Raw genomic sequence first — 72,089 nt, forward strand, 5'->3', positions numbered from 1 at the left:
GAGAGAGAGGGATGGAGAGAGGGGGAGGAAAAGGGAGGGAGAGAGGGAGAGAGGGAAAGAGGGAAAAGAGGGAGAGAGGGGAAAGAGGGAGAGATGGAGAGAGGGAGATGTAACTGCATATTTGGAGTTGTTTTACAGTATGAAAGCCAACTCTCAATATACCTTATGCTGCACGTGAATCTGTTACTGTAGGCGGGTAATGCAGCTAGTTGTTATATATCTTAGCTCTATTTTTTCACCAGGAAAAATGTAAAAGCAATAACATATAAAAAATTCTGCTTTACACGAGCAATAAGCAAATAACTTAAACATTAATAAATAGGTGCATGCGTTTGAGAATTTATCTAAAACCTTTACTCTTCTAACTGATTTTTTTTCAGCGTGTAAATACTTTGACTCGCTTAACCCATTCAGTGGTATCTGTTTTTGTGAAGTTTAATCAGCTGTTTCACAATTTCGTGTCAAAATAATACAAAATAGTTTATTAAGTATTAATAGACTCACACCAATAAAAAATTTCCAACTTAATGGTTATGCGTTAAGCCGAGATGAAATCAAATTTGGTCCAGTGGTTTCAATTTCGTCAAGTGACTGGGTGGGGAATCTGAACTCATCTTTCTCTGTAACCTCTATAAGTTTAATTGAGATTTAAGCAACTATAATATAATTCAGTTTTGAAAGTTAAGTCTAAAAGAGAATTGTAGTTTTAAAAAGTGAGTTTGTAAAATTAGCCATCAAAACATAAATTAAGGGTTTAAAATAAGAATTTTGTAACAAATTAGATGTGATTGTAAATCATACGGATGTAGTGTGACTTGTAGGCCGATAGCAGGGTTACTTTGTCTGCATTTTTACCAGTAACAGGACACTCCATGTAATGACGTAGTAAAGAAAATGGAGCAAGATAACTCCCTGGACACAATTGCCTGAGCCTGTCAAATTAAACAAGTGGACAAACATAGTTAGTTAACAAAATACAAAAGTGTTTACTTAGTGTTCTGTGGACTTTCGCAAACTGTTGGTGGTGAGATTTGATGGTTTTTACAAGTTTTGTTAAACATATGATGTTTTTATTTGTATGATTATTGTCTCTAATCACAATTGTTTACTAGGTTAACTTCATAATTTATGAATATCTACGTAGTTGAACTCTGTTTTAACCCATTGAGTGCTCAGCGTTCAGGGTCTGAAAATGCTGCAAATGAGAGTCATATTTTAGTATAAAGGTTTACTTTCAGCATAACTTTCCTATTTTGGCATTAATTTAAACCAAAACCTACACAAAAACAATTGGCAGAGCTAGCACCTTAACGCATTTGAGCTCCTCATTCTGATGAAAGATATTTTTACGTATATGTAAAAATCTATATATAGATTACATTTGATTTTACATACAGATTTTTAGCTTCTAAACAAACACTGCAATAAGCTTTCTGAGGTTGATTATTTACAGCTTCGATTGGATTTGCATGACATCTCAGCTAGAGTTTGTTATGTTAGGTCAGCGCCAATTTAGGTTATGGCAGCATCTAACGCATGCTGCACATAGACATCTACACACATTGTTGTTCTGAAGATGGTTTTGCATGTACTATCATAAAATGGTTTGATTTACATTTTTTCGTACACTTGGAACTGAAGTTTCAAATGAAAGTTTAAAATTCTGCCGCTCAGCTTACATGAAATATTTACAAAGTATTACGATGCCAAATAATTTCAATAATGTTAATTTGGGTTACTAGAATTCTTTCTCTCTAATAAAAACTCTCTCTCTATCTCTCTCTCTCTTTCTCTTTCTCTCTCTCTCTTTCTTTCTTTCTCTCTCTCTCTTTCTCTCTCTCTTTTCTCCCTCTTCCTCTCCCTCCCTTTCCTTTTCTCTTCCACTTCCCTCTTTTTTCTCTCCCTCTCCATCTCCCCCTCCCCTCCCCTCCCCTCCCCTCTCTCTCTCTCTCTCTCTCTCTCTCTCTTTTTCCCTCTCTCCCTTCTTCCCTCTGTCCCTCTATCCCCCTACCTCCCTTCCTCTCTCCCTCCCTCCCCTCCCTCTCTCTCTCTCTTTCTCTCTCTCTCTCTCTCTTTCTCTCTCTTTCTCTCTCTTTCTCGTTATCTCTTTTTTTAAATAGAAAAGTATCCAAATGTGCCAAACTAATGGAAAATATTAGGGAACTCCATTTTAATTTTGCTAACTAATTTCAACTTTTGTATCGGTATCGAGAGGTACCAACATCATCATGTTCATGTTTCCTTTTTGAAAGCTGCAACAGCAAACCATTTCTATACAAACACTTTAACTAATTAGTTGTTATTATTAATTTAACATAGTCATTATTTTCTGTTTTCCCAAATTGTATTATTTTTATCAGCCTTGGTTCACTTTTCATGGTAACAAAATACACCTTATCTAGTAAATGGTCACTACAAATTACACATTCAAATACCTTTCCGGCTATTTAAATAATTTTCTTAGTTAGTTTGAACTTCACAAAACATTTTTCTTATAATACAAAATTTTAAAGGGAAAATGATAGTGACTGTATATGTTAAATAAACATAGATTTCCTGTGCAAAGCATTCTGCATTGCCCAAACAGCGCTTAGCATTGATCTACTACTCTATATTTTTGACATTATAATTATAATAATTAGTATATTTGAATATTTTCTCAGCCAGCAATAAAAGCTTGTAAAAGTAGCTGAAAGGACAAATTGAATGTAACAAGTAACGAGTTATAAAAAAGAGGTTGTATGTTAATATGTACATAAACAGCCGGATACATGTAAGATGCAAAAGTGGCATTAGAAGCAGCAGTTTTTCAAATTTTAGAAAATTTAGTGTTTATATTTAGGCTCACTATAACATTTCACTTGTGTTTATATGGTCCTTGTAGTTATAGGAAACATCAAAAAAGCCTTAATTGCAATCTTATACCTAAGAAATTTGTTAGAAACTACAATTTAGGTAATAATCATTGATGTATGTAAGTGATTTTTACACAAAGATTGTGTTATCACAGCCAAAAAATACATTTTTGATCATCACTAACATTTGTAATGGTAATATATAGTAATTTAGGCTACTAAAGATTTTGCATAAACCTTTATATACTCTTGGCATTTTTACCCAAGTTCAATTATAGAATGATAATTAATAACTATACAATTACAGAATATGCATTATTTTCAAATTTTTTGCTATTTTTAACATTTATTCACCATTTACAACACATAACAGCGCACATAAACTTGTTTTTAAGCTTACCTGACCATTATATACTCTATAATAACCCCTTTGTTTGTTTGTGCCACCATAGTACTAGCTAATGATTTTAGGTTTTTTTGGTAATTATTTTTAAAAAAATTGCAAAAATATGTAAGTTATTTGTTGCATTTCAAACATTTAAAAATCTTTTCAATCTTGTTTAAAAAAACCATTAATTTGATGATTCTGCAAGAAAAAGCTCAAATGAGAGGTGTAAACAGCAAAATTACAACAATAGTTATCTGTCAGAGTTTGGTCTTTGTTCTACACAAAAGGTTTTTTATTTTTATTTTAACAACACACCATCATTTAATAAGATAATTACCTAGTTGTTTGAAACAATTTGGAAAGGGCACATACTAACAGAACAACACTACACTAGGCAATGCACTAGTACTGCTCAGAACTGGACACCATGGCTTGTGGTATCTTTTGAGTTTTGTCTATATTTCAATATTCTACAATTATTAATCAATCCAAAAGCATTCAGTTATTATTATTGTCCAAATTAAACACTATTTATGTTTTTCTTACAGCAAAGTAAGGCTGGTTATTCATAAACTCAAATTAATTTCATTGATTTCGACAAAAGATTTTTTTTGTTTTCAGATTATTCGCTGCTAGGTATATTAAGTATTTATTGCTACAAATAAGGATATTTTTGTATTCTATACAAAAAAATTATAGATTGCAGTTACATCAAGTACAACAAAATCTTTCGTTGCACCTTTTAAACAAAATGGCAAAATTTGCTTGAAATATGGGCAGTCACAAGTTATTGTGAATTTATTTATTTATTTAAATATAGCTTTGCACAAACATCTATTTGCATTTTAACAAATGAAAATTGAAAGAAAACTAGAGGCATGCCAACTCTTTAAATTTCTGTTTTCTGTTAACCAGGAAACATTTTATTTTCTTTTCAAATTCTTGGTTCATGTATCCAACTTGAGTTATAATCTATACTTGCAACACCGACTCATAACCTTGGTTCATACATCCAACTTCAGTTATAATCAATATTTGCAACAACGACTCATAACTAAGTAAGGAATTAGATAAAAACTTAGTTATCAACTATTGGAGTTGATAACTAAGTTTCAACTAAGTTGATAACTCCAAATCTAACTGAAATTAAAACTGTATTAGAATATATTCAAACAATGGCATTGTAACTACTCATTAGGAGCTTCAAAATTTATAGATTGGCCAAACAGTTAAGAATACCATAGTGCCAAAACGCGATCTTTCTTATATGAAACAATTGCAAAAAATATTTAAAACATATATATTCATTTCACATATAATTAATGAAATAAATAATTTTTTTTGCCCCAATTGTCATTGTAGCAATATCAAATGCTTAGGGAAAATGTTTGATGAAAATTAAAAAAGTGTTTGAAATGCAACCAATAGTTTACATATCTTTGACAAATGTTAAAAGTTATGAGTCAAGAGCTTTTAAAATGTTTAACTTGTAGCATAGTGGCAAAAACTATTAAAAGGGTCATTATAGAATATATATATTTAATATGTGAGTTTGTAAGCATGTTTTTGTACTCTAATTCATGCTGTTAATAACAGATAACTGTTTTAAATATAAAGTTTACAAGTAAAGTGAATACTACATAAAAGTTAAACAAAGATTTTGATGATTATTTAAAAAATTATATAAAAAAAAGCATGACTTGCTTTAAAGCCACACATTATAAAATTATTAATGAAAATAAATAATAATTGCAACTGTATTTATGTTGCTGTGCTAGCATCATCAATGAGTATCTTAATAATGTGCATGCATCAAATGTTCGTAAAGGAAATAATATTAGCCTGGATCGTTATTTAGCATATGGTAGCAATCAAATGTTTTTGTTCTGTGTTTAATAACAAGGTAAATAAAAACACCTGATAAAAATGATCCGATCTGTTTCTAAAAAAATACATACTTGTATTTTGCGAGATTATAGTAGACAATAACTTCATACGACAGATGAAGCATCTCAGATTATTTTGTACAATTTTACTAATCATATATTTCTTGTTTCCTACAGACTTCCATGGTATTAAATTTATATTTTAACTTCCGTTTATACAATGAAAGTCGTCACAATCAGATAAAATACTGAAGTCAGTAGAACTGTGAGAAATATAATAACGTGAAATAATCAAGTTATTTATTACTTGTAAACCTCCACAAAACTTAACCATCACACACTTGATGTTTCATTATGACAAATATTATTTGCTAAAAGCTAAACATTGGAGATAGATTCAGTTATTCTAACAAAGGTGCAAGTTCTATACAAATGAAAAATTTTCTAATTGAGTTTTGATTAAGTGCAAAATATTTAGTAGCATTACCGGAAATAATTTGAAAACTAAAATTGGAGCTAATTTTAATACTAAAATCGCTTCCCATTTATTCATAAGCTGTAAAATGGAAACAGCATGAAAATCATAAAATTTTTCATCAGAATCAGAATCATTAGAAATTTAAAAGTGTAAGCGGTATAAATGAATATTTATGGACATAGATAAAATTTGTTTACATATACTGTTGTTGAATTGTAAAATTATTTTTTTGATGAAAGTTATGGTATAAACACATAAAATATTGTGTATCGTATATAATCTCCACTTCCTGACATAGCTAATAACTGAGCTATGTTAGGCAGTGCAGAAGTCAATGTAAGCTCATACCACTTGAAGGCTAACAGAATTGCAGATGGCAAAAATAGGTAACGATAGGAAACTGAGTGTGTTACTCAGGATGCTGGTAAACAGAGCCAGAAGGAAAATATAGTGCTATTACCTTGTCTGATGAGAACATAACCGAGGTATGCCACATTCAGCCACAAGAAAAATGCCAAACATGCTAGTGCTCAGATAAAAACTACGCTTGAGGAATAAGCTTGCATATCCTTTTCTATATTTGCAGCTTCGGCCGAAACATGATTACTTGGAGAAAGTAATCAAAAAACTAGCAAAAGTGCATTACACTTTCTGCCTGAAAAGATGGAAAATAGACTAGATGATTGAGAAGAGTTTGAATAATAAACAGGTGTCAGAACAGGGGAAATGCCTCAAATTTGCGGGCCAGATTTGTTGGGCCACACCAAGTCACAACAGCCTAGCATGTTCACTCACATCTAGTAGGGCAACATAAACAATCATCTATTAAAAGCAAATGTCAGTTGACCTTTACCATGCCTGCCAAAAGAGTTTAGACAAGCTCCAGCCACATAAAAATCTTGCAGTAGCTTCAACATTATGGTGACCACATCAAGCCGGACAAATCAAAAATTTAGCCAGAGAAAATTTTAGGATTGCCAACTCCAAAAAAATTATCTGGAGATATGGAAGTAGGGGCACAGCACAAAGGTTTTTTTCCAAAAGAGCCTAGACAAGATAAACACAATTAAATACAACTTTGGCATTTTTGGACAACTGACTTTGGCTCAAAACCCAGGAAGAACTCGCTCAAGTAGTCACTATTCGGCACTACTTCTTGACCAGCTCTAACAAACATAAAGCTTGATTGGTATGGTGATTGATGCGTCTCATTATAACGATAGTCGATCTAGTACAAATCTGGGGGAGTAGTACCGAGACCAATGAATAGCTATGAGCGCAAAACAAATAACTGTAGAATAGAAATGTCTATTGTGGATTGCTAACAAGCTAGATCAGCAGCAAACCTTTATTGATATTTTTTTATTAAACCAATAATAATTGTTCTATTCTGCCATAATTTAGTTTCAACAAAATAAGTTTGATAATCTTCTTGAGTAGTACACAACTATAGCAAGAAACCTTTGAAGCATGCAAGAAAGAGCAGCTAAAACTCCCTTAGAATTGTATGAGCAGCTGTTCATCGTGAGCCAGAGCACGGTCCGGCAAGCTAGAATAAGGCGCTCTGGGCTTTTTACCAAAAATAAGACGGACATGAAGAGTGTATTGGCAATTCTGACTCTGAAAGCTACCCTTTTTCTAAAACTAAGACTTTTAAATTTAGGGTCATTTGGTTGGCAATCAGACCTCTAAAACCAGCTGCCATAACCTAGGTTTTATTAAGCTCTACAAAAGCTAAAAAATCTGAAAAGTTTTTAGCCAGTCTAGCTTGAGTGAATTACTGTCACTTAAGATTAACAAGAGCTGTGACTGGTAGGCAAAGGAGGAGTAGGTAGTTTTTCAGATTCTTTTAAAATTAGAAGCAGTGTTTATTTATTGCCTAAAAATTTAATTTTTCAGTGATACGATTAGTTAATTAAAAACATCATTTTTTTCTATTTAATAGCGCAACATCGACTGCATAGTTTGTTGATTTTTGTCGACCCTGTCGAGTGACAACGTTAGAGCAAAATAATGTTCGGTTGACCCTAATGATAGATCTGGTCTGCAGGTGTCTTACTGGTAAAAGCACAGTGTTAATTGATGAGATCTGTCTCAGTTTTATGTGACTGATGCAACAATTGATATCATGCTACCTGTATGAAGCTTGGTGCTGCTGACTTAAAAGTGGTATCTTAAAATAATGGTACACGTATGTATTGGTTTTGTGGCAGTTAAAAAAAATACTCTCACTATGTAAATAAAAAAAATTCACTGGTATGAATAATGCTCTTGATAAATTAAATCATGAGCCTAAACAGGTAGAAAGTAACAAAAATCAAAAATCAAAAATTATGAACAAATAAAAGCACTATCTATCCAACAAACGAGCAAACAGACTATCAAAACGTTTTTAGACAGACTAGATTAATGGCTGACTGAATAATTTCTATTTAAATTTATCAAATTGCTTTAATGAACCTTTGCCCGAATTAGTGAGGAAATTTGTTATCATAATGATATTAATTGAATTGAATCAAAACAATTCGACTACACAAACTGAAATTTTAAAGAAAAACCTTGAGTTCCATAGTCAGCTAAAAACCTCATTTTGTGGCAACTAAAAAGCCAGATGATATGAACAGTATTGAAAATTCCAATTTTCAGTTAGAATTATTGTGTTGAGTATGGTTATACAAAATAGTGAACCTGTGATGGTTGAGACCACAAACTGCAAGTACCAAAAGATGAGTCAAATTACAGGTGAGCACAAACATAATGTGTGAGAGCTCAGGCTAACACTGCAGTAACGGATGATAGCGCAAGCAGACACTATGGTGATTAATAAGATAACAGGCTACAACTTCAGTGATAATTGGCAGCACTGGCTAGTATTACAGTGATGAGGCAAATACAATGGTGATGACTGATAGGACAAGCTGGCAGTACCAGATGCTGGTATAATAAAGATATGTGGAAGCAGAGGTTAGCCATAGTAATCAATTGGATCAAAGTTTAACACTAAAATGATACGTTGGAACACTATTCAGCACTATAGTAAACAAGTGGAAGTGCAGGAAAGCACTAAATCAACATTATGAAGCATAAAGTACCACTAATATAATGTATATTAACTCTAAAAGGTGAGTGAGAGTAAAGGTTAGGAATATACTGATGATCGAGAACATAAAATACATTTAGAGTGAACAACTTGAAGCATGTTGGTACAGCTTTTATGAGTCACACAGCCAAGAACTATGACAATGAGTTATAGCGCAGACACCAATATGGTGATGAGTATTAACACAAACTACCACCATGGTGGGAGTCATAGCACAGACTAGAGGATAAGTAGGATTTGTTATCTGAATATATTCCGCCGAAAGTGCCAAAAAAACTTTCTATTTCATGTCGCCATGAGTTAAAGCATTTGGTACAATACTATGACGGCATTAAACTCTATGTCGCCATGAGTTAAAGCATTTGGTACAATACTATAATGGCATTAAACTCCTGCACAAGAAACATTTGATGGAAAGTGAACTTTAAAACTGTGGCTCATGTACCCTTTCAAAGAAGATATGTGAGCCGGTATGGAGGATACATGGTCTGCTGCCCTAGGATGAGTTGATAGTTTATAGTTTTCTTATCCTCTACTATTTCTTTGACAACTTTTCTCATCACATTCTCGGGTACTGCTTCTCTGTCTAATCTCTTTTTGTAAAATTGGGACATGATTATCTGGCATAATCGAAAAATAGGATATACGGACCATTTTCTCAATCTTCAAGTTATATGTCTACATTCATGTAGGATACTTGGACCGCCTGGTTCACATAACCTACCATGGCATGGCCAATGTATCCTCAGTTAAAGCATTAGTAAACAGTTTTAAATGTTTCTCAAAATGCATTGATTGGCTCATTTAATGTTCAACGTTGAGATAAAATTAAAATTCATAACATAATTTAATAATTGCAAAGACCCAACCAGCATTGACTTACTGAAAATAGCTAAAGTTTGCAAGCATAAGGCACCTCACCTGCAAGTATTTGTACCAATGTTGAAAAATGTTAAAAATGGCAACTGTGGGCTCTTTGTTGATTGGCTAAAAATTTTTGGAAGTGGAAAACATGAACAGATAACACAGCTTCTACAATAAAGGGTGGCCTGTATAAAGTTCACCTGTTACCTTCGATCCTGTGACTTGTGACCCTGTGATCATCTATCTTACTACTTCCCTACCACTACAATGAAAGTCATATCACAGACTATCACTACGGTGATGAGTCATATCATAGGCTATCACTATGGTGATGATTCATAGCGCAGGCTATCACTATGGTGACGATTCATAGCGCAGGCTAGCGCTACAGTGAGGAGTTGTAGCAAAGACTAGCACTAAGGTGACGAGTCATAGCACCAGCTATCACTCTGGTGTTGACTCATAGCACAGGCTAGCACTATGATGACAGAACATAGCATAGGCTAGCCCTATGATGACAGAACATAGCACAGGCTAGCCCTATGATGACAGAACATAGCACAGGCTAGCACTATGCCGACAAACCATAACACAGTCTAACACTACGGTGATGGGTCATAGCATAGGCTAGCCCTATGGTGATAAGTCATAGCACAGGCTGCCCTATGGTGATAAGCCAAAACAATTGAAACTGTATTAAAATGATTATTATTAGTTGATTAACTAACTACCAAACCGAAATTGAGCAGACCAGCATTTAGAAAAACACTGATAGTTGTTATAGATTGTAATTAAAACTGTTTCAAAAAGTGTCTGGTTTAAAACTAAATTGAGGTAAATTTATTAGAAAGTTTATAAAAGTGCTTGTGAAAAAAACTGTTCTCTAATGTAATAAACTACATGTATGTTTGTTGCCATGAAACATAAAAATTTGCTTAATTTTATGCTCGACTTGTATGTGTACTCTTTTTAGTACTAATAATGTGGTATTTATTGGTTGAGTGGCCCTAGTCAAGCGCAAATATAATGCTGGAAACAAGTATTGAACAACCTAGACTCACTTGGTCAGTGGTTGTAAAATAGTCAGATAATGAATCCTCCTATAATAGTATTCTTCTATTTCACTGAAAAATGTGTTTAACTCATGAATGTTTACTTAAATTTACTGTATATCTAAAACTCCGAAAGGTTATCAATCAAACACTAAAGATAACTTACCAAACTGCAACAAAACTCCTAAGACAACAAAACTGTCTAAAAGTGAACTTATCATGATTTGTTGCAACTGTGTCACATGCTCAATCTGTCAATAATGATCCTTTGTGCTCAATTTTGATTGTGTGAACCGACATTGATTGCTTGGCTGAACTGACTACTTAAATTCCATCGGTGAGTAGCTTATCTTCTGCATCAAGTTTAAAGGAAGTCAGCAAATAAATAGTTGGTTATCATATACCATAGATTCTCATGTTAGTAAACAAAGAACATAATGTACCGCTTTATGTTCTAACTATAAGACATTTATACAAAATAATCCTGTAACTTCTTAGTTCAATGTTAAACTTTAGTTAGCCTTGAGATGATATTTAACGTGATGGAGATGTATTAAATAGTTTCATCAAATAACATCGCTAAAAGGTCCAACCTCAACTAATGCATTCTTAAGTTGAAGTTAAACAGGTATGTTTAAAGAGTTGAACTTTTCCTAAAAACCGGAAGCTTTTAGTACAACTTCTGCATAAAATGCTAATATGATCTTTAAAAATGGAAATTATTGTCTTTAAATTTCATGTAAAAAGTGCTTAAAGTATATTGATATAGTTTTTACACCCTCTGATATTGACAAAGCGTGGTAAGCCATTTTTGTACTGCTTTCTTGGGTTTCAAGTATAGTAATGTGTTCCAGTAGTAGTTTACTATGAAATTTAATTGGGCACTTTTATAGTATTTCTGATTGTGATAGTGATTTTTACAATTCCAATATAATAGCTCATTTGATCATACATAATATTTTGTTCATGTTAACTTTCTGCTAAGTGAAGCAAATAAACTCATAAATAAACCAAATTAATTAATGGCCAGCAACTGTTATATATCAACTAGTAACATATCTGCTAGTAATACCAAACTAGTAAGTAAACACATTCATCATTATTTTCAGTAAAGTTAGTACCTGCAGTCTTTTTATCGAATATATTGCGCATACCGCAATAAATGTATAAAATAAAATGAATCAGCGAAATGAAAATAACCAATGTACATGTATGCTTGTGGAAATTATTTATGAAAATGAGTAAATGTTATTAGAAATTACGCACAGCACGGAGCTTTAAATCTCAGATTTTTTTAGAAAGAAAAAATTGTTTGTTGCCTGTTTTACATTTAGCATAGACATAGACATTCATTGTCTGTAGAGCACATCGGCTAAGACTACTGCTGTTACTTTATTCTCAAACACAAAAAATTGGTGATTTTGTGTGATAAAGCTGCTGGTGATCCAAAATGTAAACCACTGATGGATTCAAGTAGCTAGGTTGGACGTATGTTTTTTGTGACTATCTTGTCAGGCTGCCATTCCTAAATTCTCTTTGAAAGCTACAAAGCTAATTCCACGATCATAGTTGACTTTTATCTGTATTGCGTCGAGATTTTTTAAATGATGCTCATAGTATAAATCCCATACCTGACAGACATTCAGCCAATATAAGTTAATATAAACAGTACGCCAGTTGTACCATAAGCAGTGAGCGGCTTAGTATAGTTGCAAATAAAAACCTGTACGTAGACACAAGTATGGTAGGTGCACCTTTACTCTAGACTATCACATATTGGTAACCAATTTAGAGTACTAAATGTATTTCCTGTTTGCTTTAGACTAATTTGATAAGTTAGGCTAGTTATAAAACAAAAGAGATTGAGTGTAAACTACTCAAAGCCTCAGGTGACATCCACCACAAAATGTGCTAGTCAAACATAGTGAATAATACTGAGACTCAGCAATTTCTTTTGAGAGATAATTCGCTACTTATTATTTTGTGAATATTAATCACATATGAGGTAAAAATCGGCTGCTTATGTGTAATTGCAAAACTATACAACCATGCAAAAGTAGTATAATATGAAGTTAATTACCAGCCTGTTAAGTGTTTATCTTCTAGCGTGTCATTTTGAATAGTCTTTATGCAGTGACCCGTGAACACTATACGTTCCTGTCTTTTGTAGGCTAGCAGAGTCCGAAGGGTTATGGCTCCTAAGGCTAAGCCAATAAATATATGGTAGGCGTTACCGGAGCAGTTTTATTTCATACGTGTGTTCCTTGTGTTCCAGTATTACTAGGAGGAAGTTCACCCATCAAAATCTTACTGGTAGGTAAATATATTTTTTAACGTTATATAAACTATTATCATAAATCACAGTGTGGTGTGAAACATTTGTGATGTGTGATGTGAAAGTTTAGTCTTCTTATTACTGCAAGGCTGTACACTTACTTGTCTATCGTACACTTACTTGTCTATCGTACACTTACTTGTCTACTGTACACTTACTTGTCTACTGTACACTTACTTGTCTACTGTACACTTACTTGTCTATTGTACACTTACTTGTCTACTGTACACTTACTTGTCTACTGTACACTTACTTGTCTACTGTACACTTACTTGTCTACTTTTCACTTACTTGCCTATTGTACACTTACTTGTCTATTGTACACTTACTTGTCTACTGTACACTTACTTGTCTACTGTACACTTACTTGTCTACTGTACACTTACTTGTCTACTGTACACTTACTTGTCTATTGTACACTTACTTGTCTACTGTACACTTAATTGTCTACTGTACACTTACTTGTCTACTGTACACTTACTTGTCTACTGTACACTTACTTGTCTACTGTACACTTACTTGTCTACTGTACACTTGTCAGTATCTATTCTAGCTCGGCTGTTCACTTTTTCCTTGCGCAATGAGCTGATGAGACAACACAAGTGTTCATGGGTATTAAGCCCTACCTTGATATGCTGAACATAAGTCTCAAACCCTAAGGCTAAGCATATAATTAGTTCTAAAGTTTTACTCCATCAGCATCATTTCATATATATTCTCTCCATAAAACTAGAAAGCAGCTACTACTATTATAAGAAGAATGAATAACAAATAATAACTAGCACTTCTCGATATTTAACATTAAAAACACAAGCAGAAGAATTGACCAATCAGTCTATGAGTTTTGTGATAGAGTACCAGATACAAATAACCTGTATAGTTTGTTATATCCAACCCCAGTAAGAGCTCACACGGGTATATCCTTTTTGACAATTCCTGTACAGCAGAACCAATTTGGCCTCATACACTGCAAGATTTTACAGTTGTCTGTCTGCAGTATAAAACTTAAATTCTTGCAGGATGCTATTAGTCCTATGATAACCAAACACTCGGCTACAATGAAAAGTTGTGGATTTGGCACAATATGTAATAGATATTTAGAGCTTTTTTGTTTTGTACTGGGCTAGCTGTGCTTGTCTAGGAAATTAGTGATCATTAACATTGCATCGGTGTGTAGTTGTGTTTCCTAGTATGAGTTTTGTGTAAAAAATTCTTTGATTCTGTCAGCCATTTTAGCTTTTTTTGTGATTTATCAATAAATTGGTACTACCATTTTTCTGAATATCACTGAGGGTATTATCTCCCTAAAGACGAGTCATTACAGCGAGATAAAAAGTTGATATATAAAAATCCTCTGTTCAAAACATGACTTATCTAACTTTTTAGAAGAGCTACGGTGTGGCAACATGGTATATGGATTTAGGAACAAACAAATCCACCATTTTTGAGTGGTTCCTGGCTGCTATAACATGCAAGTTTATGTTGCTATATAAAATGCAAAATAATATTTGTAGTTCTTAACATGGCTGACATGAAAGAGATTGTGCCACCTGCCATAGAATGTGGTTTCTGTTTGAGACAAGGAGTAGCTCTACCAAATCCTCATCAACTTACCTGCAACCATGTACATTGCCTTGAATGTCTGACTGGCTTCTATGATGAGAATAACATCTTGATTTGTCCAAGGGAAGACTGCAAGTATGTTGCTATGTGACAGCGTCTCAACGTTGCTTTTATGTTTTGGAGCTGACCAAGTTAGCCTATAATTTGCAATTGAGGCGAATTCTGCTTTTGCGTATTCTCTTAATTAAAGAAGGGTCTACAAATATTGCTTTCATCAAATTTGATTAGCTACATGGACATGCTAGCCGGCACCAGCTATGTAGAAGAGTTTCCAATATTGACTGAGAGCTGCAAGCTACCAGATAAACAAACTGATAAAGAATGTGTGCAAACTTATCAGTTTAATGATTAGGCCTCCTGGCTAAAAGAGCATTGTTCATGCTCGCTAAGATAAACAAATCCAATCCTGTGATATGGGGCCATTGTCTTAGTTAATATCAATGGTATAGTCACTGAAGTGGATGTAACCCAGCCTAAATGTTTAATGATTTGCAGTTGTGAATAGACAATGTGCTAATAATAGGGATATAGTCACAGGTTTCACAGAGGTAGAAGGAGCCGAGCCTCAATGTTTTAAAAAAGTACAAGCGCTAGAGCATCCACATAAGCAATGACACGTAAAAATGAACAAGTTTCAGGTCAAAACTTGCTGGTGGCATTTTTAAGCCTGATAAAAAATTTGTGAACTGAATTTCTATTTTTAAATTAATGAGACAAGGAAATCTCGGCAACAAAGCTTAATCAAAAAGACAGTCTATTTTGAAGATGAAAGTTAAAACAGTCATGGAATCATTGGTTCTTGTTAAAAAAAGACCACCTGATGCATTGTTTGTAAACACAAGATCAACATTAAGATTACGGCCAGAATTGGTCTTGCAAAGTATTACAAGATAGAAAAGATTGCTAAAATAAGGTAAAAAATGGTTTAGGGTATTGTTTAAAGCTCCCATGAATCTTGTGAGAACCAGTTTAGATTTCGTGATGAAGTTTAACAAAATTCGATTGAGATGGTTACTTTTTAAATTTCTAATGTAAACTAAATTGATTTTATTGAAGTGAACACTTTCAATTTTGCACTTGAAACCAATTTTATTCCAAGCGATCCTGAAACAGGATATTTAAACAGTAAAGACATTCAATTTTAAATTATCATACCATAGTTTGTTAGACTGGTCTGAGTTTAGAAACACCTTTAAATTATCCTACCATAGTTTGTTAGTCTGGTCTGAGTTTAGGAACACCTTTAAATTATCCTACCATAGTTTGTTAGTCTGGTCTGAGTTTAGGAACACCTTTAAATTATCCTACCATAGTTTGTTAGTCTGGTCTGAGTTTAGGAACACCTTTAAATTATCCTACCATAGTTTGTTAGACTGGTCTGAGTTTAGGAACACCTTTAAATTATCCTACCATAGTTTGTTAGTCTGGTCTGAGTTTAGGAACACCTTTAAATTATCCTACCATAGTTTGTTAGTCTGGTCTGAGTTTAGGAACACCTTTAAATTATCATACCATAGTTTGTTAGTCTGGTCTGAGTTTAGGAACACCTTTAAATTATCCTACCATAGTTTGTTAGTCTGGTCTGAGTTGAGGAACACCTTTAAATTATCATACCATAGTTTGTTAGTCTGGTCTGAGTTTAGGAACACCTTTAAATTATCCTACCATAGTTTGTTAGTCTGGTCTGAGTTTAGGAACACCTTTAAATTATCCTACCATAGTTTATTAGTCTGGTCTGAGTTTAGGAACACCTTTAAATTATCCTACCATAGTTTGTTAGACTGGTCTGAGTTTAGGAACACCTTTAAATTATCCTACCATAGTTTGTTAGTCTGGTCTGAGTTTAGGAACACCTTTAAATTATCATACCATAGTTTGTTAGTCTGGTCTGAGTTTAGGAACACCTTTAAATTATCCTACCATAGTTTGTTAGACTGGTCTGAGTTTAGGAACACCTTTAAATTATCCTACCATAGTTTGTTAGTCTGGTCTGAGTTTAGGAACACCTTTAAATTATCTTACCATAGTTTGTTAGTCTGGTCTGAGTTTAAGAACACATTTAAATTATCCTACCATAGGTTGTTAGTCTGGTCTGAGTTTAGGAACACCTTTAAATTATCCTACCATAGTTTGTTAGTCTGGTCTGAGTTTAGAAACACCTTTAAATTATCCTACCATAGTTTGTTAGTCTGGTCTGAGTTTAGGAACACCTTTAAATTATCTTACCATAGTTTGTTAGTCTGGTCTGAGTTTAAGAACACATTTAAATTATCCTACCATAGGTTGTTAGTCTGGTCTGAGTTTAGGAACACCTTTAAATTATCCTACCATAGTTTGTTAGTCTGGTCTGAGTTTAGGAACACCTTTAAATTATCCTACCATAGTTTGTTAGTCTGGTCTGAGTTTAGGAACACCTTTAAATTATCCTACCATAGTTTGTTAGTCTGGTCTGAGTTTAGGAACACCTTTAAATTATCTTACCATAGTTTGTTAGTCTGGTCTGAGTTTAGAAACACCTTTAAATTATCCTACCATAGTTTGTTAGTCTGGTCTGAGTTTAGGAACACCTTTAAATTATCATACCATAGTTTGTTAGTCTGGTCTGAGTTTAGGAACACCTTTAAATTATCCTACCATAGTTTGTTAGTCTGGTCTGAGTTTAGAAACACCTTTAAATTATCCTACCATAGTTTGTTAGTCTGGTCTGAGTTTAGGAACACCTTTAAATTATCTTACCATAGTTTGTTAGTCTGGTCTGAGTTTAAGAACACATTTAAATTATCCTACCATAGGTTGTTAGTCTGGTCTGAGTTTAGGAACACCTTTAAATTATCCTACCATAGTTTGTTAGTCTGGTCTGAGTTTAGGAACACCTTTAAATTATCCTACCATAGTTTGTTAGTCTGGTCTGAGTTTAGGAACACCTTTAAATTATCCTACCATAGTTTGTTAGTCTGGTCTGAGTTTAGGAACACCTTTAAATTATCCTACCATAGTTTGTTAGTCTGGTCTGAGTTTAGGAACACCTTTAAATTATCCTACCATAGTTTGTTAGACTGGTCTGAGTTTAGGAACACCTTTAAATTATCCTACCATAGTTTGTTAGTCTGGTCTGAGTTTAGGAACACCTTTAAATTATCCTACCATAGTTTGTTAGACTGGTCTGAGTTTAGGAACACCTTTAAATTATCCTACCATAGTTTGTTAGTCTGGTCTGAGTTTAGGAACACCTTTAAATTATCCTACCATAGTTTGTTAGTCTGGTCTGAGTTTAGGAACACCTTTAAATTATCCTACCATAGTTTGTTAGTCTGGTCTGAGTTTAGGAACACCTTTAAATTATCTTACCATAGTTTGTTAGTCTGGTCTGAGTTTAGAAACACCTTTAAATTATCCTACCACAGTTTGTTAGTCTGGTCTGAGTTTAGGAACACCTTTAAATTATCATACCATAGTTTGTTAGTCTGGTCTGAGTTTAGGAACACCTTTAAATTATCCTACCATAGTTTGTTAGTCTGGTCTGAGTTTAGAAACACCTTTAAATTATCCTACCATAGTTTGTTAGTCTGGTCTGAGTTTAGGAACACCTTTAAATTATCTTACCATAGTTTGTTAGTCTGGTCTGAGTTTAAGAACACATTTAAATTATCCTACCATAGGTTGTTAGTCTGGTCTGAGTTTAGGAACACCTTTAAATTATCCTACCATAGTTTGTTAGTCTGGTCTGAGTTTAGGAACGCCTTTAAATTATCCTACCATAGTTTGTTAGTCTGGTCTGAGTTTAGGAACACCTTTAAATTATCCTACCATAGTTTGTTAGTCTGGTCTGAGTTTAGGAACACCTTTAAATTATCCTACCATAGTTTGTTAGTCTGGTCTGAGTTTAGGAACACCTTTAAATTATCCTACCATAGTTTGTTAGACTGGTCTGAGTTTAGGAACACCTTTAAATTATCCTACCATAGTTTGTTAGTCTGGTCTGAGTTTAGGAACACCTTTAAATTATCATACCATAGTTTGTTAGTCTGGTCTGAGTTTAGGAACACCTTTAAATTATCCTACCATAGTTTGTTAGACTGGTCTGAGTTTAGGAACACCTTTAAATTATCATACCATAGTTTGTTAGTCTGGTCTGAGTTTAGGAACACCTTTAAATTATCCTACCATAGTTTGTTAGTCTGGTCTGAGTTTAGGAACACCTTTAAATTAACCTACCATAGTTTGTTAGTCTGGTCTGAGTTTAGGAACACCTTTAAATTATCCTACCATAGTTTGTTAGTCTGGTCTGAGTTTAGAAACACCTTTAAATTATCCTACCATAGTTTGTTAGTCTGGTCTGAGTTTAGGAACACCTTTAAATTATCCTACCATAGTTTGTTAGTCTGGTCTGAGTTTAGGAACACCTTTAAATTATCATACCATAGTTTGTTAGTCTGGTCTGAGTTTAGGAACACCTTTAAATTATCCTACCATAGTTTGTTAGTCTGGTCTGAGTTTAGGAACACCTTTAAATTAACCTACCATAGTTTGTTAGTCTGGTCTGAGTTTAGGAACACCTTTAAATTATCCTACCATAGTTTGTTAGTCTGGTCTGAGTTTAGAAACACCTTTAAATTATCCTACCATAGTTTGTTAGTCTGGTCTGAGTTTAGGAACACCTTTAAATTATCTTACCATAGTTTGTTAGTCTGGTCTGAGTTTAAGAACACATTTAAATTATCCTACCATAGGTTGTTAGTCTGGTCTGAGTTTAGGAACACCTTTAAATTATCCTACCATAGTTTGTTAGTCTGGTCTGAGTTTAGAAACACCTTTAAATTATCCTACCATAGTTTGTTAGTCTGGTCTGAGTTTAGAAACACCTTTAAATTATCCTACCATAGTTTGTTAGTCTGGTCTGAGTTTAAGAACACATTTAAATTATCCTACCATAGGTTGTTAGTCTGGTCTGAGTTTAGGAACACCTTTAAATTATCCTACCATAGTTTGTTAGTCTGGTCTGAGTTTAGGAACACCTTTAAATTATCCTACCATAGTTTGTTAGTCTGCTCTGAGTTTAGGAACACCTTTAAATTATCCTACCATAGTTTGTTAGTCTGGTCTGAGTTTAGGAACACCTTTAAATTATCCTACCATAGTTTGTTAGTCTGGTCTGAGTTTAGGAACACCTTTAAATTATCCTACCATAGTTTGTTAGTCTGGTCTAAGTTTAGGAACACCTTTAAACGCAGTCTAAGAGTAGCTAGGGTCAGGTCATAAAAAATTAACTAAACATTAGTTGATTTTGTTTCTCATGAAAGTTTTAGCATTGTTAACAGCTAAACACATTCTTTTTGCCTTTTTTTTATAACTACAAACTATAAAGTAAACACACTGTTAAGAGCTTTCATAAAATGATATGTACTCATGATTGAAACACACTTTATGGTCGCTTTTGTAATCAATCAAATACAGTAATGACAGATTTTTCTAGAGACTTGGTGCCAATAATGTGAATATGGTTGAGCTATTTCCTAAGAAAGGTGGACTAAAGTTCATCTTTTAAAGAATCTCAATCACTATTGTAATCATAACACCAATGACAAGTGAATAGTAATATAAATGCAGCTAGTAGTGACTGATGATTATTATTTACACTAATTTCCTTGCTTTTGATTGAATAAGCGAGGATCATGAGACAAATTAAATAGACAGATACATGTTATTTAATTACATATTATATTATTAAGTTAATGTAAACTGTAACAGACTAGATACACCATCTCCGTTTAAATGCTGTCTTTATGATTTACCTAATGTTTGTTTATTTGGAAAGGGTGACTATTGAAGGTCTGAATATGCGCATTAGTGATTGGTGTATTCTTGGTCAGTTATTGATAGCTCATTGGTTCATATAAACCTTCTAGCAGATCTAGGATTGTTGTTTGAACTTTTTAAACTAGTTTGAATGGAGAGAAAGTTACTTTTTTATAAATGTTATAATGCTTGTACATGCATGCTGAGCTACACTAATTGCTTTATACAAGCGGTGAAGATTATTGTGTGTTTGCGCAAAGAAAAAAGGGTATGTCTAATACAAACTTATAAGAAGTTGAAGCGATTTAAAAAAATTCAATATAAATCCAACATCCAACACCTCAAGTACAAATAACTCAATGTTGCTTAAATCTAGTTGGGGAAATGAAGTTGGCATCCGCTAAATACGAGCGCTTTCCATATTTGTTATGATTTGCAAGTTGTCAAATAACACTTTAACAAAAGACCAACAGCTATTTAAAAAATTCAGTTTACTTATAAGTGAAATTGGTTGATGAGTATTACCTCCCCATGTTTGAAGCCGTTGAGTTTAGACCACCTGTAAGCATAGTTATCAATAAAAGCCATACCATTTCGTTCCAGATCATAATATTTCTCTGGAAAAAAATGAACTATTGTGAATTTGTCCGTGCAAATATTGCATGTAAGTAACTGTTGTGAGGTGACGTCTACACCATGCAAACTTCACCTATTAATCTCTCTTCATGACTAGAGTTGGAAAGTTTAATTATGAGAATTTTCCCTTGAACACTTTAGTGTTGATAGTGAAAGTGTTTAACATATGTTTTATTTCATGAAGCCGGCCAGGTTTACCTACTATATGTGGTCGACATACTCTGTGTATGGTTAGTTTCTCAAATCAGTCTAAAATATTACTCTAGATCAAAGTTGATTAAATAAGTGCTTTAGAAATTTAAATATTGACTTCTAACTGCAAGCTATGAGACAAATGTATTGATAAAGCTTGTGTGCAAACTTATCAACTCAATGATTAGGACTCCTATATAATAGAACATTAGTCAAGCCCAGTAATAATAACAAATCAATTCCTGTGACACTGATTTATATGTGTAGGCAGTGCGCTTGCTAAGTATAGATGCATATTCACTAAAGTAGATGAAACAAAATCTAAATGTTTTAAAAATTGCAACCACTATAGTATTCATATGAGCACAATGAAAAGTAAAAGGTGATGTGCATTCAGTCAGAACTGACCGATGTATTTTCACAAGCTTTTTAAAATATACATAAACATCACTTACACTTTTAAAAGAAGGGGACAGAAAAAAATAGACAATATGTCTTTGTCAAGCAGCTGGTCCACTTTGTAGACTATTTTTAAATCTGTCATAAAATCAATCTTCTAGATTAAAAAGCACAAAGTGGTTGATTTGTTAGTGAATGCAGGATTTAAAAGGGGCTTATTGCTAAAATTTCTCTAATAAGGTGTAAGGCCTGAAGCACTTTAGCAACATGATGGAATGTTTTATTTTATTGTGATTTGCAGTATTCTTGCAACAGCAAGTTTGGAATCTACTACAGGGTTGAACCCGTTGAGTGAATTTGTTATTTTTGTGTCAAAGGGTAAACAAGAGAAGATGTTTAGCATATAGTTTACAGTCTTGCATTTTAGTCTAGTTTTATTCCAAATTATGGTAACTTGTCTAATGAGCAAATCAACATTTTACAAATCACAATAAATTGTTTCTTGGCATTTTATTTTGGCAATCAAAATAGCTGACAATCAGCTAAAGAAATCTGAAGAGGCAGCAAGTATAATCCTTTAAATCATGACAGCTAGTACTTTGGTGTAGCAAAAAGTGTCAAAAACCCTGATAACTGGTACAACGGCATCCATCCACGTAGCTCTACTTACAAATGCTGCTTTCAAGTAAATGCATAAAAGCATAGTAGTGAGAAAATTAGATGTCAAGTCACTTGCTATGGCTGCTGCTGCCTAATTGATGCTGAGAAAGATGGACCATGTTACTTCTCAAAGTGATGAAAGTGCTCTGAGGCATGCCATTTGCAGCTATATAATAGCTCACAAACATTTTTATGTTTCGGCAATAGCTGCGGCTTCAAGATCAATTCAAGCATCAACCTTGTTCCCGGGTATCAGCCAAACATTTGAGTATGTGATAGAAACCTCAATTAGGTTTGAGAAATCCAAAACATTCTTTGGAAAGTAGGTACGGTTAGAATTTGGATAATCAACAAAGGAAGAGAACTGCAAACTGAGTACACACAGCCCAAACTATTATTCGGCGTTTGGCTAAACCAAATTTACTAGGCAGAGTGATAAGGTCAATTGTCAATCTAGAAAAAAAGTTGGTTCTATTTTGACAACTGACAAGACTACATAGAGGACTAGAGAATCAAGGCTAGTCTCTAGCTACACTCAAGGACTACATAAAGGACCCGAGAATCAGGACTAGTCTCTAGCTACACTCAAGGACTATATAAAGGACCAGAGAATCAGCGCTAGTCTCTAGCTACACTCAAGGACTACATAAAGGACCAGAGAATCAGGGCTAGTCTCTAGCTACACTCAAGGACTACATAAAGGACCAGATAATCAGGGCTAGTCTCAGCTACACTCAAGGACTACATAAAGGACCAGAGAATCAGGGCTAGTCTCAAGCTACACTCAAGGACTACATAAAGGACCAGAGAATCAGGGTTAATCTCAAGTTACACTCAAAGACTACATAAAGGGCCAGAGAATCAGGACTAGTCTCTAGCTACACTCAAGGACTACATAAAAGACCAGATAATCAGGGCTAGTCTCTAGCTACACTCAAGGACTACATAAAGGACCAGAGAATCAGGGCTAGTCTCTAGCTACACTCAAGGACTACATAAAAGACCAGATAATCAGGGCTAGTCTCTAGCTACACTCAAGGACTACATAAAGGATCAGAGAATCAGAGCTAGTCTCTAGCTACACTCAAGGACTACATAAAGGACCCGAGAATCAGGACTAGTCTCTAGCTACACTCAAGGACTATATAAAGGACCAGAGAATCAGCGCTAGTCTCTAGCTACACTCAAGGACTACATAAAGGACCAGAGAATCAGGGCTAGTCTCTAGCTACACTCAAGTCAAAAGAAGCCTAAATAAGAAATGAGCTCAGTCACTACACAAAAACATTGAAAAGCCTTGAAAAGATTTAATGGTATGCAGCAATTGTTATGTTTCACGTACAAAGCTGATCTGCAGAGCAGTAGTTAAATCAAGTTGGCTCTTTTCCAGCCCCAGAGTTGTCATTGCGGGGCTGCATGAGACCTTGAAAGAGCTTTAGTGGGAACATTTAACCCAGGTTGACATAGCCTCTTATGTCTCTCTGATTACTATAGCAACCAATATGTTAACTACTAACTCGGTTGTTGCTGGAGACTAGCCAAAGTCTATGAAAGATAGAGCCTCTTTAACTCTTTCACCACAGAGCTAAACTTCCTATTTTGGCCAAATTATTTTAGACAGATTTTCAAAAGATTGATATACTGGTAGTATTTTTGCAAAATCTCGAAATAAATGTAGATGTTGTTTTAATTTAAAATGCATCTTATTCAATACAAAATTTTATATACATGTAAGATAAGTATAAACTTGTTTAGCGATTCTCAATCTCGCAAATATTCTGACGCTTCCTTTGCATTGAGCGAATGCGATGAATTTCTTATTACCAAAACGATCACGATCTGGTTTTTACAATTTTGAAAAATAATTAAAATCAGAAATGCATAGCAAAAAATTTTTTTTTGATTGGTTGCAAGTGAGTGGTAACAAGGTTGCTTTGTTGCAAACCAAATTTGATTGGTTTAGCTAATTGCATAGGTTTCGTTATAAAAATAAAGTGAAACCCTATTGATAAGCTGATACATCGGCTTACGCTAGTGAAAAAGTTAATAAATTTCCAGCTCAAAGATTTTGAAATTTGAGTTGACTAAGGCGGTCACGGATTGCTCACCTGACCAAGCTTTCTAAAAAAATTATTCGCACATATTGGAATGTTAGACCATGTTAGTGCCGAACTTGCCAGGAGGTAAGATTAGTATGGGTTCTGTAAATTGGCAAGCGGTGTTACATCTTTCAACACTTTGCTGCTTTTGTGTGCCCATGCAAGTTGCAGCATATATCATATGACCAGGTTTTTTGAGTACATGTAATACAAAAACTTGGTAAACCATATCGACTGTTTGTGGTTTACCGGACAAACCCAACTGTTGGCTAGGCCAACAAAAGACAGGCTAGGCCCTGAACTGGCAATTCCAGCCTTTCATGTAGGATATTTAAAGACCCGCATGAGGGAGTCTTTGAACTAGTTTTAGTAGATATATATACCCTATCTATATATATATGTATATACATATATATATATATATATATATATATATATATATATATATATATATATATATATATATATCGGGTCTTGGGTCTCTAACTTGGGTCTCCTCCCAGGTCTCTGGTAGGAGACCCGAGTTAGAGCAGAATTTACCACCCATACGGGGTATCCGGGGTGAGGAAACAATTTTTTATATGTATATATAATAAATATGTAACAATTTGGGCTCTCCAAAGAAACCTAAGATTATTTAAAAAATATAATTCAATACGTTTTTGGAATTATGTTATGAGACACATCTATATTATTGTTTAGCATATTGTGATCCCAAATTTAAATTCAGCAACAAAAGCTTCGGTTCCAACTCTTAACTAAATTGCACCTTTAACTGTAAAGTTCTCAATAATTTTAACATAAGGAAAATATGCACACTTAACGTATTCCAAGGAATTTTTTTCATATGAACGTGAATACTTGATGTCTATTATATTGTAACAGACAAGTCTGTGAGGTACCCCTCAACCAGCTGCTAGATAGATTTCTCAATGAAGTTAACATAAGGGAAATATACATTGTAACCTCATTCAAAAGAGCTGTTTTTAACATGATCATAAATAATTGATGTTTGTTTTGTTGTAGTGAAGTATGTGAGGAACCACTCAACCAGCTGCCGGCATATGATATAGCCAAGGATAAGCCGAAGTCATGTGATCTCTGTAGAAAGAAAGGAACGGATAATGAGCAAGCATATTCTTATTGTCCGCTGTGTGATACAATTTTCTGTCTAAAACATCATGAGGTATAATGAGTTGATAGATTATTTTATATTTGACATTTCAGCATCAGGCTTAGAGAACAAGTTGATTATTGGTTTTCCCATGTATTTTTTGGTTTATAAAAGTGTTTGAACTTAAGGTTTTGAGAATATTGATGTTTTGGTCAAATACATAGATATATATACCTAGATTGGCCAATAGGGAAAAAGCCTGTCAGACTTAAATAGCATGACGTAACGTCCTTGTATTGTACCTCACGCTTGACTGCACTGCTGGTAACAATGAAGCTTATGAGGAAAATTTGACAAAATTACATTTATTTTTACATAAAAGCCTTCTTGTATACATAATCTAGTAAACTAAAGCAATTATGTGATAATACCTGATAACCACCTTAGATTAAAACTATAAAAGTTATGAATTGTTGCGAACAAGTCATGAGCCAACAGGGATTTATTTGCCACCCTCTCCTATCCCAATTCTCTCTTTTCCCCTTCTCCAAAAAAGAAGTGAGAAGGGGAAAAGAGAGAAGGAAGAAAAGAGAGGAGGGGGGGCAAATAGCCCACCCACTCAAAGATCCAGACCCTGGCTAAGTGAATAGACTAATATCATGTTGAACTAAACATGACAAAATATGATGAGCCTGTGAAGTTTTGATCTGATCAGGGAAATGGAACCAACAGCTTTCTTAGCTAGAGCTGGAACAAGACCAAGGAATGCAGGGTCGGACCAGACTCGGGGTCAGCAATGAAGGCCAAGATCGGGTCGGACCGGGTCAGCACGATTTTTTATTCATTTAAGGTTAAGAGATAGTTCTATTACAGCCTAATGTTGTTACACCAATAAACTGAGATAGAAGAAACCCTTATCACACCAATCATTATATTTTGTGGCTTGGTTTATAGATGCAATATACAATTTATGGCTAGACATTGGTGGATCAATGCTATTCAATGGGTGATAGAATAATGGCATGAGTTGGCTAGTGTTTTTATTACAAATTTTATTTTCAACTGCAATTATAATCAACAAGAGATTAGTTAAAAAATACTTTACAAATATAGAAATAGATAACCCAGCATAGTGGAAAACAAAAATCCATCACTTCCCTAAAACTTCTGGTATTAGTGAAAGAAACTGAAAATAAAATAAATTTGCTGGATTGAAGGTTCTTAGACGCGCTTTTAAATTCCTCAGGATGCCCTCGTTGTAAATGCCTCAATAGTATTAAAGTGGATCGTTCTTTGTAGCTTAAAGGTTGACTTGCAACCAAATTCACATTACAGTTATTTGGTATCAAAATATTTACCATGTTTTACTCTGTTGTGTTGTAGGTGCCAAATACGTGGAAAGATGATTTAAAGCAATTAAAAGCTCAAAAACGAAAAGCCGCCGTAGATTGGAGTCTCTTTATTTTGATGACGTACACATTACAATTTGTTTATTGTCTTGTCACGTGATGTTCTCACGTGAATTGAAAAGCCAATAAAAAGCTAAATATAAAACTTATCGTAGCACCAGTTTATGACAGACACTTCGGGTTTTACCGAATACCCTGTCTCAAATATAGATGCTCGCTACTTTACAGTTTTGTTTCGGCATTATTAAATCGTCAAGTCGTCATCTGATCGCGTGACCCAATATTTCGAAAATAATTTTTGCAGCATTTTTCGATTATCACAGGTGACCAAAAGGCTCGTCATGATTATCAGACAATGATTTGTACTCATTCGAGCTAAGGTTAAAAAGTTTAACGATTTTTTACGGTAAGTTATAAGATATCAGTGCTAAAAGTGACAGCATTACAATGACGATAAAACAGACTCAAAAGAACAATAGACATGGCTTTTTTGAATGCGTGAAGTATATTTATAAAAATATTTTGACGACTGAGGTTGCATGAAAGTGTAAATAGAAACCATCTTGTAACAACTACCTCCTATTTGAGCCGTTTGGGAAAGCGAATCCAAAATACGGCGGTCTCGTGTGGCTGCGATTAACTGTTCGTTTTTGAGCTTTTAAGAGCTTGTAATCACATTTCTACATATTTTGCACCTACAACGCTGCAGAGTAAAACATGGTGAATCTTTTGATACCAAATGACTGTAATGTGAATTTTATTGCAAGTCAACCTTTAAACAATAACATGATGTTGAACCTCAGCAACTTCTTCATGATAGCACTTAGTGCTAGCCTGGGAAAGTTTTACTCCAATCCAGCACTACTAAGCAACACTCTCGTCACTTTCTCACTGTGGTTGCAAACCTCAATCACCACAGGCAAAGACAAAGTCAGGCCACCACGATTCTTAACTGTGATTAGGGAGTTTGCTGCTTTGTTGACATCATAGTTGGTAACATCTACGATGCTAGTGATACAATCATTACATTTCAGATTTGGTGACCTAGCCAGCTACATAGCCAGCTGCAAAATAATCATTCTGTGCCATTTTTGACATAAGACATACTTGCATACTCATCATATTTAGTCATGTTTAGTTCAGCATGATATTAGTCCATTTACCTAGCCAGGGTCTGGCTCTTTGAGTGGGTGGGCTATTTGCCCCCCCCATTTCCTTTCTCCCTTCTCTCTTTTCACCTTCTCACTTCTTCTTTGGAGAAGGGGAAAGGAGAGAATAGGGATAGGAGAGGGTGGCAAATAAAGCCTGATGGCTCATGACTTGTGTGCAACAATTCATAGCTTTTATAATTTTAATCTAAGGTGGCTATCAGATATTATCACATAATTGCTTTAGTTTACTGGATTATGTATCCAAGAAGGTTTTTATGTGAAAATAAATGTAATTTTGTCAAATTCTCCTCATAAGCTTCATTGTTACCAGCAGTGCAGTCAAGCATGAGGTACAATACAATGACATTACATCATGCTATTTAGGCCTGACAAGGCAACGGGTAGGAATAGCTATTATTGGCCAATCTAGGTTTATATATCTATGATCAAATACAACAAACTTCAAACTAAATTTATGGGTTTGGCGATACGCGCACAAAATCTGAGCTCTGTAGATTAGCTATCCAAAATTTGTTAGTAAGTCACAATTTTCTGCTGAATATGGTTTTCTGTAATTAATATCTTTTAGAAATTGTAGTACAAAACAATTTTTAAGTTTTTAACCCGTGTTGCTTGTAATATTTCATTTGTTCAGAAATGCTGATCAAGCCATGTTTTCTAGAAATGCTTTTTGCAAAGTTAGGAATTTATAGAAAACCAAGGTTGTTTATAGGCTAATGACCTCTTTGTATTTTTTAGGAACAAACCTTGATAAAAACTGTAGAGAAATTAGACCGAAACTGTAGAGTGATTAGACCATACCACTTATCTATTGATAAACAACTGTTTTCGTAATATTTTGTTTTCATACCTCATTAACTATCAGTAGTTAGGAGGTTAAAAGGAGTTATTATTTATTATTATTTATAACCCAGTAAATATCAGTAAATAAAAGTGGGTTAAGAGAAGACATTAAATGAGCTTAGTTAGTCAAATGTATCAAATTGGTTAACAAATTATATTTTTGACTGAAGTAGTCTATTTTTGAAGCTTTGTAATGAGAATTACAATAGTGCAGCCACCGTGAATTGTAGCTTGCTAACTCAAAAATGGGACAAACTTCTTATGCGGAAAGTGTTGTTGGTCGCCTAAAATAAATGTAAAGTTTTATAAGCATCTTTCTCATCGCATCTTCAAGTCATTTTTGAACATCTCATTCATCTGGAGTTGGGTCACTTTCAGTATCTGTTTTGAACCATTTTGCATTTCAGTTTCATCAAGAGTACCATGAAGAGTTTGGAAAAGTTCATGCAACCATAAACATGGAAGAGTATGAGCTACTGAAGAGTCAGCAAAGCAGAGTCTGTGCTGAACATACAGACAAGCCAGTCAGCATGGGATGTGATAAATGCCTGAAGATGATCTGCCTTGAATGCGTTCGCAAAGACAAGTTTTGTGATGACGGTAATTGATAATAGATAAGTGGTATGGTCTATTCACTCCACAGTTTCGGTCAAATTTCTCTACAGTTTTTATCAAGGTTTGTTCCTTAAAAATACAAAGAGGTCATTAGCCTATAAACAACCTTGGTTATCTATAAATTCCTAACTTTGCAAAAAGCATTTCTAGAAAACATGGCTTGATCAGCATTTCTGAACAAATGAAATATTACAAGCAACACAGGTTAAAAGCATTGTTCATATCCTATAAGAACGACCTGGCTAAGTCGGTGTTATAGTTTATAAAATTAAAAGAAAGTAAGTAAATGTTCTAAATTCATTTTTACAACTTTATAATTATCATCGGTTTGTGTTAAATAGTTCACATCATGATGTAGCTCTCCTCTCATCTCTTTTGATGTTACATTTTGTATGTTTCAGGAGAGACTCATCAGATGATGACTTTGAATCAGCTTGTAGAGCAACTTGCTGATGAAATCAACAAGCTAAAGAAAGGGATGATTGAGAAAGAAGAGAGATTGGAACAAATCTTCAAGTTCACCTCTCAAAAACTTGCTGAGTATGACCAGGAAACGACTGAGACACTGAAGCAGATTCATCATAAAAGGGATGCGCAGGTTGACACGTCTTTAGCAGAGCATTTCTTGACTCCAGTTCCAATTATTTTGACAAGATAAACTTAGTTTACATGCAAATCATAAAACTTTTGAACAATTCTCATTATCTTGTCATTTTAATCACTATAACATTACAATTTAATACTATATAAAATAATTATGATTGATTATCAACTCAGGTATTAATATAAGATCTAGAAGTTTCTAAGCTTGTTGTAATTATGTTTAGTTGATCAAACCTATTTCTGTTTTTTCTTTTCAAAAGCATCAGTTTAGACAAAAAAACCTTTTTGAATGACTGGATAGGAGGTCCGGTGTGTCATGGATCAACTTTTAGGTGAAAAGAAAATTTGACTAAATTTTTTATTGTGAAATATGTTTCAGAATCTGTATGAAAGATTTTTCAGCAGTGTAATACCTATTTGATTATGGCTGTTCTACAATTCAAAAGTTTAATTCCACAATGTAGGCTACGTTTTAGCAAGTAGCTATTCTGTACTAAAATTTTTCATGAGGTTTTCATTATATCGTTCAATATAAAAGTATGCTGTGCGATAGATCAATCTTATTAGGTGCCTAATTAAACAGAATGTTTCTAGTTGTGGGTTAGAAGATGTGATAAAAAGATAGAAAATTCAATAGTGGAGTTATGGGTTCAAAGTATTGGATTATTCTCTTGTGTTCCTCTTTTACAATTTGCAGGAAGTGATTACCAGCTATTGTAAACTACCCCTTTTTTTTCAAAGTTAGTCAAATGTTCATGTGCAAAACAAACTAGTGTTTTCCAGTGCTTGCATCGTTTCACTGGTTGAAGATCAAAGCTTTGGAGTCTAAGTACACACAGCTAGAGGATGAATATACAGAGGATCGACTAAGAACCAAAACTTTGATCACAGACTTCCTTGAAAATGAGATACTCAAGAAATGGAGCCAGATAAGAAATATCATGCACAAAACAGAGTGTCGAGGAAAACATGCTCATCAGGTACAAGGGTAATTCAAAAGTAAATACACTCTTCAATCTTGAAGTGATTTTTTGAATCATATAACATTGCACAGGACCTGATTTCTCTACATGACCTACCTGCATCTCGATACCTTGTTTCAATGTTTGACTAGCTTTCTTATATGACTACATGTAGGATATCATTTGTTTTGCATTATAAGAAGCGAGTTTTACACTCGCTCTCCTTTGTGTATCTTATAGTAAACAAGTGAGTTACACGCTTAATGCGAATTTGTGAGAGTCTCCCTGTTAATACCAGTGAGATTTTTAAGGGATTTTAGCTGTTTGTGGAATTTTGATGTTTTACAAAAGCACAAGTTGGCAAAAATTCCCTCTATGCAAACCTGATTTTAATGAAGTTTCTCTAGCACATCACAATACTTACTGCTATTGACAGAACCAGAACGGAAGGAAGCAAAATTGGGGCCCTTCATACATTATCTCTAAAAATTGCCAACATGACCTTTTTACCAGGTCCGCTGCCCTCCGAATTTTTAGGTCGTGACCGGTCTAAAATGTCCAATAAAGATCCGCAGACATTCCAGTCAAGTTTCAAATTGGCGACAAACGGTTCTATCTGTATCTAGACCATCGTTCTGTTCATTTACTTAATCCTATACACTTTGAATTGAACCCAATATATTTCAATTTCACTCCCTCCTTTCAGCATTAAAATATTGTCACACTCCTTTGCTCTTTTAATGCATATCTGTGCAGATGGTAGTAAATTTGGTTGTGACCTTGATAAATTGTCAAAAATTAGTTTTGCGTTAATTTAGTAATTTTTATGACCATTGATATTGCAAAGCCTTAATAATAATGTAATAGTGACCTTCCAAGGTCATGAAAACTTAATGAAAGTTAGTCAACCTGTAACTCAAAAAGTTTTATGTTGCTTTGTTACTATAGGAACAAACAAAATTAAAGACCATATTTATGGAATGTCAGTATAATGTTAGTTTTAGTAACACACAATAATTGAATTTCCTTGATACATGTTGAAGTTTAGTGTTTTTAAAGGTCTAAAAATCTTACACAAACCATCAAATTAATAAAGTGTTTCATTTCAACTGCAGCTTATTAAAGGCAGAGAGGTTTGGAAAATAACTCAAATCAATGCTGATTGGTGATTTTCAAAGTTTTGTCGTCTCACATTTATTTTTGCTTGAAAATTTAAACAGTTTTATACTATAATTGTTTTATACATTATTTATACTGTAATTTTCTTCAGACGGTGTTTAACCTTGACAACTTCAATCCTTCTATACTAATATTGCAGTGTGATATAGTCTCTAGCTACAGTGACACAAAGAATAACATGCAACGGTTGATTGATGAAATCATGCCATCAGTTGATGTACCTTCAGTCAGCAAAGTGAGAGAGAAAGGTAAGTCCAATGAGAAATATTATAATCGACTGGCTGTTTCATAGGAACTTCTATTGCATGTAGTATTGTATTTTATTGATATAAAAATAATTACTTCTCAATTTAGCCCTTCCGCTAGAAAAAATTCATTTTCCATGTGTCAAAGTATTATGCACAAGTAGCTGATGTTTTACACTAGAGTCTTATTACACTGGGACAGTACTAAAAATAGTTTTAACAAAAAAAGTTGGTAGTTATTTAATAATATAATTATTTAATTAGTAATAATTTAATAATTATGGTAGCAATTACATGATAGCAAAATAACTACAAAATAATTTTACTTTTTGAAAATCTGTGACATTATAAAATGATATATATTCATCATTCTAAGTAAACTCATTTGAAGAAGCTGACCTATGTTCATTACAATTAAAACCATTGAAAATTTGCTACTGCGTTGAGGCGCCAGTCAAATTCTCACCTCAAACTGAATTATTTGCATCTGAATTTACATCATTACCTTTAAAATGCATTGTGATTTATTCTATATACTGTTTAAATTGTCGGTGAATGCCTAATAAACGTCTGAAAGATATGTGACACCAATTTTTAAGGAACACATTGTGGTCATTACACTAGATTGCATATCTGCTGTTTATAAGTTATGATTTTAAATTGAAAATTTTTCATATTTTTGACCAACATCTTGGTTGTAAAAGATTGCCTGTTTTGTTTTTTCCCACACTTATGACTTGACAAACCTTTTCTGATATACCTCCAAAAAGAAAGTTTGTTTCAGATATACATACATGTACACAGCCCATAACAATCCTTTGTAGTTTTTTATCAAAATTTGGTTTTGAGTAGAAATAATACTATGATAAATGTTTAGCACTCAGTAGGTCATGTTTGAGCTTGTCAGAAGAAATCTTTAGCCACATAGTACGGCTTAGCAAAGAAATTGTGGGTAGCTAAGCAGCGCATGATGCAGCTTTAGCAAGCTTTGTTCGAACCATCTCTGATTGGTGAGTAGTTAATATATTACCCCATCTTATCTGTGTTTCAAACAAAAGCAAACAACTATCTGCATGCGTTGAGCCAATAAAATTGATGTAAAGCTCATCACAAGCATAGTTTCGTTTTACCTAGACTTTATTTTTTGTCGCAATTTATTCTTAGCACTGACCATTTGTGTCAAACGTAATACAACGACATAATTTTCCTAGTTTTAAATAGATCTTGGGACTTTCAGGCATTTTTATTAAACAATGGTACTACTGAGAGTAATTATTTTATCTTTATCAGCAATAATAATGTCATAATATGTACTAATATCGTTGATAATTCATCCGACTCAAACAATCTAATCAGCTTTTCAAGGATGGCCGAAAAAAGTGTTCGAGTTCAGATTGCAACATTTAGTATTTACTAAAGCATCAGCTGATGCATAATTTTATACCAACAGATCATGATAATGGCTTATTGCAATTTATACGAATATTTGTAAAGTGTTAGGTTTTACCGAATTTGTAGTTATGCCTCGAAGAAGAACTTGATTTGACAAGAAAAAAGTTAATGACTACAAAACAATTTTGTCACCGTGTTATTTCAACACCATAATGTATTAAATTGATATATATCTAATGTCTTATTCTTTAATTGCGTTACAACACTACAGAAAATGTGTAATAAGTGCTTTTCAATACAACATATGTAGTTTATTACTGACTGCCTTTTGAACCATTTAGCTAGTAGGAAACAACATAAATATATTTTATCAGCTCCGTGGGCAAACATCATTTATGTCATTTTGGTGGATGTTGATAAGACTGGTGCCTAGTAAGACAAAAAATAGATATCAATGTCATCAAGTCATCAACATACATGTATTTATCAACCGATTTATCTATGATTAGCAATATGAAATGATTATCTGAGAGAAAGCCCGGATGATGTTGATAATGTTGAGTTTATAAGTTCTGTTGTTGTGAATACAGGACGTATATAGGCTACTATATAGCAAGCCCAGTAAGCAGAATACCACTGCTATACGCTTGAATATACCTTTAGTAACTATTAGTGGAACAGTGGTGAGGAAAATTAACTACCTGGCCTTTAATTGTTGGCCTTTCACTGACTCGGATGGTGATAAGGTTCCATTCTTCCACATTTTTTCCTCTCTCTCTCAGCCCCAAACTTTACCCCACCTGGTTGTACTTCATTCATTGATTATTTTATTCTTTCTAGTGCACAAATAAAATTACTTTGTGAAAATTAGAAGCAACAGACACTAATGATTACTATGAGTTACCATACAAAGTTGAGAGATATACAATAGTGATCTAAACCCAATTTATTACAAAGTGCTACAGTTGCTCGATTAAGGGTGTTTATTAAAGTTTGCCTACACCAAAATTTATGGAAAGCTAAAAACCACAGCAGTTTACTTTAATAACAATAAGCAAATTAAAAACTTTTATTATTATAAAAAAACAAAGAATTGATACACGCTGAATTTCATGCTTAGCTTTTTACATTTTCTAATGACGTTAATGAGCCTCTATTTTTGAGCAGATGTTACGATTATCACTACAGGTCTAAGACATTCTTGGAACCTTTGACCATTAGGTGCTGACAAGGCTATGATTTTTTAAAAGTAACATCACTAGATGAAACAATCTTGAAACTTAAAGACTTCCACCGTTTAGTCCACTAAAATCGAGATAAAAAATCACTAACGGTTCTGAAAGTATAATATAGCTGTACCTAACGGTGGATATGTGTGCAACAATGTCTATCATAGAGCAGACTTTAAAGTTCCTAGCTAAAGATGTCGTTTGGTGTCTTTACAAACCTTTACATAATCATGATGGGAAAAAACACTATTCAGTAGTACATGTCGATGACTACTTCACACGCCGAGCTCTGTGTGAAGAAAAGCTCAGAAGGAATTACAAGTTACAGACTCCTTTTTGGGAGGTTTAGGCCTGCCTGATGTCATCAATGATGAGCTCTCAATTACACATAGAAAAAATATTTTAATGATGAGATATAGACATTTTTTGGCCTAGTCTTATGGTGACAGGAAATAAGTACCCATGCTGTTGACACACAATTCGGCAAAGACTGGCATGAAGGCACTTTAGAAAGATCAGGACTGGTCACAACCATACCTACCATAGTGGCAGAGTATACTGCTAGCATGTGTGGCGTCAACTTAACTGATGCGATTGCTGACACCTATGCTGCTCAGAGCAGAACAGTAAAATGCTAGTATAAAATATTCTTTAATCCACTCGACATAACAACAACGAAAGCATACATTACATATACAGAAAACCATAATGTACCTAAGCAAATGAGACATAGCTATATTGTAGACATGATCAAATGCCTGCCTAATAGCTTTGACTACTCTTGTAAGCATGGTAGTGGTTCAAATTGGAGAAATATGCAGTCTAAATTCTCAGCCTGAACTTTCTGAGAAACGATCCAATGACAAAAATTCGAAAAATCTGTGTTGTTTGTTGCAAAAATGGAAACGATAGCTATAACAGACATTTCATAACATCATGATTTAAAAACTGTGACTACAGGCTTTACTAAAAAGGATATTTTTAGCATAATTACAAATAATTTGTTTTAGTGCACCGGTGAATAGATTTATAAGTCCTAAATATGTGTACGAATAAAAGAATATTTTAGCCCTAGTCAAATATCGCCTTATGTTACTAGTTTTATTGAATTTTCAATAAAACTGCTTGTTTCAGTAACTTCTTTTGAAAATTTGACCCTGAGAAAATTTCAATTCTTACCAGAAGTCGTTCCAGAAGCTTTTGGCAAAACTAATTTTTTTTTAAACGGAGTATTTAAATAATGATATGCTGTTTATTCACATCAGATTTAAAAGGTAATTGTTGGTCAAGAAGTATTTATTCAGTAATTGATGTCAAAAGCGGTGTTCTTCTACCAAAAACCTTTAAAACTAGTTTCAGCGTGTAACAATTATTTTACCAAAGATGAATAAATGAGTTTCATTATGAGTATTTTGCTTTTATTTACTATTAATCTTTATTATTACTATTTATTTAACTTGTGTTTTAATTCTTTTGTTACATTAAGCCGCTGTATTGGCTTATCAAATGGGTTTCACTTTTCTTTTTATTACAAAGCATACACATTATGTAGATCGATTAAACTATGTATCCAACATAACGACCTTGTCACCAATCATGTGCAACCAATCAAAGTATTTTTGCCAAAAACTTCCATATCCAATAATTTTTTTAAAAGCAGGAAAACCAGATCGCAATTGTTATGGTAATAAGAATTTTATAGCCTTCTTTCGATGCAAAGAAAGCATAAGAAATCATTCGAGAGCGGGATTCACTAAACATTTTTATCCTTATTTAGTAGAAAATGTCTTTCTAAAAAAACTGCATTTTACAGTGAAACAGCTGCACAGACTTTGGAAATTTCGCATAATTACTAACCGTATATCGATTTTTCACAAATCCGTTTCAATTTATTTCGTCAGAAAAGTGATTTTGTTGCATTAGGGAAAGTTGATATTTGATAAAATGTATACATTAAGTTATCATTCTCTGGTCTGGTGACAATACTTCTCAAACATCTTTGTAATAAAGTTTGCCTCAGTTCTTTTTGCTGAGTTTTGTGAAAAGTAAAAATGAAAATTATTTGCCAAACTGTTCATTATGCTTCCTTAACACCCTGAGCTGTCCAAACTGCCAGCAGTAATAAGTAAACCTAGAACCAGAGGAAAATGTTTATATTTGAATAAATATTGGTATCGTTAGACTGGAGTCCATTAGTTTATTTTTCACAATTTTTACTTTTTGTTTTAGATTGAACTATGTATGCATTAGTGATTATGCAGGGAAAGTTTTATTACATGCAAATCCTTGTTTAATGTATTTAATTACAGTAATTTTATTTCAGCAAATTTAAATTTTATAAATCTAAAAAATAAGCAATGCGCACTAATATAGCCACACACACCTGCAAAATAAGCCGTAATCCTTAGCATGGAAAAATAAATATGTAAAGTAGGTAGCTAACATGATATATTCAAATGAACATATAAACTAGACGGTAAAAGCTGATATGAATTTATTAACCTGTAGATTTAGCAGTAATTGCTGGCATAATTACATGAGAATATGAAATAGCAGCACATGCTTACTTAGTCATCCAAACCTGTAAGAAATTTGTACTCCAGTGTGTTAGGGTTGATACGAGCCTATCTTGGCCTGACTGGATCATTCGTCCTACTTTTATCTGCCTGGCGAGTTGTCGGTCTAAATAAATTTTGGCTAGTGGCCCCAGGTTATAGTGTAATGACAGATTCATGTGCATAACTCTGTTAATAAAAACGTGAATAACTTGAAAAGATAAACTAAGCAAAAAGTCAAAAGTCAAGGCTTTAATTAAAATATCTGGAAGCTACTAGACACTCTCAATGAGCTTCGAGTTGCCCCAAAACTGAATAAATAACAAACAAAACTCTATAAATATGTTTTTATATATTCAAACAAAAGATTAAATACAATTTTTAAAAGTTTATTGTTTTCAAGCATATTTAAAAAAAAAATTGATATCTAATTGGTTGTGCGCTCCTTAGATTACGTTTGTTGGCTGATCTCACAAGCTAATTATTTTTATAAAGCTTTGACGACTGTGCAATGGGAGTGTTCACTTCACTTTCATCTTCATCTCTGTTGCTACTCTTATACTACAGCATTATTGCCTTGCATCCATTTTGCAATAACATGATAAAATAAGTTCCATCTGTAAATATTATACTTATTTCCAGGTGATAGTTGTGAGATAATGATAGAAGTTGTCTTCACTGACGGATTTCTAATGGGGGAACAGCAAGAGCTTCGACCTTCCAAAGCCCTTCCTAAGTCCCTCAAACTCCTTCACACAGTCTCTTTACCATCAAAACCTTATTCTATAAGAGTCTGGAACTCTCAAATATTAACTGGAATGTATAATAAAACAGTAGCTACTATTGACAACAACTACCAAGTAAAAGGCTCATTCATCACATTCAACAACTACCCTGGAGCAATGGAGGTCTACAAGGATAGACTATATACAATAGTGAAGGGCAATCCTTGGACCATTTATGTACATGATCAACAGGGAAATCAAGTCACTTTCTGGACTCACAATGACTCTTGCCCTTACGCCACAGGACTAGCCATCACTTGTGATAAAGTAGTTGCTCCAGACAGAAAGAACAAGCTTCTCATGATCTACTCACTGACCGGGAAGAAACTAAAAGACATTTCCTGTCCTTGCCTCAGCCAAAATGATTGGGTATCGCTCTGTGTTTCAGAACGAGACAAGGTTGTTGTGTCTGACTACCGATCATCCCAAGTCTTCTTGATAGACATCACTCAAGATCGGCTGCTTTGGACATGTAAAGATGTGACTCATCCACTAGGAGTAGCACGCTACGGAGAAAAATATATCTTGGTGGGAGCATTCGAAAGCAGCACTGTGAGAACCCTGGATAGATCAACTGGTTGGTTTTATTTATAAATGGTATACAGAATATATGTGAGCAGTTGTGGTGACAAATATGCTGTACAATCTAGTAATTGATAGATATACTAGTAAATACATAGTGTTGATGTAAAACCATGTAATGCTACCATGACTACTTATCATAGTAAAATTAAACACTATACATATTAATAGAGAGCTCTGATAGTCTACTTGCTATAGACTTGATATTAGCTTATAATTCAGAGTAACTGTTTAAGGTTTATGATTTGTCATTCATTAGCAAATTATTGTCGATTTGGCTGCACACTCAGCAGACCATCACTGATAAATTGAATATCATATATTTATTGGTATGATATCCTGTGTTATCATTGGGTCTTGGATAAATTAATAATAAAGTTAATTAATAAAAGATTGGCTAAAAATGATGAGAAATAGATTATATAATTAATAAAAGATTTAGTGAAATATCTTTGTCTCACTTTACTACTATTTTTGTTTACTTGTATTTATTAACACATTTACAGTACTTACTTGTGTTTTTCTAGAAAGGGACAAAGTTGACATAAAATGTTTCGATAAACAATTTGATTAAAGTTTAAAGGATTCCTATTTGTTTGCTTTGTCTAGCCATAGTAAATTTTGAACCGATATTTAGACACAAAATTTGTCTGTCAGTTTTTTTAATTAAAAATAAAATTATCATAGTCTTCTATTTATAATATAAACTCTTTTTATAAACCAATTAACATCCCTTATTGAATGGTCCTCAAATAATTGTTTATAAGCTCTTGACTGGGAACCTTGAACTGCAGGCCACAGATAATTTCTATTTTTATCTAGATGTTATCTTTAATCTGCTATTGACTGTTTTTTATAGCTAGTATTTTGTATTATGCAAACATTCCTATGACTGTAAGAGATGACATACAACTAGGTACTAGTGGTCTGCATCAGGTTCATAACTCAGACAGCTGGTTTTTAATCAATTAATGCATTTTGGGGCCTTGCAAGGGCAGCCTGTCAAACAAGGAAAAGCTTGCTCTATTAGTAATTAGGCTATGGCTGTACTCTCATCTTATTGTAAACATTACTCAATAAGGGGAGCATAGCTGGAGAGTGATAAGGTGGAAGTATGACGCTTGCTACAAACAAAAAATTAAAATTATTTCCTCAAAAAAATTAATACAATAATAAATTAAAACTTGTCAAAGTTTTTCTCTGCAGCTTGGAGCAATGGTATAGCCTGAGAACTTTAATTGTAATTTCACAGCAATCAGTTCCACACAATCTTCTGAGACACATCCATCTAATTCGCTGTTGTGCAATTCGATGCAAGCCCAGTGATGGATGAATCTATGTGAGGTGAAGATGAATCAAAGAATCGCTATTTTTTTGATTGACTTAAAAATAGAACGTAAACTATTACACAAATTGAATAAGTTATTGTAAAATGAGTTGAAATGATTAACATGCTGTAACTGTTGATTATACTTATTATATTGTAGGTGAGGTAGTCTCAGAGCTGACAGACGATGCCATTGAGAGCTGTAGAGTGTATGACATGGACATCTCTGGAGACAGACTAATTGTCGCTAACTGGAATAGTAAGAACATAGCAGTCTTTCAGTTACAACCATAGCTGCTGGTTCAACAGTCTGAGTTTCTTCCTTCTCATTCTTATTTTGAACTATAAGCTTATTTACATAAGCTAAGATAGTTGTACCTATGTTGGAAACATGGTTTCAATGTAGCTGGACAATGTTCAATAGAAAAGCTGTAAGTTGATACTCAACAATGCTCAATGTCTTTGTCATGAAGAGTTATATTTTCTCCTTTATAAAATTATCGATTGCAATCGGTTAGTTCATAAAGAACAATGGTTTCAGATCAGATTTTTCATCTTACCAGGAGATGGTATAACTTGTTGTAACACTTCTTTATCTGCATCATAAACGTCTTCATGCTCTGAGGACCTTGATCAAATATTATTAATAGTAGAAACTATACAATATAATGTTCCTGTTGAAGAACTAAATATTTGAATCAGTTTTGCCTGCCTTCAAGTGATCTGGCATATTATTATTGATTCTACTGCACAAGGTCATAAAATATGTTGCATATCCTGGTGACTTTGTTCTATTTTTGTCACCACTAACAGTGTTTAGTTTTTTCATTTATATATCTTCTGTTTTAACACTTCCTGTTTATCACCTTCTAACTCATTTAAGACACAATTATATAATCATATACAAAAATATAATTTTATGGTACTTTGTCAATTACTTGTTAGCTTTCAGCTACTTATTTAGTTCTTGTAAGCTTGAACTTCAATTACAGACAGGCCAGCATGAGGCAGTAAAAAGCGCAGTAAAAAGCACAGTAAAAAGCACAGTAAAATTAAACCTACATAGCCACAGCTAATCAGGTCACAGCACAATTGTCAAATCATGACTCATACACGTTAATGAATAGAGCAAACTGTAACAGTGGCCTTGAGACCAGCATTGAGTCACAATGCTTATCGTTTCATATGCATCACAACAATAATTATAATAGAGGTTATTGCCAGTTATATTAGAGGTCACTATCCATCAAATAACCTTTGCTTTGGATATGGTACTTGTACAGAAAAGGCCTTCATGACAAAAAACTACCCAAAAAGTAATGACTGTATTGTGACAGGTAATTGAGACAGGCATTGAGTCACCATGGTTGTTGTGTTTTACCAACATTAACATAACTGAACACAGTAATAATTATAGGCAATGATAAAGGATTTTGAGAAAAGCTCTTCGCAGCCCTCTTCACAAATTTACTACACCAGTCAGTAGCTGCTTATCTATGTATACTATTTAGACTCCTGTGTAATGCTGGCCTAGAAATAGTTTTGCTTGGTTAAAATAGATAAGATAGTTATGCAGTTGCCCCAGTATGGTTCATATAAAATAGTGTCATTACAGACCATACGTAGTTCTTGACATTCTACTTGATTTGTTTCTAGCTGCGAGCCAAGTCTACTAGAAGAAAATTCAAAAGGCGCAGCTCATATTAATTTTAGTTTCTTCATTGGTTCTAAAACTACATTTAAGTTTAAAGCTAATTGTACAATTTTTAATAAAACATGATTGATGAAAGCTTTTAAAATGTAGATTTTTGTCAGTAACTCAGATTTGGAATACTTCGAATGGTTAGTTATTCAACTTGCGTCGCTCTAGTAGGACTGTTCCTGTCTAGTTTATAACTGCCCAACAATGGGCTTAGTGTATAGCAGTTTGCCAACATCACTCAAAAAATTAGATCTTCATCCTAGCCTGATTCTTTAGAGTTTATCACTCTAGCAAACTACTTCTCCTTCAATTAGAATTTTTTCAACGACGCTGAAATGTTGTATAAACTAATGCTGTCAGGCTCTCCATTTAAAATTGAAGCTTCAACTAGGTTGCTTTTCTCACCTCAGCGATTGAATTGTAAGACACACCCGCAATTGCACATACACATATCTTGTAGAAAGGGAGATAGTTTTGAAAACCTTTGTTATCACTACTTACTTCCAAACCTATTGGTTACTAATTATCTAAAAAATAACGCATATATGTTTGTTAGTTTGAGATTCATGTTTGTGTGAATATTTCATGATTAACTGTGTTACACAGTTCATTTTATTTTGATGCACAAAAATCTATAGGTAGATTACCAGATTAAATAAGCACATTGTATGAACTGACTCGTAAATAGTAATACATAATCTCATTTTCACAAGCATGAAAAATCATTAAGAGTAGACATTCAACAATTTTGACATTTCTTTATAGCGTTAGATTCTTTTTAAACATAGATTGACCATTGTTTTTTCAATTGTTAACCTAGCGAAGTTTCAACCATTAGTCAAGTAGCAGTTTCTAACTGCCAATTAACTATTGCTGATTACTAGTTATAAAAGTAAGTTATGAATAATGGATTATTGATTATATTAAAATCGTCAAATACATAACAAAATAATCACCTTCCTTTTTTAGTTAACCCTTTGAATCCTGACCGTTTTTGTCAATGCATATCAGTAACTCTGGGCAAGTTGTGCCACGATTCAAAGATTTTGAGCTGTTATTCAATATTTCTATATGTGCTCATAATACAATGATATTTGGTAAAAAATCGAGCAACCCACAGTAAATGTCGTCAAACAGAAAAAAACAGTAATTCCATTAATTGGGCTATAACTACAAAAGTTCGTATGATTTAAAAAAAGCTTGTAGAAACATTTACAGTAGTGTCATATCCATCGAGCAAATATTTATCATCATTTCACGACTCAAAATGTAATGAAAAGTTATAGTTACGATCATTAAGTCCTTTATTGGCATCACAATCACTTATTACTTACCAGCAAATAAGTGGTATTAATTTTTTCACGATATCGTTCGAATAAAATTTGATATTTTATTGAAAGAAGTTGATTAAGATAATTGAAAACCGTTAAAATGGAAGATAAAAATCTACTTTAATATTTTGTGCCAGAATTAGTTCGATTACGATGTTGTTTAGAAACCTCTTTTGTAAACAAGGCTATGTGAATGCCGGAAAACCGGCCATTAGGCATTCTGACACATCTTACGCACTGCTGGTTAAAATGTTGTAAGGGTTCAAAGGGTTAAACTAATAAATGTTCTGTGTGTGAAATAAGAACAATTTTTTGTGCAATAATTTTATTTTTATTACTCATGAAATGCCGGGCACTAATTTAGTCACACAATAAGTTCAACCATATTAGTGTTGAACCAACTCTCAAAATTAGCTAGCCAATGATGACAATTTTGCAATTGCAAAAATTGGGCAACCCAATATATCCAATCATGATAGCATTCTCTGCTAGCATCAGCTGCATACAAACTATACTTATTTAATCACTTAGTGCCTTGACCAGAAGACAACCATGAAATATAACAGGGTGCTAGTGGCTAGCAAGCATAATTCTTTGTTGTATGAGTCTTGTACAGGTTCAGTTTAAGCGGCTAACAATTCTGTTACCCTTTTTTAACTTTCTCGTATTTAACCAATACCCAAATTAGTCATCAGGTGCAAAATCAATAAATAAAATCTGTCACAATGACATATGAGCAAAAGAATGCAGAGCAATTGTGTACCCATAAACTGACACTTAACATAAAATAAATTAAGTGAAACACTATCCATAGTGAAAATTGAAAAAGCGAACAATGCCGACTTATAGATTGTTCAGACTATTTATACTAATGAGACTGACAACTCCTAATAATGACATTTTGGGAACAGAATTATTGGTTAATAGATACATGGTGCAGGCGGCAACTGTGAATGAAGAACTTACCTTACAGGTCATGATTACTTTCTAGTCATGATGTATTCAACGTGCAATTGAGAATTCAGTCATAATGGGGAAGCAGGAAGGTACATCGTTGCTTCTTTAGAAAATCAGTCGAAAGTGATAATTCCCTTTCACAGCAAGATTTATTTGTCAATTTAGATATGAAGATCAAGGTAGCAGTGCGCAAACATCTAGAGAGTTTTTTGTAACAATATTTTGCAGCAGACATAAATAATGAGTGAATGAAACAGCAGTGAATATGCAGTATGAGCAACTTGAGAACATAGTCAGATTCAAAAAATCGCATATTGCTGGACTTTTAGCTCTACGTAAAAGCAAACTTCACTTCTTGATTAATATATAAGTGCCTTAGTCCTCAAATATTGTTAAATGCAAAAAATCTAATTTTATGATATTTAGTTTTTGGTATCATATTTCAATAGAAGAGCAGTTCCAAGACAAAACACATGAGAGTGTGAGTATATGGTGTAATGTTGTCAATAACACCGAATAATTTTGCGTGCTGTTTTTTATCTTGTCAGCATACCTCCCTATACAAATAATTCATTGTTTACTACATAATGGTGTCACCTTACCATTTAAAAATACTTCCTGTTATACCACCATCGATATATAAGTGCTGCTCTATGTTGGATAAAATATAATTATTCCTATTACCAGACCAACATGCAAAGCTCTCTGCGAATGTAGTAACTAATACCTATAACACGAGGTTAACAATTGGCGACGAGGACAACAATGGTAGCTCAGAGTTCGAGTCAAGTTCCAGTAATTGAAGGGAAGTTAGAGTCATTTTTTGACAGACTGGAGAGCTATTTCTGGTTGAAGAAACAGTGGAAGATATGACGGTACATCTATTTATAGTTCGGCTCCCTGAGTGAAAACACGAGACATTAATGGACCTTGTTTTCCCTAAGAAGCCACAAGAATTGAACTACCAAGCAGTAGTGGAGGTCTAACAGTATCATTATGGGGGAACACATAACAAGATGATAGGACCTGCCAAGTTTAGAGAGCGATGAAGGTCTGGGCAGGACTCTGTCAATGACTTCATGGTGTAGCCAAAGAGTGGAGCTAGAAGCTGCCAGTTCGGTGATCGCTTGGAGGAAAGCCTGTTGGAACAGTTTAGAATTGAAGCCAATAGTAAGCAAATTCGAGACATGATTGCTGTTATGCTAATAGGTGAGCAGCATAATTTGAGGTCAGTGCTAGAAGTTGCTACACAAGTGGAGTTGAGTAAGAAATTTGAAGTTATCTCATCAACGAGTAACCAGGTGCAGCAGGTGAGATAGTGCTACAAAAAGAACTTCAAGCTCAATGGTAAAAAAAAGTCTGTGATTGGTAGAAAACCACAACAAGATACCATATGCTACAGAAGCTCTCATTTTGGCCATACTGCAAGTAGTGTGCTATGTCCAACTAAAACTAAGACATGTAACATGTGCCATAAAGTAGGAAATTATGCTAAATCTAAGTTCTGTAAAAGAACACCTGCTAAGGCACTGACCAAGCGACACCGAGTGGACATCATCAACAATGCTGAAAGAGCTAGCAGCAGCTCCAATGAACAGGGATTGTACTCGTATATTGTGAAACAGATTAGCAGACACAAGATGCCATGTTGCAAGCTACTAATTGAGGGTGAGACAATTTCATTCATTATCGATACAATACGGGTGCTTGTGACAATGTTATAGACTTTTCTGTTTACATTCAATTTCAGTATAAGGTAGAGCTGACACAAGCTGACAAAAAGTTGTTTACATTTAGAATTAGCTCAAAATTAGATTTTTTAGGCAAATTTGATGTCAATATTTTACACGGAAAACCTGAGGTGATGGCCACAATTTGTCTTTTCAATAGTCAAACTAAATTCCTAATGAGCTATATCACTTATGCGGAGTTGAGTTGGTCATTTGTAAGTAGTGATGGTTTAAATTCTGTGGATGCTGATGATGACATTACAGATAGGTACCGTGATGTTTTCCAGGTTTTGGGTGAACTAAGATGGGTTAATTCAAACTTCATGTAGATAGAAATGTAAAACCAGTGGCCCAACCAGTGCGTCAATTGACGTTTGGTTTGAGAGGTAAAGTAAAAGAAAAGCTAGACGATCTGCTGGCGAACGAAACCATTGAGCGCGTTGAAGGGGTGGGCACTTCTTTGGTAAATCTTTTAGTAGCTAGTGATGCTTTTAAAAAAATAAATGTAGCAATGTTTGACCCCCAGACACTCGTACATTTTGTTCATAGAGCCAAAACTACAGTAGTTGCAGATGCAAGCTCGTATGTAGTAGGCTGCGTTGTCTTGGAAGGTCTACATGATGCTCAAAATGTTTTTGCAGACAGTCATCGAAGCCAGAGTGAAATGCATCATAGGTACGGCCAGACTGAAAGGGAAGCTCTAGCTTCAGTCTGAAGTTGGGAGCCCTTTCGAATTTATTTGCTGCAGGTACTGAGTTTAGTTTGGTTATTGGCCATAATGCGCTAGAGTTTATATTTAACCGATAGCCAGCCAAGCCCGTACCCAGAAAGGAAAAGTGGGCTTTCAGGCTACACACTTTCAAGCTTAGAGTAAAGTATGAGCCAGGCTCTAAAACATTGCTGACCCACTGTCAAGGCTTGTTACTAGGCATCCACCACAGGCTGTAGCACTAAATGTAGCTGAGAATTACAAAAAAACATGTAGCCCATGAGTCAGTACTTAAGCCTATGTTTTAAGAAGCTATCGTAGCTGAATCTAATTATTGCGTAAAAATCCAAGCAGTATGCAAAGCCATTCATGACAATGATTTCAAGCTGCACAGTATTGGCTACCAGTGTGTTAGAATAGAACTAAGTGAGGTACAGGACGTGGTACTTAGAGGCAACAGAATTGTAATGCCAATCAAGCTTAGGGGACAAGAACTTAATTTAAGACATGAGGGCAACAAAGGAATAGTAAAAAATAAACAAAAACTGAGATCCAAAATGTGGTGGCCAGCTATAGATAGAGACACAGAGAAAATATGCAGGTCATGCATTAATTGCCTTCAGGTTAGCGTTCCTAAAACATCCCCTCTTTTGTCTATGCCTAAATTTCCTACTGAAGCATGGTCATTTTTAAGGGTAGACTTGCTTGAACCTCTACCAAATGAAAAGAACTTGATTGTCTTGATTGAGTATTACATCAGATTTTTTGAAACTGTTATGCTAAGGTTGACTAGTGCCGCTAATGTAATAGTATTCATGGACACAGTATTCTCTAGGATTGGGTTTCCAACATTTAAGAACTGATAATGGTTCCCAGTTTTATTCGAGTGAATTTGAAGCCTATGTAAAATCAAACCACATCAGATGGTTGTCAACCAGTCTATTGTGGCCTCAAGCTAACGGTGAAGTTTAGAGGGTCAATAGAACATTAGTCAAGGTGTTAGAAGTTGCTCACTCTAATGGGTTAGACTCATGGGCTGAGCTGAGGAAGTTTGTAATAGAGTATAGATTGACTCCACATGCTACACAGGTGTAGCACCATACACTTTGCTTTTTAGTAGAAATATGCGTACAAAACTACCATCTCTTGAGGTCCAAGTAAAATCATCTGTGCATGAAAAACCTAGAGAGAACGATGAAACAAGCAAGCTTAGGGCAAAAGAATATGCAGATAAAATCATGGGTGCAAAAGAGCCTTCAACTGAAGTAGGTGACTCAGTTTTAGTTAGTCAAGAAAAAAAGGGAAAGTTAGATGCTAACATTTCACCAGAGCCACAGAAAGTAATGGCTATGTTAGGGTCAGATATTGTTTGTCAATATGATTCTGAAAAAAACAGCTAGACGTAACAGAACATTTGCGGAGGCTATATTGATAACGTTTTAGAATCTGTAGTCTAAAAGAACCAGGGTTTTGAGATGGCCAGCAGGGACGTACCCAGTAGAGGAATACTGGTTCAACGTTCTCGGCGAGCACGTAAGTTGCCAGAATGACTTTGGGAATATGTAGTTATGCATTGGGGCATCTTGGTTCTGCAAAAGCAATACTGCACTTCTTTCAGCTCAACCATCACCTTACTCGGTAGTATTTTTCAATCTATTTTTTGCTTGTGCGCATGCTGCTATATTAATAGTATGATTATAAAATTACTGACACTAATTTGCAACATTTTTATGCACGTGTTTTACCCAAGACTTGAGTCAGCAATTTATGGTAAATGTATATTAGCTAAAAAAATAAAGGGTTGTAGTGTTGTCATTAACACCAAATCATTTTATGTGTTTTTTATTTATCTTGTCAGCATACCTTCCCTATGTAAATGATTCATCGTTTACTACTTCATGATGTCACCTTACTATTTATAAATACTTCCTGTTACACCACTATCGATATGTAAGTGCTGCTCTGTGTTTGATAAAATATAATTATTCCTACCACCCGACCAACAAGCTAAGCTCTCTGCAAATATAGTAATAATACCTAAAACATGAGTATAACAGGCAGCAGAAAGAAATGGACACATTATCTAGTTCAGTTCTCAGTCTATTGCGTAGCTATTTGATTAGTAACGATTAAAGTTAACTTCAAAGAGTTTAGAGAAATAGTAAATTAATGTTGATAAATGAGATTATTATTTTAACTCAGAAACAAAGCAAAGACATCAGCCAGTCAATCGAACAAAATAAGCTAAGGTACATATGATACATATGACTCACGCTGTGTTCATACCAGCTGACTCACAAACAAAATATTTGATACCATTCTCAAAACGATTTTATGGGAGTTATCGGCCAAATATTTGGTCCATTCACACTTGCACGAGTTTGCACCGGAAGTACTGAACTATGCTATTATTATTCGCAGGGCCAAATAACTTTAGATAATATACTTTTACTGGGTCAACGTGTACATTTTGTTGACAGTGTTTTTTGAAAACTATTGTCTACATTTTTAAAAAATTACAAAACAATTTGCACTGCCTAATTCATCACTTATGGTGTGGAGGTTGATCTACATTGAGAGCTTTAGAGAAGACAATATTTAGCTAGCAGCATCTACGTCACTTATTATGAAAACAGCATTATAGTTACAGCAGATGGTTTAATTATTATGCCATTTCTATAATGATTAAACAGAAAGGATAATTTTGTTGATAGCAATATTCAGGGTGCTACTCACCTTTCAGGGTGCTACTCACATTTTAAGCCAATGAAAAAAAAATGCGCACATATGTAAAAACAAATACGACATTCACTTTGAATGACAATGTAATATTGGCTCTGAAGAATGATTTCATGGCTACTTAAACTTTAAATCAGCCTAGAATCGCTAATCGACCAAGCACAGCATAAAAAATGTTTTCCATGGGTCAAATCAGTTTCCAGCTTGCTTGCTCCTTCAAAACGATTTAATTCTCACTCAGTGACTGCAGTATAAAGCTCGGTATTTCAAAAATGTCTTTGTGTGAGAAGAGTAGGCTGCACTTTGAATTACCAAAACAGCTCATGCAAATTTTCAATAGAGTAGTATTTTGGAGCTAAGCAGTCAAACAATCTTCACTAGAGTTATTTTGTACATATGCAATTTTAGCTTTATAAATAAGCAACCTTCATTTCCTAAAAATATGTAAGTCCCTAATACCCAAAACCCCTGAAAACTAAATAAAGACAATTACTGGTTCATGGGGCTAACCTTGAAATTTTTGCAATGTATATTCTGTCAGGGAACTGGGCTGAACTCAAAGTTATGCAATACCGAGACAACCTGTGACAGAACCAAAGAATTATTGTACTCTGATCTTTTTTAGATTTGGACTTAAAATGCATTTCAAATTAACCCTTTCACTGGCGTAGACTCATTCATGCTTAGTCTATGGTTGACTGCCATAGACACATTATTGCGACTTTCCCAGCCATTGAGTAGGCACTTGATTTTATTATTTGTTAACAACATAACCAACAGTCTTTAGGACTTCCATGGCATTGGCAGTATTGGCCGAAAGTTTCTCTATAAAACTAGCCTAAAATCACGGAGCAGTTTGTAATTTTTGTTTGCAAATTTCCAATTTAAAAACTAACTTTTTTTCCTTCTGATGTTCAAACTATTTTGTTATGACTTCCACAAGTACCTTCCGAGTTAGAAACAGAGAATTAATAACTGTATGTTGATGACATTATAGCCAATTGAGATTCAAATTTGTTGACGACACAGATTTCTAAAGTAGCAGCACTGACTCCGATGGTGTTGAAGTTATTAGTTTTGTAAGAGTAAGGAACATTGTAGTGGATCGTTTTAGCTTTGTAGCAATCATAGGTTCACATAGCTTTAGTAATGCACAAAATATAGATGCATTAAATATTTTTGCATAGCAGTATTATATGTTAAAGTGTTGGCAAAATAAAATATATAAAAAAGGGTTTTAAATGGATATTAAAGTTGAAAAAAGCATTGTATAGCTACATATCATGAAGCGAAATCGGCAATTTTCGGTAAAATTGCTGGCAGTGAGACAATTGCTAAATTTGTGCATGAAAGGCAGTCAAAGGGTTAATGTAAGTCTAGTGATGGCCAAGTTTAATTTTACTTTTTTTCACTCAGCGAAGTGCAAAAAACTCCAAAGTGAGTAAATATGGAACTATGCAGAAGCATAATTTGGACCAAATTGTGACATTTCATATAAAAGTTCTAATAAGTCAATGAAACCACTCATTTTTAGTTAACCTTATTATCACAATTTCATATGAGTTAACTCTTTCACTACCACAAGCTGATATATCGGCTAAGGTTACCTTTTCTTTGTGTTTGGAAGCCAATACATCAGCTTTTAGAAATTGTGTTGGTTTATTTATAATTACTCAGCTTTTGCTTTGTTCTCCATAGCTTCCGCTATGGAGACCAACAATTTTGGGTCACCACCAAAACAAACTTTTTGCTAATGATATAGACTGGCCAGCAGGCCTCTCACTAACGGCTCACTAGTAATCAAAAAGAAAGTTCACCGCGGAAATGGAACGGACAAAAAATAGTACCGCGATCGTTTACAGCTATTGAAGCTTCTAAAATTCTTAGCCATTGAGACTCCAGAGACTTTATATCAAGTGTTTCTGGTTTTTTAGTGCATGAATTTTATGTGAAAAATTGTATTAGTAACAGTATAGTATGACATGATATCATAATAAATGTAGCAAGTACTTTTTTATGCTAGCCGTTCACTTCTCGATGAGTTTACAATTCAAAGTGCTTACATAGAATTTATACTACTTAACGCTGTTTTATTTTGGTCGACAATTTATCTCTTCCACAATCTGTTATTTGAAAGCACGTAAAACATGTTAGTAACAATCGATAAGTTTTAAGGTAATTAGAATGGTGGTAGAATTTTAAATGTGAACTTATATTTGTTCCAGGAGAGACTCGTCAGCTGATGTCATTGAAGGAGCTTGTTGCCCAACTTAATGATAAGATCAACAAGCTAAAGAAAGGGATGATTGAGAAGGAAGAACACTTGGTACAAATTTTCAAGTTCACCTCTCAAACACTTGCTGAGTATCTAAAGGAAACAGCAGAGACTGTAGAAAAGATTCATGATAAAAGGGGTGCGCAGGTTGTAATGACATTTTCAAGTGTTTAACAAAGCCTTTACTGCTCAATGTGCCATTAGCTAACAAGATAGTCTTAGTTAAAACACTAAAACCGTTGAATGATTCTCAGTATCTTGTCATACTAATTCTTATAAAACTAGATAATAATACTATAAATAAAAGTTTACATAAATGATTATCAACTCGAATACTAATACAAGTTCTAAAGGCTTATAAAATAGTTGTAATGCTTTCGTTGTGAATTTATTTCTGTTTATTTTTGCATAGGAATTTTTTGATAAACCTGTTGTGTATAACCGGATGGGATGTCAGGTGAGTCATGGATAAACTTGAATGTAAAAAATTTTATTTTGATTATAATTTTATATTTAAATACATCCCCAGAGCTGTGTAAAAAGTGATTCTGCATCAGCACAATATATATTTGATTATTGCTGTTTTACCATTCAAAGATTTTTTTTGGTAAAAGGTGTACTACCTTTTAGCAGTTATTCTTTCTGTACTACAAATTTTCAAAGCCTTTTTATAATATTGTGCAGCATATAACTACACAGTCCAATAGATTACCTTGTGAGGTTATACACAATAAAAATATTGTTTCCAGATGTTGCTTAAATGATTTGGATACATATTACGTTTTCAATTGTGGCATTACACTTTTAAGACACTGTAATGAAAAGTGTAATCTCTCGTGAACCGTTTCCGCAATTGCAAGTAGTAATTACCAGCTACCGTAAACTAATAAATACTTTTTTAAAAGTTGGTGGGCCGTTCTTGCATAAAGCAATACTTGCGCTTTCAAGACAAACATACTCATCAGATTGTTTCACTTGTTGAAAATCAAAGCTTTGAAAACTGAGTATAAACAGTTCAAGGATAAATATATGGAAGATCGACTAAGAACAAAAACTCTCATCACAGACTTTCTCGAAGATGATATTCTCAAGAAATGGAGTCAGATAAAGAATATGATGCGCAAAACAGGATCTACATTTAAGCATACTCATCAGGTACTAAGTTGATTCAATGAAAAGAACTCTTCAATGTGAAAGTTTATATTTAAATCACATAACATTGTACCATATCTCATTTTACTACATCGGCTGCCTGCAATTCATAACAATTTTATTAACAATTTACTAGCCTTCTAATGCAACTAGGATAAATGTGTTTTAGTGTACTGGACAGCGAGATTTGTGTGTGCTCTCCTATGAGTCTACGATAGCAGAAAAATTATTTCCATGTAAAGTTTCATTTATGTAAAATAAAAAAGGATAATTGCTAAGAGCTAAATTTGGAGCTAAATGTCTGAGAGACTCCCAGTTAACAATGGCAAACTCTTTTTGAGTGATAATGGCTAGGTGTGGTTTAAATTGTTATGCTGGAGAATGGTGCCAGTTGACAACATTCCTTTCCTCTTGAACCTGACTTTAAGAAAAGTGGTGTTGCACGTCACAGCATGTGCTGCCCTAGGCAGAGCCAGATATAAAGGAAGCAAACTTAGAACCTTTCATGACTCAAATTATTTTTGACATGAATTTTTTCCAGATACGGTCACTTTGAGTGTTAGGCTATGACAGGCCTCCCATATCTTTGACTGCAGTTGACAGGCCTTCAACAAAAGTTTCGAATTTGTGATGCAAGTCTTTTTGCATTTCTAGACATTTTTTGTTGTTGTAAATTTACTTCCGTACACTTTGGACAGTCTGTAATGTATTTCAGCTCTACCCACTTCATTAGAAATGAAAATATTATTACAGCCTTCTGCTCCTCTAATTTGCAACTTCATAGAGGAGTCCTGTAACTACAGAAAGCAAGGTCGTTGTTAGGTATTGTTTTTACCTGCAGTGATAGCTAAGTCCTGTCGTTAAATGGTGCTTAAGGTACTATTCTTTGGTCCAAATATCCGTTCGATACAGTCATTAGTGCCTTTGCTTGTTGAATCACCTTCGCAGTATTGTATCTTTGACAGGTAATCAAAAATCAGCCTAGGGTTGATGTAGTGATCTTTACAGTTTTTGATTTTGGAAATCCCTGGTAATATTGCAAAGTTGGCCTTCAAGAGCTATGAAAATAAAATGTGAATTAGTCCATGTGTTTCCCATATAACTGCATGTTGCTTTGTTATGTGTTCATGTTGCTTATGAAATATGAGCTGTCAGTATACTTATAGTTTTAGCAACAAACACCCCCACATCCACACACTGACCTTTTCACATACCCACCTAAACCCACACCTACTTCTGGACAAACAATCACAAGCACACCTACATATGTGCACAGACAAAGGGTGTCATTTCATCTGCGCCTGATAAATTGCATAGGATCTATGCATATGAATGTAATTGAATTTAATTGGTAATTTTTGTAACTTTTGTTGCCTCACTGTCTCTTTTGCTTTAAGACTTCCACTGTTCTATACCCTCATTGCAGTGTGACATAGTCTCTAGCTACAGTGACACTAAGAATGAGATACAAAGGTTGATTGATGAAATAATGCCATCAGTTGATGTTCCTTCAGTCAGCAAAGTGAGAAAAATGTGAGTCTACTGAGAAATATCATAACTGACTAGGTGCGCTGTAGATAAACCACAATTAGAATCACAAGGAATTATTTTGTTAATTTAGGCCATTTACTAGAATGAGTTTACTTTCTATTTGGTAAAAAGCCGTGCACCATTAGCTGACCTTCTAAATTAAAGTTTTATCACTTTGAGAAAAATATTATCAAACAGTTTTACTAGCAGGAAAATTGCTGAGGGCTATTCTAAAAAAATATTTATTCACAATTTTAACTCTTTCGCACCTGACGCGAGTTAACTCGCAAACACATAACGTTGCTATGCACCCAACGCAAGTTATATCGCCTCTGAAATTTAGCTACTCACCGTATAACTATTTTTAAATTATGAATGAACATTTTTGATTAATAAGAAAAAAGATATCTGGCCAATCAGAGAATTGTACAAATATGTCTAAATGATGTCTTTGGCAAAAGTTATGACTAAAATAGTAAACCCATATCGACATCTACCTAAACTGAAAATCGTCATGGTGACTTAAAATTTTATCAATCATGATAAATTCTTTTCAACTCTAGAAGTACATATAAATATTAAGAAGTGGTAAGACAGTGAAAGACTGCATAAATCAAATCTGAACATTATTTTTAATGTTTCAAACTTTTTATTAACTTTTAATTTTAAATAAGAGAACTCTATGCAAGAAGCTGACTTTCACTCAAACTGTGAGTTATTCGCATATGTAAGTACATGAGTACAATTAGAATGTTGTGTGGATTATTCTATATAATATCTAGATTGTTGGTGAATACCTCATCAACAACTAAAATATAAGTTACACAAATTTATCAAAGTACCTTCTGGCAACTATTTATTGGTCATTCTAACAGACTGTATATTGCTGTTTACAAGTTAAAAATTCAAATTAAGGGTGTTCCATATTTTTGGCAGACAATTTGGTTCCAAAAAATAGTGTTTTTTATTTTTCCACATTCACCACTTAGCAAGCCTTTCTTATCTACATTCAGAAATTGAGTTAGGTTGTGTCAGATACATTACAGCGACAAAGTTTTACTATTTTAGACCTGCAGACTTTAATTATATAGAACAATGGTACTCCTAAGAGTGATTATCTTATCTTCTTCAGTAAAAATATTGTCATAAGCTGTAATAATATTGATAATGTATCTGACTCAGACATTCTCAGTATTTTTAAACATGGCCGCAACAGGATCTCTGGTCAATCTGTAAAACGTGCAGTACTATCTAAGGCGTTAGCTGATGTAAAATCTTATGCTAAATATTTTGGTAATAAATATGTTTCATACTAAGTTTGGTACTAAGTAGGTTTACAGACTACGGAGTTTAAAAGTTATTGTGATCTATGCATGTCATTGTCGAGTGTTAGGTTTTATCGATTGTTTAATTATATTTTTGTAAACAAATTGATTGGACAGCGAAAGAGCTAATGACTACGGAACAGAATTTTGACCATGTTAATTCAACAAGATAATGTAAAAAATTAATATATTTTGTATATCATATATTTTAATTGTTTTACATATTAACATGTAACTAATCTGTAATAAACATTTGTTTTAAGTTATTTAGCAGGTACTATCTTTTGAACAATTTTCCTGTTAGGAAATTACAAATATATGGTCGATTCCATTAAAAAACATCATTCACGCCGTTTTTGTGGATGTGGACAACGCTGGAGACACAAGCAGTAGATATCAATGTGTTCAAGTCCTCAACTTATTCAATAACATATTTATTTATGATTAACAGTGTGAAAAGATTATCTGAAGGTGTACTCTGTTGATGTTGCTAATGATGTATTTACAAGTTCTTTTGTTGTGCCTATGCGATGACTGCCACTATATAGCATGTCCAATAAGCCGAATATTATTGCTATAACTTTTATATACCTTTTACAACTTTTATCCAATTAGAGAAATCCAATCACCTTAGTCTTTAATAGTTGACAAAATGCATGTCATTGCTTTAGATTCTGATAATTCTAGATTGCTCCATACTTCATCTTTTTAGACCCATTCTTCAAGCCAACAGCTGGTATTCTATTCTTAAGCATTTTAATAGTTTTTTCCTTCTTACTGAATGAAATGAAAGTTATCTGTGAGAATTTGTAGTTAGAGAAACTAATGACTACTGCGTGTTTGCACATACAAAGATGAGAAATGTGCAATAACGGCCCAAATAGAATTTATTAGTAAGGGCTTGAGTGTCTCGAATAAGGGTGTTCATAAGATTTCGTCTACTAAAAGATTGATGGAAAACTAAAACAACAAGAGTTTACTTTAATAACCGGAACCAAATTGAAAAGATCTAATATTCCACAAAAGCAATGAAATTTTACACATGGTATCTCCCGCTTAGCTTTGTACATTTTTCTGAGAACGTTAGTTAACCTCTTTTTTGAGCAAAAGGTATGATTATCACTGCAGGTTTGAAACAGTCTTAGAACCTTTAATTGTTAAACGCCCACAAGGCTATCATCTCTTAAGAGTAACATCATGAATGAAACAATAAAACAAATTGACTTATAGACTTCTGCAGTTCAGTCCCCTCCAATCACATTAAAAGCACTAATATGCCTAAAAAGTACAATCTTCTTGTCCCAAAGGCTGGAGATGTGCACAAAAGTGTCCATCATATAGCAGAGTTTAAAGTACCTAGCAAAGGATTTCATTTGATGTCTTTACAAATTTTTAGAAAAAACATGGTGCTAAAACACATTTTGGTAGTAGATGTAGATGACTGCTACACGAGCCAAGTTCTCTGTTAAAAAATCTCAACAAGAAATACATGCTACTGGCTCATATTTTGGGTTGGTAAGGCCTGTCTGATGTCATCAATTATGAGCTCTTAATTAGAAAATATATGATAATGAGACATAGACATCTTTTGCATATTGTTGAGTAGGCATGAAATGATTACCCATGCTGTTGACACACACTTCTGCAAAAACCTTGCAAAAAACACTTTAGAAAGGCCAGGTCACAAACATACCAACCATTGAAGCAGAGTATACTGCTAAATTAAGTGGCATAGACTTAGCTGATGAGATTGCTGACATCTATGCTTTTCAGAGCAGAACAATAAAACTCTGGAATGAAATATATGTTAATCTTGTTGGCAGAACAACAACCAAAACATCCATTGTGTGTACGCAAAACCATATGAGCCATATGAGCAATACAAAATCCAATAAAATATAGCCATGTTGTAGACATGATCAATGACCAGCCTAAAAGCTTAGACTACTTTTGTAAGCGCGGTAGTAATTCAAGTTAGGGGAATGTGCAGTCTAGATTCTCAGCCAGAACTTTCTGAAGAACAAACCAAAGACAAAAACTGAATAATCTGTGCTGCTTGTTATGATAGCGCGAACAGCGGCTACAGCAAAACTTTCATAACACTATAACTTAAGGACTGTTGCTATGGGCTCTGTGAAAAACAATGCTTTAAAGGATACATACATAGATATTTAGTGTAGTACACATTTGATTAGATTATTAACTCCTAAATATTTGTAGCTGCTTATAAAAATAAATTTTAGTTCTAGTTAAATATGACCAAAGGTGAGGGACTTTGATCTAAAGAATGGGTCAAACCTCACTATAATTTGTTCTAAAAGCTTTTTGTAAAACGTAAACAATTTATAATAACATTTTATTTAACATTTTTCTTGCTGTAGACGCATTTATGTGTATTCTATGGTTGACTGCCGTAGACGCATTTCTTGCGACTTCCTCAGCAATTGTATTGTAACTAAATTTTATTATTCGTTGGCAGCATAATCAACAATCTTTAAGACTTTCATGGTAATGACAGTGTTGTCCAAAAACTTCTCTAAAACTAGCCTAAAATAATGAAGCAATTTTAAGTTTTTGTTTGGGAATTTCCATCTTGAAACGACCATTTTTTCTTTCTGACATTCAAACTGTTTTTTGCTCTTATGGCTTTCGTAAGTATGTACCAAGATAAAAAAGAGAATCACTTAATTTGCTGACATTTTAGCCGATTCATAATCGGGTTTTAGTAATCACACAGATAATTAAAGTAGCAGCACTGACTTTGATGGTAGTGAAAGTGATAGTTTTGCAAGAGTAAGGAACATTGTAAAAGATCATTTTAGCTTTGTAGCCATTGTAGCTACACATAGCGTTATCAATGCACAAAATTATAGATACGTGATAACCCGTTGCTAATGTCCTTCTTAGCAATGTTACCCTTAGGGGCTTATTCTGTTTAAGCCGAAGTTTGTAGAACTGTTTTTCTACCACAAGATTTAATACTGCGATATCGAGACAGAGGTCGTATTTAGGAACAGTATATTTAACGATCTTTATTACTTAGCGAGAATGTATAATAAAATATGAGCGTAAGAGTATCAGTATGAATGTTTGAACGAAAGACTCCTTACAAACAAGATGGGGTTCCCTTATATAGGAGAGAATGACTTGCATAAAATATGTGTGGCATGAGTCAAACACAAGATACGAAAAGGTTGCAGAATAATATTTACACAATTAATTTTGTTCCAGGCGCACAGACAAAGATAAGCAAGCGGATGTGGACAGATAATTAGCGTAGTTGGAATGTTTATGGAGGCTGACACGAATGGTGACACAGACAGTCTTGGCAGGAAAAGATGTTGGTCTTGTAGTAATTGTCAGATGTCAAATGATGAAATGTTATAAAAAAGTGTTACGTTCTTATCTTTTGTGTATAGTAAAATATCAACTTAATGTATAAAAGATATGTAGCTCTGACATGAGAGTTGTTCTGACATCGGTATGTAGAAACCGCAGCTAGGCAGAGGCAAGATGAAACTAGGTCATAGTCAAGATACAGGTATCTTACACCTTCCTCCTTAGACGACGATACGGCGGTAAATCTTCTTAAGGTAAAAGGAGCAGGGGTGATTAGGTTGGAGGTTCGACTGTCTATTTCTTGAACGAGGCAAAAGGAATGGGGTAGAGTGTTGGTGACGAGGGGTTCTTCTTTGTATTGCTACCATCGTTCCATGTTTTGGTAATGTCTTTGTAAATGTAATCTGCGCTTACGAGCCATGCATGGGGCCTGGATCAGATCGCTGCTACCAAATATATCACAACCAAGGCTGCACCTTCATGTATCTTGTCGATGACTCCCAATTTGCAGTACCTGCTATCCATCAGCATATGTGGTTACTGCTCCTAGCAACAAAAAGCAAAATCTCAGCAAAAGTTCTATCAAAATACAATAGTACATTGAGTGACAGCCTAACTAAATGAAGCCTTACCTACTAGTCAGGCCTCTGACTAAGGTCACTCAGGTGAACATGAAAGAAAAGGAACATAAACTGTAAAATATTCAAAAAAATTTACAACATGATAAAATACAATGGCAAATAGGTTGCATATGTTGCTTCTCTCCCCTTCGCTCAAGAAAACTTTAGGTGCAATAAAGAAAAATATTAAGGGAGAGAAAGCACCTAACACTCAAGATCAAAAGTTCAGCACTAATAATAAGTGTAACATATGCCACGATGCATTTACAGGAACACAGGAGATGCGTTTTCTCTTCTCCTTTTTTTTTTACTCAATTATATGAAACTACTTAACTTTGTGGAAATGAGTGAGTATAGTCTCCGGGCAGCGGCAGTGAACCGTTGATGGTGTCTCCTAGATGCAGTGGGAAATCCTAGTCGGTATCAAGGTTGTAGTAGGCTGGCTTCTTTGGTTGATGCAAGGGGAAAATGAATTTTGAATGCTAATTCAGCATTCAAGAAGAGTTGCATGCTCGCTAATGCATGCTAATTTTGAGGACCAATTTAGAAAGGGTAAGCCAATTCCTGTTTAACCAAATCGAATACTCTATGCAATAACCGGATATTGATAAGAACTCAATATTTTCTAGCAGACTGTATAGTACAATTTATCAATTTCGTACTCGTGCATCCTTACTATTTTCTACTCATGTTTTGCTTATTAATCACCGTCTGCTTTTGTTCCATCACTTTATTTAAAATTTATTGTTCCAACCGTAATTTAACCACCAATGATTTATTCAAAATTGATTCTCCTGACTTGTACTCTCCTTTCAATTTACTAGACATAACCGAAAATCCAAATTTATTATTTTTAATTGTACCTCATCGTCTCCAAGTAATTACTGACAATCCGCATCTATTGATCCAGAGAGGTATGTAAACTTATAAACCAAACGAGATTGACATGATTGCTTGTACGGTAATATCCACAACATAACTTCTATCAACTCGTGAACCGTCACCAATTAAGGAGTTGCTTCACCCTAGCCCAAGTTCATGATTAAGACTGATAACTGCATCATACCTGCGCAAGGGCTATTTCCGTTTGATCACATTGGTTTAATTAATTAACGAAAGTTATCAACTAGCTGAGTTATTTCGGAATGTTAATGACAGGTAAACTACCAATTACTAATCACTCTAGTTTTACTTGCAGCTGATTCACCGAATGATTACTTCCCAACTTATCGAACTGCCATTATTTCGAACGTTTCTACTACTGATTATCTCGATCCTAACTCTACCAACATTACTTATATCTACATCCACTCAACTGATTCTGCAACGAACGATCTCAACAAGCTTTCAATTAGTTTATTATCAACGATTCTACCAATCAGTATTTTATTAATTTTAATTACTATTTTCTTACTTTACAAATTTATTTACTTATGGCACCGAAGAGACAATCAACTTCCCACTATTGCCGAACTGATTAATTTAGGCGAAATGAGCAACTTGGCAACAATTGACGATGAAAGTGAAGATTCTTTGTTTGACGCAGCTTCAATTATTAACCAAACTATTAATTCTCCTGTTTGATTCTTCTATTAAATTTCTTATTACTTACTATTTACTAATTTTCTATCCTGTCAGCCATCATTACAGTCTGCATATTTACTGTTGATTTAATTTCTTTCACAATCAGATTACGAATTTATTACATACATGTTTTACTCACAGTTACTTAGTGCTGTGTATAACCGGAACTGTCTACTTACTAATATCGTTACATTAAAGTTATTACCATCGATATTTAGGAGTTAACACTATTGAGCAAAGGGGTGAACAACAGTGTTCTCTAGTTCCATGCACTGACTAATACAATTTTTTTTTTGACGCACAATTTCGAGTACAAGATTGTCTATTCTCAAAACTAACAAGGAAAAGCATGAAGTATTGATGGTACGTAGCAACTAGGCACGGGGTCGTAGGTTGTATGTATGACGGGGTTGAGAATTACTCGTGTCTGAATCAGTGTTAGTTTGGGTGTGATCTGGTACATCGCCAGTACTCGTTGTAGAATCAGTAGCACGCTTGACTGATACGTACTGCGGAGTATCATTACCAGGGAGCAGAGGCGGTTTGCACTTTTTAAGTCGCTGCAGGTGAGTGACGAATTCCACTCCTACTGGCCTTCCAGCAGCACCCATTGCTCGGATGTATGCGTTTAGACCTGGCAGTTTCGTAATCACATAAGGTCCGTAATACTGACTCGTAAACTTTTTCACTTGTCCGGTAGTTACTCGAGGTACCAGGGTATACATGCAATCGTTAACAGCATAGTCATGCCCTTTCACATGCAAATCATGGTAATACTTGTAACTGGCTTGAGCACATTCGATGTTGTCACGGGCTTGAGCCCAAGCAACGGCTAGGGATTCTCTCATGATATCTACACTTGACTTATCCTCGGCATAACTTTTTGGGATAGTTATTGGCATACACAAATCAAATGGTATGTCCAACTTTCTGCCATATAACATGTAGCTAGGGCCGAACTTGGTCGAATCGTGTACAGTGTTGTTGTATGCGTGAAGTACATATTTAGTCATCTGGTCCCAATTCGTCTGTGATCTGTTAATTACGGTCAACATCAGATTACTGAAAGTACTGAAAAATCGTTCAATTTCACCATTGGTTGAAGCTTGAAAGCTTGAAATCGTTTTCTTTTCAATATCTAACGTTTTGGCCAAGTCATTCATTAGATCGGATGCAAATTCCAAGCCGTTGTCACTTAAAAGGACATTCATTACGCCATGTGGTAGGATGACAAACTCAATCAAGTTTTCAGCAATTGTTTGCGTTTTCTTATCAGGAATAGGACGGGCTATCACAAATTTTGTGAAACTGCATTGAAAAGCTACAAGGTATTTTGCACCTCGCTCAGTTAAAAGAAGGGGTCCAAGTAGGTCCATGCTTACGCGAGAAAATGGTCGTTCGCATTCGATGGGTTGTAATGGGTATACTGGATTAACGTAGCCACGTTTCCTTTGATTGCAGGGCACACAAGCGGATATGAAATCTGCTACACATCGAGACATTCCAAGCCAATGATACCGCTGAGATAAACGTTTGAAGGTTCTCGATCTGCCTACATGGCAACCAAAGAGAGATGAATGATATGTTGCAAGCAGGTCAAGCTGCAGCGCTTCAGGTACACATAATAGGGCTCTTACCGAGTCGGATGGGTTGTAATACAAAACCTCCTCTTGCAAGAAATAGTTATCCTTCTGGTTTTCGAAGTGTCTGTGCTGGGTAGGATTGCAGCCGGTCGGTTTTCCACCATGAGTAAGAAAAAGTATGATTTTAGATAGGTAGTCATCCTCTCACTGAAATTTCTTGAATGCTAACAGGTCTTCCTCGGTAGATGACAGGTGTGTTATTGTAGAGCCTACTACGCAATTGTCTGAAATAGAAACTCTTGATAGAGCATCAGGCACAACATTGTATTTACCAGGCTTGTGTACTATCTTTAAGTCATATTCTTGTAACTTTAGGGAAAATTTTGCTAATCTTGAACACTTGTGTTGACAAGTCATTAGCCATTTTAGTAAAGAGTGGTCTGTAATAACTGTAGTTTCATGTTCAAGAATAAAATGACGAAAAGTTTTACATGCATCCACGATTGTCAGAGCTTCACGTTCATAGGTGGAATATCGCTGCTGAGCTGTGTTTAACAACTTACTATGATATGCAATGGGATGGTATCCATCTTCAAACATTTGACAGAGCTGGGCTTTTAAGGCAAATCCACTGCAGTCAGTATGCACAAAGAAAGTTCTTGTGAAATCTGGATATCTTAGTACGGGATACTCAGCCAACTTCCTTTTCAGCAAATTAAATCTTGTTTCACACAATTCAGTCCAAACAAATTTTCGGTCATGTTTCAAAAGTTCTAAAATAGGCTTTGTCAAATCGCTGTAATTTGGAATGTAGGTCCGATAGTAATTAACTAGCCCAATAGTCCTACGCAGTGAATTGAGGTCATGAGGCGAAGGAAACCGCAATATTTTGTCCACTAGCTCAAAGGTAGGTTGACTGCCTTTATTAGTGTATGCATGCCCTAGATATTGAACCTTATCTCTGGCAAATGATGATTTCTCTGGATTGACCTATATACCATGCGCTATTAAACGGTCCAACACAACACCCACTCGTTCAATGTGTGTGTCCACGTTGTTCTCGCTGAATATTAAAATGTCATCCAAAAAGGAAAGGCAGCTTTTCCAGTTCAGATTTGCCAAGATGGTGGAAATTGCTCTCTGAAAAATTTGAGGAGAGTTTTTCCAACCAAAAGGAATCACCTTGTACCTAAAGACACCATTATATGTCACAAAGGCACTTCGCTCTCTATCTTTTTCGCTATCTAACCCAATTTGCCAATAAGCTTTCATTAAATCAAGCGTTGTAAAAAGGGAGCTTCCTGTGAGCATCTCCTTGACACTGTCTTGATGAGGTAATGGGAAAGAAAGAGTATGTGTGCATGCATTTACCCTACGATAGTCATTAACAATGCGCATACTTGTACTATTCTTCTTCTTCACTAAAATAATTGGTGACGCCCATGTGCTTTGTTGGGCAGGCTCTATTAACCCAGCTTTAAGCATCTTGTCTATTTTCTCATCTAAGGGGCTTTGTGTACTACCGGTATTCAATATGGTGCGTGCCGGATAGGGGCAGCATCCCTAGTGTCACAAACTCTACCAGACAACCCAGATACTCTGCCTAAGTCAAAGGAGTGAGTAGCAAAAGCATCTCTTTTAGACTCAAGAAATCTTTTAAATCGTTTCTGATCCGGTGTATTCAATACAGATTTTGTCAAGTCAATTTCACTTATAGGGTCAGTTGGCTCGGTATTAACATCTTTAAAAACTTCATTAGCATTAACCACATCCATGTCATCTGCAGGTAATGAAAAAGCAATTCCAAGCGGAGTTCCTTTGAATATGGTAATGTAGTTTTCAGAAGTATTTACTACACGGCACCTCAAATTACTGTCGCTTGGATTGAGTGTCTTTGCAAATAATAAATCTTCGTGTACTATGGTTGGTTCAAAGACCACATGGTCGTTATTATAAGTTCCGCTTGAGTTGCAAAAGTTATTGTCACTGTACAGTGGAAAAACTAAATCTCAGTCTGCAAACACATTGCAGTACTTTGTATTGTCAGCATGTTTAATCATAGCGCAGTTATTAAGCAATTGCTTTCCATGCATTACAGGCTGTATTCTTAGTCTTCCCAAGTGGTAGTCAACACAAAACTTTCCCAGTTGTTTTAGACTGTCAACTCCTAATATTAGTGAATATTTGCACGTATCTATTACTAGAAGAACTGTTTCAATAGGAATATTACCATGACATCGTATTGGCACAAAAACCTCACCTAATCCTAACACTACATGTCCACTCATCGCTCTTACAGCTCGAGAAGTTTCTTTTATTTTAGACTGGATGCCAAGTTTTCTACACAGGTCCATGCTAATTGTGCATACCTGCGCACCCGTATCTATCAGAGCATCATGTTCTTGACCAAGAATTGTGGTACGTATTAAAGACTCATGTACTAAATTCGACACACTGCACACAATATCTGCTAAGGTGAGAGCATGTTGTCGTGTGTATACTCGTCTTGCTTTTGTCCGAGAGGCTATTTGCTTAGTGGTCTGTCTAGTAGATTGTCTAATTCGTGTCTTAAGTTGGTCAGTTTCCCTAGGTAAATTTCACTCAGGTGTTTTGTAAGATACTAGCGGAAGGGAAGCTGGCTCTCCTGGAGCCTTAGTGTTTTCCTCTATGTTAGTCATTTTATCTGATAGTATGTCATTGCTATTCAATGGCAATTCATCGACCTCAATTTCCTCAAGCTCATTTTGCTCCAATGGAATTTGGGTATTCCCAGTAGTTTGGTTCAAAGCGATAGATATTTTGGTATTTCTATCAGTTTCCTTAGAGCCAAGGAAATATCTACGCAAATTTTTCTTAGGATCTTTTGCAAATGCTTTCAGTCCAGTGCACATGAGAATGCATCTCCAAACTAAATTTAAGGTTATATATAGACAACACAGGAATATCCAAAACTGCATTATATCCCATGTACCATAGGCACTCAGGAATGAAAAGGTCCCTTGATTGACTATATTGTTTGCCAGTTTGCCGGATTGCAGTAAAGGGTCACTGTGGAAATTAGAAGTTACTCCTAAATGCTCCAGAATTTTTGCTTGATGTGAAGAGGAACTAGCCAAGTCATTCAGTGAGAGCTTGTCTCTAAATGTATCCCAGTCATATAGTAATAATTGATGGATTACCACCTTGTCATGTTCGATGCCAAACGATGAATAGTCTAGAAATATCCAGTTAAGAGAGTCAGTTTTGGTAATAGGAGTCAAGTCACCGCTGCTATGATGATAATAGTACAACTTGTTCTGTAGCGAAACAGGAATTTCCTGGTTCATTGCACACTCATCGTAGTCCCTGTCATGAAATACTAGATTTGTATGAGTGTCGAGCCAAACAGTTTGATTAGCGCTGGCAATATTAATGTTCAAAGGAATCCTGCTAGAGCACGTTTCCACAGACATTATAGAGTAGTTCTTAATTGGTTCGCATGGGTAAACCGATAAAAGGTTTTGAGTCAGCATTGCATAAACGTAGGTATTATTTAGTAGGTGCCTAGCAGCCAATGTCGGGCTCCGTTCAAGTGAACTTGTGACCAATTGTACTAGTGCTTGCATAGCATGACAATTATTCAGAAAGAATGCTTTGAACATGTGATTGTAATTTTGGTGGATTCGTAATTCAAGAGCTTGCAGCTTGGCATTTACTTCGCTATCCGTTACTCGTCCATCAATATCTCGTTTCCCTTGGGTTACATTGTTTACACGACTACAAGCTATGCCTTGATCAGACAACTCCACATCGCCACCACATTCGCTATCTTGACGCACAATCCAATTTTTAGTGAAACTTAAGGCTAACTCACCACTTTTTGCCATCCAGAACCGATCTTGGAACTGGCCGGGGAAAGTCTGGTGTGGCAGGTACTTGCACTCCTCCCTCTCGTCTGGTTCCCAGAGAAGAGCAGAGCCATCCTTCAGGTTGCAGAAGCTAGCGAGGTAGGTGCAGTGGTCTACCACACCAGCAGGGCTTTCCACATTCTCGGCTTCTCCATGTCGATTGAATACGCTCGTCTCATACAAATAAGCATTGAAGACAGTGAACTCATAATCTGCGCAACATTTAAAACCAGTGTGAAATTCCGGTTCCGCCACATTATCTGTTTGGTAGATTGAACCAATTTGTACCAGATCACCATGCGGGGAGGTATGCCATTTATACATTGAATAGCATGTGTCTCGTGAAACAAGTTGGTCAAAGTAGTCGTCTGTCCTTGTCTGTCCCTCACCAAAAAATCCTGAATGAGTCACAATCCTAGTTTGAATGTTTTTGCAATGAAATGCTCCGCTTTTGTGTTGGACCAAATTGGGCTTATATAAAGTCAATGTCAAATCGTAGGGGTCATGTGCGGCAGTGGTGTCTGGTAGTATGCAAGGAGGCAGTTTGGGCAATTGAAATTTTGCTACAGTATGCCCAGTCCGGAAAAGCATTGGGGACTGAGCTTGGCACATAGTCAAGAGCGCAAGGAATGTAAACAAGAAACTCATGGCATATGACATTCCAAGTCCACTACCAACATTCCTTCTAGTTACACTAGGTGGTCTAGAAGGGTGATAATTAGTCTCATTACCGCTATTCAATTGCCTCTGCAAACCGCTTGCACTCACTTCACTTGCACTACCCTTAAGGTTAGTCATCACTTGCTCAGTTTCAGCTACATCAAGTGAAATCAATTTTTAGGCTTGTTCCCTGCTTACCTATTCGCTAGGCACAGTAGGAACTACCTTAGCCCTACTGCCGACCTTAAATGTCTCAACATTTACCTGCGAAACCTGTGCTACTTCAAAAAAACCGCGGATACTATTGTGGCTACACGGTAAATTATTGGACGCATTACTTTTGCTTTAACTTCCTGTGCAACTGGTGCCTCAACATATTCAAAAGCCATGTTGTCAAAAACCACGGTTGTATTGTCTCGTGCCTGGTTGAGCGCTACACTAGCTGGCTGTCTCGTAGAATTTGCAAGGGGCACTTCGGCCGAAGCATATGCTGCTCGCGGGAGCTTTGTGACAGGTTGCTCAGTAACTGGAGATTTTTGACTCACTAGCCAATCCTTGAACCATTTCGGCATCTCGTTTTGCTGGCTATTTACTCTACGCTGGCCTATATTGCTGCTATTGTCAAAGTTTGGTCTAGGTTGTTGGTACAACTGAAACCTACCCTGCCCTGGCCTTGCCTACTACTCACAGCCTTCTTCTCACAAAATCTAGCTAGATGTTTGTCCGACATGCACAAAAAACATTTTCTAACTGTCTTGTCAAACCGTTTGTTTTGCACTGGGTGAGGCCTGCCACTGTGGTAATTTGCGGAAACGTCAGAAACATTTTTATCTGCTAGTAGCGCAGTTTCTACACCAACTGCAGCTCTCAAAATATCTGATAAGTTTTTGAATGGTATGCCCATTATTTTGTCTCTAATAGCTGAATGCAAACCAGCTCTGAAGTGAAGCAAAATATAAGAGCTGTCTTCCCCAGCGCTTCCACTCGCAACAATTTTTCTGAGGCGTTCATAATACTTGCGCACGCTTTCTGTGCTTCCCTGTCTCACTGCTGAGACTTCCAACACTACTTGCTCATCCCCTTTGCATGCATTCAACTTAGTTTTCTAGAGCCTTTTTACTCTTTCATAAGTTACCGATTTGCCTTCTGCCCTAGCAATTTCCTTTAAATATGCCGCAGCAAGATCTTTAAAATATAGCTGCAAAACCAGCACATAAGAAGACTTGGGCACCTCATTCAATAAACAACAAGTTTTAAATCGCATTGAGAAACTATCAAAATCTTCTTCACTTTTCCCAGTAAAACTTAAGCCAACCCTCACCCAGTCGCTCCTACGAGATTGCCTTACCTCACAGCCATTGCGTTCTAATAGGTTGCCACCAAAACTTACCTCTGGATCTTCCGCTGGAAGGAAACGGCTCCATACCCTCATTGCCGGTCCTCTGTCAGCTATCTCTGACACCCTCTCTGTCAACGTTCGAATCATACGCTCAATACTGTCAATTTTCCTGTTCACAGCGTCTAGTGAATTCTGCTGCCGGTCCACGACATCACCCATTTGCGCAAACCTCTGGTCGACCCGCTCCATTTGATCTTGAAGACTCACCAATGAGTTTTCCTCACTGTCTCCATTCGCACGCAAAAACTTCTGACACCAGTGTGATAACCCGTTGCTAATGTCCTTCTTAGCAATGTTACTCTTAGGGGGCTTCTTCTGTTTAAGCCAAAGTTTGTAGAACTGTTTTTCTACCACAAGATTTAATACTGCGATAACGAAACAAAGGTTGTATTTAAGAACAGTATATTTAACTATCTATATTACGTAGTGAGAATGTATCATAAAATATGAGCGTAAGAGTATCAGTATGAATGTTTGAATGAAAGACTCCTCACAAACAAGATGGAGTTCCCTTATATAGGAGAGTATGACTTGCATAAAATTTTTGTTGCATGAGTCAAACACAAGATACAAAAAGGTTGCAGAATAATATTTACACAATTAATTTTGTTTCAGGCGCACAGACAAAGGTAAGCAAGCGGATGCAGACAGATCATTAGCGTAGTTGGAATGTTTATGGAGGCTGACACAAATGGTGACACAGACAGTCTTGTCAGCAAAAGATGTTGGTTTTGTAGTAATTTTCAGATGTCAAATGATGAAATGTTATAGAAAAGTGTTACGTTCTTATCTTTTGTGTATAGTAAAATAACAACTTAATGTATAAAAGATATGTAGCTCTGACATGAGAGTTTTTCTGACATCAGTATGTAGAAACCGCAGCTAGGCAGGGGCAAGATGAAACTAGGTCATAGTCAAGATACAGGTATCTTACAAGTTAAATAAATATATACCAGTTGGGAGGTTTCGGAATATAAGGGTTTAGGAGTTAATGCAAATATATAAGGGAGGCCTCCTATATGGTGTAATTTAATCACATTGTAAATATGTATATATATATGTTTATATATATAATTATATATATCATCATACATATGTAAATATTTGTTAATCAACTCGACTGCTAGCCTTATCATTTGTTGATAATCAATTTGATATCCATTTATACAAACTCGAACCATCTTTATACAAAAAAATCTGTAATAATTTGCTCACAACGTTTCTGTTTTTTATAGTGCAAAAATTTGCAGTCTATTGGTTCACATAGTTTACATCAAAACAAAATTTTAATAGTTACTATGACAGTGCAGTAATTGTATGCTAAACCTTTTGAATTTCATAGTTCATTTTTTTATCTGAAAACAATACAAAACTATCATCATGGTAAACAATGACTTATTGTTGTTTATAATTAGGTTCTCAAAATAAAGTCTTTAAGTTTATAATGGAGAAAATTATGTGGCAAGCCGCTGATATTCTACTGCTTCTCATTTCCGGTGAGTTTAAAAGTTTCTTTTTTGAAAGCACTCTAATTTTTCAATAATTTGCTGCATGCTGGTAAAACCTGTTTTCAATATTGATCTATCATTCATATCTCGGTTCAATAGAATTTCTTAAAGCACATCGATTACATAAGTATTTTATCATATATTTCAGTACATCAATATCTTGACTTTCAAATGAGCCTATAGTTAATACACATAGAATAATAGAGCTATGAAAAACAGGGCGTCAAATGTATGTCCTGCAATAAAAAAACACTTGGTTGTGGTTCCCACAATTTGATGTCATAATTATCATTTACACAAAGCCTTAAATCGTTGATTCCTTTCCATGCCATTGAGGCTGCGCTATTCTGTAACAATTGGGGGTCTTAAACCCAGAGAGAGCTAAAAATAAACTAGCATTATAGATAATCAACAATGTTCGGAGATCGTGATAACGCCCGACCAATACAAACACATTTTCTGGGTTAATAGATTTCTGGTGATTGTTAGAGTTTACTTTTTTCATCTTTTCATTCATTTTAAACATTTATAGCAACTATTATCAAATCGTTTTATATGGTGGCATTGTTTGTCCCATACAGAAAAGATTAATAACTAATTAGTAATTAAATATCAAAAAAAAAAAATTACCACATTGACATTACTGTATATTCGAATAAATTACAGTATATGGAAAGTAGAAAACAGGTGTATTGGACAGTTAAATTAATCATTTAGTGTATGATATTAGCGTATCGACAGATTAAGTTATTTTCAGTAGGCTTCTCTATTTTGAACAATCCCGGAGTGCAGTGAGTCAACCCCAACAATAAATTTGTTTCAATTGACTTTTACCACAAAATTAAACAAAAACTGAAATGGCTACTAACAACATACCTGATTGTTAACCACCCATGGTGGTAAAGGTATTGAAATCACATTGATTAAATTGTGACCTGCTGCAGTCGCGTGGCCCAAAGACCTATAATTATGTAAATTGCACTCCTGCAAGATCACGCAATGCTTGAAAGTAATCTTTAGTAAGTAAGCTTAAGTCGCCCCCCTCAAAATCACAATAAAAAGTTAAGCTTAGTGCATAATATCGTCGGGAAAATATAGTATGGTGCTTAGAATCTCAGTTATTTATCATAAAATAATCTGTGCATGGAGAGCTTATGACACTGATTCCTTCGCCATCTTCATTGTTTCTTTGGAGTTGTCATACCTTGGCATGCCACCAGCGTCATTATCGTAGTTGATAAATACAAACGGTAAGAGCACACAACACCGAATATGAAAATTGTGACGTCACAATTCTCCAGCCTATACCATTGAACATTTTTGCAGTAGAGCTCTGGGGAAATCCTATAGACACCAACCAATGTCTGTCTCACCATGTTAAACAATGGCTCATTTGAAAGCCAAGATGTTGAAGAACCTGAAAGAGCTGAAACAGTACTTATGTAATTTATGTGCTTTATCGAAGACATCAATTTTGCATCATATGCTACGAAAGGCTGTATTACTGCTTTAGAAGTTTTGTTAAAAGTGTTGGACTAGTTGCCTTTGTATTTTTTAATAGTAGAACTAAATGCAATACAATATTTGTATGTTTATTTGACTTATTAGGCAGTTTGTATGGAACACATTAAAAACCTAGTTAGATAAAATCGCCTCAAACACAAACTTTGAATATCAATTATCC

General features: G+C 34.8%; 1 protein-coding gene across 1 annotated transcript; it reads left to right on the plus strand.

Moving 5' to 3' along the window:
• Positions 1-14,480: 14,480 nt before the first annotated feature.
• On the plus strand, positions 14,481-47,043 carry LOC137397116 (uncharacterized). The gene is made up of 10 exons (XM_068083401.1): positions 14,481-14,656; positions 25,390-25,549; positions 29,309-29,501; positions 29,918-30,114; positions 30,929-31,099; positions 32,352-32,508; positions 38,324-39,043; positions 40,536-40,634; positions 45,575-45,675; positions 46,903-47,043. The coding sequence occupies exons 1-10, from the start codon at positions 14,481-14,483 to the stop codon at positions 47,041-47,043; spliced, it is 2,115 nt and encodes a 704-aa protein (XP_067939502.1).
• Positions 47,044-72,089: the final 25,046 nt, after the last annotated feature.

This window comes from Watersipora subatra, chromosome 5 (genome assembly GCF_963576615.1).
Source record: "Watersipora subatra chromosome 5, tzWatSuba1.1, whole genome shotgun sequence".
Classification (NCBI taxonomy): domain Eukaryota; kingdom Metazoa; phylum Bryozoa; class Gymnolaemata; order Cheilostomatida; family Watersiporidae; genus Watersipora; species Watersipora subatra.

Excerpts from the sequence above, each read along its gene's own strand:
- LOC137397116 (XM_068083401.1), top strand. The coding sequence starts at position 14,481 with ATGGCTGACATGAAAGAGATTGTGCCACCTGCCATAGAATGTGGTTTC. Across the intron at positions 30,115-30,928 it reads ATCATAAAAGGGATGCGCAG|ATCAAAGCTTTGGAGTCTAA; the intron begins GTTGACACGTCT and ends CACTGGTTGAAG. Across the intron at positions 45,676-46,902 it reads CGAGTAACCAGGTGCAGCAG|CCAGCCAAGCCCGTACCCAG; the intron begins GTGAGATAGTGC and ends TTTAACCGATAG.